The sequence below is a fragment of the Ahaetulla prasina genome, chromosome 1 (assembly GCF_028640845.1).
Source record: "Ahaetulla prasina isolate Xishuangbanna chromosome 1, ASM2864084v1, whole genome shotgun sequence".
Lineage (NCBI taxonomy): Eukaryota > Metazoa > Chordata > Lepidosauria > Squamata > Colubridae > Ahaetulla > Ahaetulla prasina.
In genome coordinates, this window is record NC_080539.1 from 1,485,545 (window position 1) to 1,546,492 (window position 60,948).

General features: G+C 48.0%; 1 protein-coding gene across 2 annotated transcripts; it reads right to left on the bottom strand.

The window, feature by feature from the left end:
- Positions 1 to 9,357: 9,357 nt before the first annotated feature.
- Positions 9,358 to 60,088, bottom strand: PHF12 (PHD finger protein 12). Of its 2 annotated transcripts, none has more exons than XM_058163949.1 (15): positions 59,629 to 60,088; positions 59,097 to 59,527; positions 33,098 to 33,170; positions 27,358 to 27,751; positions 26,414 to 26,534; positions 24,739 to 24,871; positions 24,489 to 24,653; positions 22,773 to 22,937; positions 20,334 to 21,093; positions 16,610 to 16,729; positions 14,568 to 14,714; positions 13,160 to 13,258; positions 12,795 to 12,877; positions 12,442 to 12,580; positions 9,358 to 10,697 (listed from the first exon to the last, which is right to left on the bottom strand). In XM_058163949.1, the coding sequence occupies exons 1-15, from the start codon at positions 59,692 to 59,694 to the stop codon at positions 10,342 to 10,344; spliced, it is 3,252 nt and encodes a 1,083-aa protein (XP_058019932.1). In that variant the 5' UTR covers positions 59,695 to 60,088; the 3' UTR covers positions 9,358 to 10,341. The 2 variants fall into 2 exon arrangements, with proteins under 2 accessions (XP_058019932.1, XP_058019933.1); XM_058163950.1 differs by having other exon boundaries at positions 14,568 to 14,711; positions 59,629 to 60,086.
- Positions 60,089 to 60,948: the final 860 nt, after the last annotated feature.

Sequence of the window (60,948 nt, forward strand, 5' to 3'; positions counted from 1 at the left end):
TTCTATTCCATGACGAAGGTACTTCCCCACCATGTAATATTCCATTAAATAATTTTTGCAATCTTGGTATTATTAATTCTTTAAATTCTTTATAAAACTCAACAGGTAATCCATCCTCACCTGGAGCTTTCCCTAATTTTAATTTTTGTATTATTCCATTAATCTCATCTTGTGTTATATCTTCTTCCATCAATTCCTTATATGTTTGATCAATTTTCACCACATACTTTTCTAAATAGCTTTGCAATTTTCCCCGATTAATTGGTTTCTTTGAATATAGATTCTGAAAAAAATTTCTAACCACATTTCTCTAATTTTTTATAACATCTTATACCTCTATCATCTATCAAAACTCCAATTTCTCTCTTCTCTCTTTTATCTTTCGCCATCTTTGCCAATAATTTAGAATTTCTATTACTAAATTCAAAAAAATTCCTATTTAAAAATCTCAAATTTCTTTTTACTAACTCTGTATCTTCTTCTATCATTTTATTTCTTAACATATTAAGCTCCTGAATAATTTTTTTTTCTTTAGTAAGCAAAAATTGATTTTTCAATTCTTTAATCTGATTTTTATCTCTTTCCATTTTAATTTTATAATTTTTATATTTCCACTTGATAATTTAATACTCTCCCCTCTAAACACCGCTTTCATCGCATCCCAAACAATTTCAAATTTAACCTCCCCGTTATCATTTAATCTCCAACTTTCCTCCAGTTTTTTAAGTATCCATTTTTTATCCTTTTCATTTTTATACAATTTTTCGTCATATCTCCAATAGCTTCTTTTTTTCTCAAAATTAAAATCTAAGTCCACCATAACTTCTGCATGATCAGAATCTTTAAAAATTCCCACATCTACCTTATCCACATTATTCAACAAATCTTTAGAAAGAAAAATATAATCAATTCTAGAATATGTATTATATATCTTAGAGAAAAAAGTGTATACTCTCTCAATTCCTTTAACCTCTCTCCACACATCGACCACGCCGTTTCGAAGCATCCACATATTTAAAATCCCCATTTTATTTGCTCCTCCACAGCGGGTGGGATTAGTACTATCTATTTTATCTCTGATTAAATTAAAATCCCCAGCCACAATTACTTTCCTACACTTTCATTCTCCAAAATTTTGTTATTTTTCAAGAAATTCTCTTTGTTTTCATTCGGTAAATATAAATTAACAAGTGTCACTTTTTCCTCATTAAGATTTCCAACAATTATTACATATCTTCCATCTTCATCCAAAATTACCTTATGTTTTCAAAGTACACCCTATCTGATATCAGTGTTGCAACTCCTCTAGCTTTTGAAGTTCCAAATGCTTTTCATATATTTGCATACCTTTTATATACATTCTATTTGAATCTTCAGATTTCTGATGGGTTTCTTGTAAAAATAAAATGTCTGGCAAATCCTTTTAATCTTAAGCTCCAATCTTCTTCTTTTAATCTGATTCCTGTACCCTTCACATTCCATGACATTATTTTTATAACTCCCATTTAAAATATAAATTTTTAATCCTATCCCGCATCTTCCTTTCTGTGCCCACCACCCGACATTAAACTACCATATTTAACATATAAACAACAATAAGAAAACAGAAAAAACAAAACAAAACAACAATAAAGTACAAACAATCTTCTTCCCCACATCCTCATCGATTTAGCCTCTATAAAGAGAATGGGGAGAGGGACGTGCCAATGCCCGGCCACTTCTTTCGGGCTGTCTATTTAAATTCATCACTCAAAAAAAGATAGCGATGACCCGCATTCAGCTTCGTATTTTCCAAGACTCTTATCTGCTTCTTCTCTTACTGTATCCTCACGACTCTTCTTCTGTTCAACCAACACAGGTGATATTTCTTTCCTCTTTAACCCTTTGAGTCTTGCCTCCAATAGCCCCTTTTTCTTCTTCTGGGATTGATGTTTCCGCGTATGTTCCACCCATCTGAAGCATTTGATCTTTTATCTCCATTAAATCCTCCATCTCAATCAGTCCAAGCTCCCGTAAATATAATAATGCATCTATATCTGGGGTGATTGTACGCATCCTTCCTTTATAAAAAAAATTCAATTGTTGTGGTGGCCTCCAATTGTATTTAATTCCATTATCCCTCAAAACTTTTGTGATTGGTTTTAAAAAAAATCTCCATGCCCTTTCTTCTCTTGATATATCCGGGAAGACTTGAATAGTCTTCCCTTCAAACTTCAAAGCATCTCCCAACTCTCTCACCTTGGCCATAACTTCCAACTTATCACCAAGATTTGCGAACCTGACAAGCACATTCCTGTTAGAACCATTTTGCCTTCTATATCCAATTCTAAAAACACTTGCCAGGTCTGCTATTGTGAACGTAAGTTGCGTATCCAAATCAAATTGCAAGGTGTAAGATGATGTTGCTGCCCAAGTTCAACTTTTTATTCGAGATGCTACCACTAAATTTGACAGAGAAAGATATTGAAGGATATCAGAAAAAACTGGATAAATTTTGCAACGGTGGCAAAAGACCTAGATTAGTGAAGAAAATGTGGTATCAAAATCAAAAGGAAGGTGGATTAGGAATCCCCAAATTATTTAATTATTACTGTGCATATGGTATCCGGATAGTGGTAAAAATACTTAAAGGTGAAGATAACTATTGGAGAGATTTAGAGTTAAGGGATATAGAGAAATTTGGATCAAGGTGGTTTTTAGATAAAGCAAATTTAAAATGTGTAAGTAGAAGTTATTGGTTAAAGGGATTAAGTAAAATGTGGAACAAATTTGTTAAAATTTTAATTCGGATATAATCTTTTGGGAGACAACTGGAATTTGGCGATTAAAATAATATAAAAGCGTAATGAAGTGATTAAAGAGGAAAATATAGAAATTATTAGAGATTGGATAAAAGTTATGGAAATGAAAGGAGGAATAAAGAAATTATTGAAAATTAGGGTTAAGTTGGTTTGAAAAATACAGATAGAAAATGGACAAAAAACTAAAGGAAAATTATTCGATAAATAGATGTGAAACTGAATTTGAATATTTAGTATCTCGGATTATGAAAGATGAAATTGGGCTAAAGGGACTCGTTAGTAGGGTTTATAAGATTATAAATTCTGATGAAAAATTACAAAGAGTGATGAGGACAAATTGGGAAAAAGATCTTAATATTGAAATACCAGAGTCAGATTGGAATGTGAATTGGAAGAGTAGAATTATGAGAACTTTATCTATAAGGATTAAAGAGCACAATTATAAAGTTGTTTGGAAATGGTATTTGACTCCAGTAAGATTGTCACAAATGGATAAAAAAATTAGTAAAAATGTTGGAGATGTGAGATGGAATTGGGGACTTATGAACATATGTGGTATAATTGTGATAAGGTTAAAAAGTTTTGGCAACAATTGGAGAAAATGATATTTGAAATGATGGGGAAAGTAATAACATTGAGAGTGGAAACTATATTATTGTTGGTAATTAAGGAAATAGAATTAACAAAATATGAAAAAGAATTGATTAGAATTATGATTATAATAGGTAGAATTATAATAGCTAGATATTGGAAACTAGATGTGATTTTTAGAATATTAGAGTGGAATTCTGAAATGTGGAAATTAGCTTTAAATGATAAAATGACATGTGATATTAAAATTAGAAGTGGTGTGTATAAAGAAGATATTTTCTGGAAGACTTGGAAACCATTTGTGGACTTTGCGCTTGGAACATTGGACGCCTCGGTACCTGTACCTCGAGAACGTGGATTTTGGCAATCATGAGGAGATATCCGAAGACCCAAATCTTCCTTTTATGTATAGCACAAGGGTGTAATAATGTATTTTTTTTTGTTTGTTGTAAAAAAAGTAATTAAAAAAAAAAAAAAAGAAGCCTGTTATTAAAACACAGCTGCCTGCAATTACTGCAGGTTCTAGTCCCACCAGGCCCAAGGTTGACTCAGCCTTCCATCCTTTATAAGGTAGGTAAAATGAGGACCCAGATTGTTGCGGGGGGGGCAATAAGTTGACTTTGTAAATATACAAATAGAATGAGACTATTGCCTTACACACTGTAAGCCGCCCTGAGTCTTCGGAGAAGGGCGGGATATAAATGTAAACAAAAAACACACACAAAAAAAACAACAGAGGAGCCAGTAAGGTGGTTGGATGTTTTGTAATGTTGTAAGTCAGGGGTCTCCAACCTTGGTCCCTTTAAGACTTGTGGACTTCAACTCCCAGAGTCCCTCAGCCAGGAAAGCTGGGAGTTGAAGTCCACAAGTCTTAAAGGACCAAGGTTGAGACCCTGGTGACCGGTTCGATCCCGCTGAACTGCCCTTAGTGGAGGTTCCTGTTTGTGGAGTCCATATATGCATGGAGTGGCTTCCCCAGGGTAAAGCCAGTACAGGCAATCCTCGACTTACAACAGTTCATTTAGTGACAGGTTCAAAGTTGTGACGGCACTGAAAAAGGGGTCCTGACCGTTTTTCACATTCTGACAGTTGTAGGATCCTGGGGTCATTTGTTCAAAATTCAGATGCTTGGAAACTGGCTCACATTTATGACGGTTCCAGGGTTTGGGGCAATGTGACTCGCTTTTGTGTCCTTCCGAGAAGCCAAGTCGGGGGTGGGGTGGGGGAAAGTCAGATTCACTTAACAACCATGTTCCTAACTTAACAACAGCAGTTGTTAACTTAAGAATTGTGGTTAGAAAGGTTTCAAAATGGGCAAACAACCCCAAAATGACAGAATGATCTCAGTTCGAATCAAGGCAAAACCATCCAATATCACAGTAGCCCAAGTCTGTGCCCCAACCACTGGTGCTGGAGAGGATGAAATTGACCCTACAGCACCTACAGCACCTTAGAGAATTAACACCAAAAAATGATGTCCTTATCATCATGGGGGATCGGAATGCTAAAGTAGGAAGCCAAAAGATAACCGGAATAACAGTCAAGTTTGGTACAAAATGAAGCAGGGCACAGGCTGATAGAATTCTGTCAAGAGAATACGATGGTCATAGCAAACAGTCTTTTCCAACAACCCAAGAGACGACTCTACACATGGACATCACCAGACGGTCAACACAGAAATCAGATTGACTAGGTGCTCTGCAGCCAAAGATGGAGAAGCTCTATACAAGACCAGGAGCTGACTGTGGCTCAGATCATGAGCGTCTCCTTGCAAAATTTAGGCTTAAATTGAAGAAAGTAGGGAAAAGCCCCAGGCCACTCAGGCATGAACTAAATCAGATCCCTGATGAATATACAGTAGAGGTGACAAATAGATTTAAGGAGTTAGATCTGATAGACAGAGTGCCTAAAGAACTATGGATGGAGGCTGAGCACCAAAGAATGGAGGCCTTTGAACTCTGGTGCTGGGCTTTTTTGAACCCTTGGACCGCAAGGCAAACAAACAAGTCAGTCCTAGAGGAGATCAACCCTGACTGCTCTTTAGAAGGCCAGATCCTGAAGATGAAACTCAAATCCTTTGGCCACCTAATGAGAAAGAAGGACTCACTGGAGAAGAGCCTCATGCTGGGAAAGATTGAGGGCAAAAGAAGAAAGGGACGGCAGAGAACGAGGTGGCTGGATGTTTTGTAATGTTGTAAGTCAGGGTCTCAACCTTGGTCCTTTAAGACTTGTGGACTTCAACTCCCAGAGTCCCTCAGCCAGGAAAGCTGGGAGTTGAAGTCCACAAGTCTTAAAGGGACCAAGGTTGGAGACCCCTGTTGTAAGTGACCGGTTCGATCCCGCTGAACTGCCCTTAGTGGAGGTTCCTGTTTGTGGAGTCCATATATGCATGGAGTGGCTTCCCCAGGGTAAAGCCAGTACAGGCAATCCTCGACTTACAACAGTTCATTTAGTGACAGGTTCAAAGTTGTGACGGCACTGAAAAAGGGGTCCTGACCGTTTTTCACATTTACGACGGTTGTAGGATCCCTGGGGTCATTTGTTCAAAATTCAGATGCTTGGAAACTGGCTCACATTTATGACGGTTCCAGGGTTTGGGGGCAATGTGACTCGCTTTTGTGTCCTTCCGAGAAGCCAAGTCGGGGGGGTGGGGGTGGGGGGGAAAGTCAGATTCACTTAACAACCATGTTCCTAACTTAACAACAGCAGTTGTTAACTTAAGAATTGTGGTTAGAAAGGTTTCAAAATGGGCAAACAACCCCCAAAATGACAGAATGATCTCAGTTCGAATCCAAGGCAAAACCATCCAATATCACAGTAGCCCAAGTCTGTGCCCCAACCACTGGTGCTGAAGAGGATGAAATTGACCCTACAGCACCTACAGCACCTTAGAGAATTAACACCAAAAAATGATGTCCTTATCATCATGGGGGATCGGAATGCTAAAGTAGGAAGCCAAAAGATAACCGGAATAACAGTCAAGTTTGGTACAAAATGAAGCAGGGCACAGGCTGATAGAATTCTGTCAAGAGAATACGATGGTCATAGCAAACAGTCTTTTCCAACAACCCAAGAGACGACTCTACACATGGACATCACCAGACGGTCAACACAGAAATCAGATTGACTAGGTGCTCTGCAGCCAAAGATGGAGAAGCTCTATACAAGACCAGGAGCTGACTGTGGCTCAGATCATGAGCGTCTCCTTGCAAAATTTAGGCTTAAATTGAAGAAAGTAGGGAAAAGCCCCAGGCCACTCAGGCATGAACTAAATCAGATCCCTGATGAATATACAGTAGAGGTGACAAATAGATTTAAGGAGTTAGATCTGATAGACAGAGTGCCTAAAGAACTATGGATGGAGGCTGAGCACCAAAGAATGGAGGCCTTTGAACTCTGGTGCTGGGCTTTTTTGAACCCTTGGACCGCAAGGCAAACAAACAAGTCAGTCCTAGAGGAGATCAACCCTGACTGCTCTTTAGAAGGCCAGATCCTGAAGATGAAACTCAAATCCTTTGGCCACCTAATGAGAAAGAAGGACTCACTGGAGAAGAGCCTCATGCTGGGAAAGATTGAGGGCAAAAGAAGAAAGGGACGGCAGAGAACGAGGTGGCTGGATGGAGTCACTGAAGTCATCCAGAGGATGGTAGAGGACAGGAAGGCCTGGAGGAATGTGGTCCATGGAGTTGCGATGGGTCGGACACGACTTTGCAACTGACAACAAAATAGTTGTAAGGCTACCTGTGGTGTGGCTTGTCAATGGCATTGTAGACAGTCAATTACCTTTTCCTTAAATCTGCTCGTAGCATTGACGTCGTCTGTGTTCAGTATAACTATGCCTCTTCCTTTATCAGCCAAGAGAGAAAAATACAAAATATAAACTATTACAGATGTACGTCTACCTCGGAGTCCCCCAATGTTTCTGGCTTTGCGGACCAGCAACGGCGGTGCGGGCAGGGGAATGGGTCCACGTAGTGGCCCGCAAGCGCGTCCACAGCTCCATTTGTGCGAGTGGCGTGCACACGTGCTCGCCGCTCACTTAAATGGAATGTGCGTGCATGCTTGCCCGCTGTTTGTGGAAGTGAGGTTGCCGCCACATGTGAGGTGCGTGCCGTTTCCACGGCCCGGTTGCAAACCCCTCACAGCCCAGTTTTGGGAACCCCATGTCTAGATTACAGATGTTTTACTTGATTTGACACAGCCAGGAAGTCTGAATAGTCTCCATGACTGGTTCCATTAACACACACACAGGCAAGCACAAATGTTCATCTCTATTTGCATCATCCTTTTTCATTCCCTTCTTCTTGTTGTTAGTTGCGAAGTTGTGTCCGACCCATCGCGACCGCATGGACAACGTTCCTCCAGGCCTTCCTGTCCTCCACCATCCTCTGGAGTCCATTTAAACTCATGCCGACTGCTTCGGTGACTCCATCCAGCCACCACGCACCACTTTCCACAGCAAAAACAGACACAAAGCGTACCTTGGCATCCTTTTTATCTCTATCACATCTGGCAGGTTGGTTGTGTTCCCGTCTTTGAAAAAAATGTCCTAATCCCCAGTGTATTAGTGTATTAGTATATTAGTGACCGGTTCCTCTAAGTTTGGACTGGCATCTCTTGGCTAAAGGTCGTTCCAAGAGTTGGAAATGGGCAGTCTAGAGAAAGGAAGAGCCGGGGTGTGGGGTGGGGGACATGATAGCAGGGTTCCAATATTTGAGGGGCTGCCACAAAGAGGAGAGAGGGTTTTTTACCTCTTCTCCAAAGCCCCAGAAGGCAAGACAACAAACAATGGATGCAAACTAACTAAGGAGAGAAGCAATTTGGGATTAAGGAGGAACTTCCTAACAGGGAGGACAATTAACTAGTGCAGTCAAACTCGATTTCATGGAGGGTTGCATCAGGGTTGTATTTGACCTGGGGAGGGGTGCGTGGCCAGCTTGATGTCACTCTTCTCAAAGGGGCCTGTGGTAGCCCGAGGGCTCTGCCAGTGAAAACGGGCTCCCGACCGCCGTTTTCGGCTGCAACGGCCTCCTGCAACCCTCTGCCAGTGAAAACGCAGCTCAGGAGGGCCCTCCCGAGCTCTGTTTTTGCTGGCAGAGGCACCATGGTCCAGGCCTTTGTTGTTTCCAGGGTGGCCCTGTGGGCCAGACCGAAGCATCCTTTGGCCTGGGTCCGGTTCCCGGCCCTTTTGAGTTTGACACTCCTGAACTAGTGGAACAGCTTGCCTTCAGAAGTTGTGGGCGTCACAGGTCAACCCTGAACTACAAATATTCTACTAATTCAAATTCTGGGAGATCCTTGGTGCTCTCTGAGCTTGGTGGTTTTCTTGCAGACGTTTCATGACCAAACTAGGTAACGTCATCCGGGCAGGGAAGAGATTCATCTGCTCACCAGCCAGTTTGTTAGCAGGTTTTGGTGGCCCAGCGTTGTGTCTCCCAGAGAAACACCGATATATCTAACCCCACCAAAGTACCAGTATGGAGCAGTGCAGGACTTGACTTGGGTGATGGATCAGAATTGGTGCCATGAGGCTGAGGGACTCTAGGTCTGGAGAAACAGATGCGGGCCCTCCTGAAGTTGCCCCTTCAGAACCAAGATCTTCTGACCCGGCAACTTCTTGGGAAGAGGCTCACTCTCAGGAATCCTGGGCGTAAGAAAGGAACGTGTACATGCCCTTAAGGGAACCTCCATCATGGTGTCCCATCTTCAGTGGTCAGTAAGGGTCACGTGGAAGCGTCCAGCCCTCTTGCTGGACAGACAGCTGCCTCCCCTCCAGATCTGGGCGCTAAGAATGCCAGGGGGTGGATGGTGACGGAGCCAGGGCTGAGCCGGGGGAGGGGTGTTCAGGAGTGATCCCATCTGACGGGTGGGGTGGGGGGTGGGAGTGATTCGTGGCCCCTTGATGGGGAGTCTCGACAGACAGGCAGACACCAGCGAGTGCCGTATTTTGTAGTTTTATATACAGAATACAGGAAAAAAGTTTCCGTAAAGCCTAAAACATAGCAATTACTTCTGTACATTAGAACTCAGCTGCTGAGAGAACAGGATGGGGGGGGTGGGTTTGGAAGGTGGGGGTGGAGGAGAGGGGGAAAGTATTGGAACAGAAGGGTGAAAAACAGGATTACGACAAAAAACGCTTTGCTACAATTAAGACAACCGGAGGCAACGTCATACCACATGTACCACTGTACACAGCTTTAAAAAACACTGAAAAAATGCCATCAGTTGATGTATTTACACAGAGCCCAAAATACTTCTCGTCATCGGAAAATGGGAGTTTGGGGGTGGGGGGGGGGTAAGGATGCCAGGAGGGGAGACCTGGGCTCTCCCTGCCCAGCCCAGCCCCAGAAGGGCTGGGAAGGGGGGGCAGGAGGGGTAGAGGCACAGGATGTGGGCATGGGGAGGTGGGGGGGGAACCAACCTGCATGGGGAGAGCGCATCTTTACATTAAATAAAACAATGATAGTTGTATAGATTTTGCTGTATGAAAACTGTATTTCTCTCTTTTTTTTTTTTCAATATAAAAACTATTGTCACTGGCACAAAATAGAACAAGTTTTTGATTATTTTACAACGGCGAGGGAGCGCTGGCCATGGGGTTACGACCCCCGGCCGCCCCCCTCCACCCAGCATAGCCTCCGCGCGTGGCAGTTTCCTTTTTCCTTTTTTTTTTCTTTTTTTTTCTTTTGTCTTTTAAATGAAATGTATAGTACAAATATATGTGCAAATGCCCCTAAAACTTGAGCAAACCATAAAAAATAAAAATTAAAATTAAAAGTTCTTCATTTCATGCAAAGGGCATCCAAAGTCTGCAGCCCCCACGTAGGAAGAAAAAGAAAAAGAAATGCGGACAGACGTGGTCGGGGTCGTGTCGAACAAACAGGCGTCTCTGATCCAGGGGGGGAGATGGGAGGGGCTTCTCCCCCCCCCACCCCTCCCCGGCTCCTTCCTATGGCACTGAATTGGACCGGAGCACGGGAGCCTGGTGGCCCCTGGGGGACAGCTTTGCCTCCAAGTCCGTCTCTTGGGCTAAGGCCGAGGGGTCCACCTTGGGCGGTTTGGTTGCAAACTCCGTGACGCTGAAGACGAACTGCAGGCAGCCCAGCTTGATGTAGCTGCCGTGGTGCAGGAGGGCCGTCCCCTCCCAGCCTGCCCCACTGCCCCCGATCAGGCTGGAGCTGCTGGCTCTGCAGCTGCATGGCGGCTGGGGCTGACCCTGGGCCTGGGCACGCATCGCGGCGGTCTCTTCGCTGGGTGGCGGCGGCGGCGGCTCTTCCTCTGGCGGCTTCCGGTTCTTGTGGCGCTCTGCAGGGAGAAGAGGCAGAGGATGGAGGCCGAGGGGGCAGAGGCTGGGGCCCCAGGCTCTCCCACTCGGGCCCCCCCCCACCGTTTAACTGCAGGGAGTCTTCGACTTATGACCGCAAGGGAGCGCATCATCAGTTGGTGGTAAGATGGACAGCAAATACATTTTACAAATAATAAAATAAAAATTAAAACAAAATAAAGTAAAGCAAAAATAACATAAAAATTAAAATTAAAAAATTAAAATAACAAAATAAAAAACAAGGTAAATAAAACACAAAATTAAAATAAAATAAAAAACAACGCAAAATAATACAATAAACACTGCCATTGATAAGCAAGACATTTGAGTGAATCAGACCCCATTTGACAAGATTTTTGCCACAGTTAAGCAAATCACTGCAGTTGTTAAGTGAATCTGTCATTAAGTGATGAAGTTAGCTGTTAAGTGAATAATGAGGAGGAGGAGGAGGAGGAAGAAGAGAATTCTGGGAAATGGTTTGAGAAAGCAGATGTCCTACCACCAACACCAAGGAGGGAGGCAGGGGAGGGTCAGCACTGAGACCATGGGATGGGTTTTCCCCAGGACTTGCGGGGGTCAGGGAGGGAGGGTCAGGGAGACCCACTTCTCTGGGTCTTGGGATAATGGCGGCACCTCAGTCATAAATCTCCAAAGACTGGGCAGGCTGTGTTTATAGAATAGGAAGAGGAAAAGAGGAGAGCAGAGGAGAATAGAAGAGAATTAATAGAATAGACTAAGGAATGAAATGAAATGAACAGAATAGAATAGTAGTAGTAATAGTAGTGGGATGGGATGGGATGGAACGGAACGGAACAGAACAGGAGCAGGATGGGATAGGATAGGATAGGATAGAACAGGAGCTGGAAGGGACCTTGGAGGTCTTCTAGCCCAGCCCCCTGCTCAAGCAGGAGACCCTATCCCAGCTCAGATAAGTGACGGAAATCTGGGCCACACAGCTCTTGTTTTAGGTTAAAGAGCGTTGAGGGTGCTGAGAACTCAAACGACTGATACCGTGGGATGGTGTGGCGTATAAATTCGATCGACTGATCACTTTGGCCACACAAAAAAACCAAGAACACAGGAGGAGCCCAGGAGCTGCTAAGGTCTTCTGCCCACACCTGTCCTTGTGTAAGTGCAGCTGCCAGCTCACAAAGAGGAGGAGGAAGGTTTTAGGCACAGGCACTCCTCCACTTACAACCACTCGTTGAGCGACTGTTCGAAGTTACAACGGCACGGGAAAAAGGGACTCAGGTACGTTTTTCTCCACGCTTACAAGCGCTGCAGCATCCCTGCGGTCAAAATTCGGACACTTTGGCAACTGACTCATATTTATGACGGTCGAAGCATCCCGGGGTCACGTGATCCCCTTTTGTGATCTTCCGCCAAGCAAAATCGATGGGGAAGCCAGATTCACTTAACGACCGTGTGACGAACTTAACGCCTGCAGTGATTCACTTAACAACCGTGGCCGGGAAGGCCGTCAAATGTGGGCAAAACTCACTTACGACGCTGGCTTGCTTAGCAACAGAAACGTCGGGCTCAGCTGTGGTCGTAAGTCGGGGGCTACCTGGAACTCAGGGCAGCAAACATCCCTGATCCTCCCTCCCTCTCCTCAGCTGTGGTCATAAGTCAAGGGTTAGGGTTAGCACCAGACAGGGAGAAGTCGGAGGATTCTAGGGTAGCACTTTGGGCAAAGGTACGTGTGTGTGTGTGTGTGTAACTTACTGATCACGCTCTGCACTTTGGCAACCATGCTGCTGGGCGGGATGAAGGCCGCCTTCTCCGAGAAGTCACACGAGTACAGGACATTGTCCACCGTAGTGCCGTGCTCGCTGTAGTTGAGCAGTTCGTAATGTTTGGTGTTCTGGGGAAGAAAGCCCATTGTACCAAACGGCCGAGGATGCCGGGGTGGAGGGGTGTGTGGTTGGGGGGGGGGGGCAAGAGGGGAAAAAACAAACAAACCCAGAGGAGGGGGTCTCGTCATCCTCCTTCCAGATACTTTTCCCCCGCCTGCCCACCGCAAAAGCAGAAAGCGTGTGCGCCCACGTGGGGCCCGCTGCCCTCCTTCCGGCTCTCACCTCATCGTAGAAAATGCAGGCGTGTTTGCCCGAGATGTAGTTGCAGTGACCGTAGTTTGTAAGGCACACGTCCATGTCTGCTCCTGCCAAACAAAGGAGGAGGGGGAGGGGGTCAGAACCACAGTCCAGGGGGGCTCCTACTACCAAAGGCCTCAGGGAGGGGAGCCGGGTTCAGCCTCGAGTCCCTCCCTCTTGCGTTTCTTGTACGTGAATTGTGTCTTAACCGCTACCCGGAGGGTGACTTTCCCAGCGATGGGGGGCCGAGGAATGCCGGCCGAGGGGCAGCGAGAGCTGAGGGGCTCCTTGCCTGCCTCTTCCCCCCCCCCCCCCACGCCTGCCGGCCATGCAGAGAAACCAGCCCTTGCCTGTCCCGATGTAGAGGGTCCTGTAGCACATGTTCACAGCGCTGCCCGAGCCAAGGAGTGGGTAGAAGACCGCCCGGGCCTGCACCTCCTTCCTCTGTCCTGCAAAGGCAGAAAGATGCCCTGGGTGCCAAGCGCCTCCCGTGCCAGGCACAGGACACTCCGTTCCAAATGCCGCTGGGAAGAATTAGGGTGGGCTCCACTCTCCCACAAGCCCCCAGCCCAGGAAAATGATGGGCCCTTTCTTAACTTTCCCACTCCTTTCTGCCAACGGAGCGCCCCAGGGCCAGCGTCTGCTGGAAGGAGTGGGCCCTTGCTTGTCTAGACCAGGGCCTCCCCAACCTCCGGGGTTTTGGCCCCTGGGCCGCGTGAGTAGACGGCTGGTGTGGACGCATGTGGGCCACACGCACAGCCCCACTTGTGCGAGCATTACAAGCGTTGTGGGCGCTTGGGGCTCCACTCGCACAGGCACTCATGGCCCCACTTGTGCAAGCAAAGGGTGTTTGTGCACACACACGTGCGTGGCTACCCCTCCCACAAAAACATCCCCTCTTTTCCCACTCCCCTCCGGGCCGCCAACCCAGAAAGGTTGGGGAACTCTGATCTAGACCCCTCGAGCTTAAGGGTGCCAACGTTCAAAGGCGATGCTAGAACGATCAGAAAGCAGGGGGGGCATCCGAGAGGTCTCTTGTCCTCCGAGGAGGGCAGAAGAGCAGTGCCCGGGGCCCAGATTGGAGTGGGGTCTCCCCTCTGCCGTGTGGACAGACTGGCACCTTTCGATGAAGGTTTAATTCAGATTACAGGGGCTCCTTGGCCCTCAGCTGCTTTGAAACTCCTCAAATTTGGCACTCAACGAGTTTTGACAGGAAAATCTTGTCCCGTTACTCGTCTTTTGTTTGGTACTTAATGCGCAAACTAGAATATGTCGGTGTCAGATGCCTGACTATGTTATTCTCAATGGGAAAAATCGGTTTGGTACTTGTTTTTGGTACTCATCGTGCCTCCCGGAACCAATTAAGGATGAGTACTGAGGTACCACTTGGTATTTACTCTGAGTAGCGGTGGGCACCTAGCAGACTGTGGAGTTGGCACTTTGATGGGGGGGGGGAAGAGAGAGAGAGAGGGAGAGAAAGGAAGGAAGGAAGGAAGGAAGGAAGGAAGGAAGGAGGAGGGGGAAAGAAGGAAGGAGGTGGAACGGGAGAGGAAAAGGAAGGAAAAACAGAGGGAGGGAAGGAAGGAAGGAAGGAAGAACACACCAAGGAAAGCCAGAAAGACTGGGGAGAGGGTAGAAACTGGGCACATGGGAGAGGATGCCAAGCCCCCAACTTCTTTTTTTAAGTCGATTCCCCCCCCCCCCGGCTGGAGCAGCAATCCTCACAGGAAAAGCCAAGATTATGACCGCACGGACTACCTTCGGCAGGGTTGCTGGCAGAACTGGGCGGGGGGCTTCCCACGCTGTCGGCCGCGGGCTGGGCTTTGGAGGCGAAGAGCTGGTGTATCCTCTGCAAGGCCAGGAACTTGATCAGTTTCTCATCCAGCATCCCAATCTCGATCTCTGCTAACGGAAAGGCAAAGAGGGTGGGGAGGGGAGGGAAGGGGTCCATCAGCTGAGCGCCTGGATGGGGCCCAGGAGCCACCCAAGGGCCTCCAAAGCGACCGTGAGCAACTACGAGGCGTCTCTCAAGAAAGTTTATTTATTTATTTATTTATTTATTTATTGTTCAAATTTTTATACCGCCTTTTTCCGAAGACTCAGGGCGGTGTACAGCATAGATAAAACAAATGTACAAAAGAATTAAAATACAATATATATTTAAAAATCTAATTCCATGAGCTGAATATTTAAAATAAGTAGATAAAATTATAAAATAAAATAGCCCCGCTAAAAAACCCTCAATTAAAATTTATCATTAGGCCAGCCCTGCTTGATGAAAAAAAGTCTTAAGCTCGCGCTTAAAGGTCCGGAGATCAGGGAGTAAGCGTAGCCCCACAGGTAGTTCATTCCACAGGGCAGGAGCCCCCACAGAGAACCCTCTTCCCCTGGGGGCCGCCAGCCGACATTGTTTGGCCGACGGCACCCTAAGGAGGCCCTCCCTGTGAGAGCGCACAAGTCGATGGGAGGCTACTGGTGGCAGCAGGCGGTCCCGTAAATATCCCGGTTGCTGGTTGTCCAGCCCAAAAGGACAGCGCGTCCACCCTTGGAAGAAATCCAGATGTGGGCAGGCTGGCTCTTTGATCACACAACTGGGTGTGAGAATAGGTTTGTTTCCTTTGCCAGCCTTCAACCTGTTTCTGTGTTGTGTGTGTGTGTGTGTGTGTATGTGCAGTGCCCACTGCAAGTCCCAAGGGTGCTTTTCCCAAGAGGCAAGTGGACTTTCTGGTTTTTCTTTGAAGACGTTTCGCTTCTCCTACCAGAAGCTTCTTTAACTCTGACTGGATGGTGGAGGAGGGAAGGCTTTATACTCCTTGTAGACAGCTGGTAATTTGCATCCTTTTAGAGGGCGGTTACCTGGAGGTTTACCTGTGTCCTCAGGGTCACCTGAGTGGTGCAGATGGGTGTGGAGCCTTCTTGGAACTGCCAAAAGGACCTGTGCTGTAGATTGGATATTGATGTCGTATCCCTCCCCCTCTGTTGAGAGAGGGCTGTTCAATGTGGACGCAGATGGCCTCTTGGACCCCTCTTGCAAACCAGCGGTGGTCTCTGTCCAAAAGATGGGCTTTGTTGTCTTCAAAAGAGGGGCCTTTGTCTTTTAAAGGCAGATGGAAGTGCTGAATCAATTCCTGATGTGCTTGTTCTCCTATGTTGCGCCATGCGTTGATGAAGGGGTTGTTTTGCTTTCCCCAATATACAGATCTGCACATGGCTCACTGCATTGTACTGTGTAGCCTCAATGACTCGCTAAAAGAATAATAATGCTAATACTACTACTATAAGGCAGGGGTCTCCAACCTTGGTCCCTTTAAGACTTGTGGACTTCAACTCCCAGAGTCCCTCAGCCAGCAAAGCTGGCTGAGGAACTCTGGGAGTTGAAGTCCACAAGTCTTAAAGGGACCAAGGTTGGAGACCCCTGCTATAAGGGGCGTGCATAAGAGCACAAAAGTGCCTACCATTCCTGTCCTATTGTTTCCTTTCATAATATATACGCTTATATGTTGTATAGTTGTTTCACGCTTATGCTTATATATACTGTTGTGACAAAGTAAAATAAAAAGAATGCAAATGACCAGCTGTCTGTAAGGAGTAGAAATCCTTCCCTTCCCCACCATCCAGGCAGAGCTGAAGAAGCGAAACGCCTTCAAAGGAAAACCAGAAAGTCCAGTTGCCTCTTGGAAAAAACGCCCCTTTGGGACAACCGTGGCCTGGGTGATGGAGAATCTCCACAGACATTCTGCCCGGTGCAAGAACCGCATCCGCCTGGCCAGCTGCAAAGCACTTTGGCCAAGGAGCCTCACCTCCGCTGCCGTCTATTAATGCCTTCACGGGTCCTGCAACGTCCACTGCGGCCGAAGAATTGGAAGGGAGCGAGGAAGGGGTCGCTAAAGCAGGAAGGGGGCGTGGGCTGACCTTTCCATCTGGAGACAAGAGGAAAGCAAAGAGTTAGGTCAGGATCTCATTACATCTCCCAGATCTGGGCAGACGGCTAAATCTGTTTATCTTACTTAACAGAATCACAGAGTTGGAAGGGACCTGATAGGTCATCTAGTCCAACCCCCCAGCCCAAGCAGGAGACCCTGCACCATTTCTGACCGAGGGCAATCCAGTCTCATCTTGAAAGCTTCCAGGGATGAAGTTCCCACAACTTCTGAAGGGAAGCCGTTCCATTGGTTAATTGTTCTCACTTGTTATTTATATTTTTATAACCAAGCTAGGACAATGAAATAGCAATAGCACTGAGACTTATATACTGCTTCCCAGTGCTTTCCAGCCCTCTCTAAGCGGTTTACAGAGCCAGCCTCTTGCCCCCAAACAATCTGGGTCCTCATTTTACCAATCTCGGAAGGACGGAAGGCTGAGTCAACACTGAGCCTGGTGAGATTTGAACTGCCAAATTGCAGGCAGCTGGCAGTCAGCAGAAGTAACCTATTTATTTTTTATTTTATTTATTTTATTTATTAAATTTTTATACCGCCCTTCTCCCGAAGGACTCAGGGCGGTGTACAGCCAAAGATAAAACACGAAATATATACAATTAAAACATTTAAAACCTAGCAAATTACAAAAAGGCTGATAATTAAAAATTTAGTTTTAAAATTTTAGAAATATTAATAACACCCCAAATTAAAATTTAACACTATTATGCCAGTCCCGCTTGAATAAATAGATGTGTTTTTAGCTCACGACGGAAGGTCCGAAGATCAGGCACTTGAAGTAGGCCAGGGGGAAGTTCGTTCCAGAGCGTCGGTGCCCCCACAGAGAAGGCCCTTCCCCTGGGGGCCACCAGCCGACACTGGCGGAGGGCACCCTGAGGAGACCCTCTCTGTGGGAGCTTACGGGTTGGTGGGAGGCATAAGGTAACAGCAGGCGGTCTCGTAAGTACCCGGGTCCTAAGCCACCTGCAGTGCTGCACTCTAACCACTGCGCCACCTGGGCTCAAAAAACCTAATAAACCCTCGGAAATGGCTAGAATTACAGGTAGTCCTTGACTTATGACCTCAACACCAAATTTCTGTTGCTAAGTGAGACATTTAAGTGAGTCACACCTCATTTTATGACCTTTCTTGTCACGGTTGTTAAGTGAATCTCTGCAGTTGCTCAGTTAGTGACACGGTTGTGCAGCGGAGCTGGCTTCCCCACTCACTCTGCTTGTCAGAAGGTCGCAAATGGTTAGAAGACCCTTTTTTTCATTACCGTTGTAACTTTGAACGGTTGCTAAACAAACAGTTGTACAGCCTCTGGTGGCTCAACAGACTAAGCAGTCTATTATTAACACAGCTGCTTGCAATTACTGCAGGTTCAAGTCCCACCAGGCCCAAGGTTGACTCAGCCTTCCATCCTTTATCAGGTAGGTAAAATGAGGACCCAGATTGTTGGGGGGGCAATAAAAGTTGACTTTGTATATAATACACAAATGGATGAAGACTATTTCTTGACATAGTGTAAGCCGCCCTGAGTCTTCGGAGAAGGGCGGGATATAAATGCAAAAAAAAATAAAAAATCTGAAGAACGGTTGCAGGAACTGGGTATGTCTAGTTTAATGCAAAGAAGGACTCGGGGGGAACCTGATAGCAGCATTCCAGTATTTGAGGGGCTGCCCCAAAGAAGACGGGGAGTTCAATTTATTTTCCAAAGCACCTGAAGGCAGGACAAGAAGCAACAGATGGAAACCCATCAAGGAGAGATGCAACCTGGAAAGAAGGAGGAATTTTCTGACAGAACAAATAACCACTGGAACGGCTTGCCACCAGAAACTGTGCATGCTCCAACACGGGAAGTTTTTAAGAAGGGACAGGACAGCCACTTGTCTGAAATGGTCGAGGGTCTCCTGTTTGAGCAGGGGGTTGGATTAGAAGACCTCCAAGGTCCCTTCAAACTGTTATTCTGTTAAGGCTAAAGTAGGGGCCTTTGTGGCTCAACAGACTAATGCAGTCTGTTATTAACAGCAGCTGCTTGCAATTACTGCAGGCTCGAGTCCCACCAGGCCCAAGGTTGACTCAGCCTTCCATCCTTTATAAGGGAGGTAAAATGAGGACCCAGATTGTTGGGGGGCAATAAGTTGACTTTGTATATACTATACAAATGGATGAAGACTATTGCTTGACACAGTGTAAGCCGCCCTGAGTCTTCGGAGAAGGGAGGGATATAAATGCAAAAAAATAAAAATAAATTCTGGTTGGGAAAAAAATTCTTCCTCCTTCTGGCTTTTCGTCCAAAATTTAGCTTCTGGGTTTATCTGTATACTCTTAAACAAGTTCGTGGTGCTGCTGAAGCTCTTTATTTGACATTTGAGTTGACCAATTACGGGAACCTCCCTTCGGTCCCTTCGGATACAAATACTACTACAGTGGGTACCTCGGTAGCCAACGGTTATTTGTTCCGGATGACGCAACGAATACTAAAACCGACAGGTACTGAGCAAACCAGGTGACCCGCTATTTCGGCCGGAAGAAGTAGCGAGTCACAAGGCAGCCGAAGCCAGCAAGTTCTTCCTCGTGCATTGACTACCGGGGGGGGGGGGGGGAGATGAGCGCCGGGACAGGGTTTCTCTTCCAAAACACATCCAATCCTGATGAGTTTTGAAACAGTTTGAGTGCCGAGGTATTATGAGTGTAATAAATAAGTAAATAATTAATTAATATCCCATGAAGATAGACCAGGGAAGAGACCTTAGGTGGAGGTCGAGGGATGTATCCCTCAGGCATCAAAGCCCAGGGCGGGCTCGAGCCACAACACATGGAGAAGAGCTCTGGACTTCGGCAGCCTGTGGCCACTTTGTGCCATACCCAGGTGTGGCTGAAACTGCGGAGGCCATCATCACCAGGCGCAGCCCGTACTGTTTCCTTGGCATCACCCAGATGCCCGCAGCAAACCTGACCCCATTTGTTTTATTGGAAAGAGATAACAGAATCAGAGAGTTGGAAGGGACCTTGGAGGTCTTCTAGTCCAACCCCCCGCTCAAGCGGGAGAGACCCTCTATCAGGGGTGGAACTTTTAAGACTGGTGGACTTCAAGTCCCAGAATTCCCCAGCCAGCATGAGAGTTGAAGTCCACCGGTTTTAAAGTGCCAAGGTTGGAACACCTCTAATGTAGAGTCTTCCGCTTCAGCAGCGGGTTGGACTAGAACAGGGGTCTCCAAACTTGGTCCCTTTAAGACTTGTGGACTTCAACTCCCAGAGTCCCTCAGCCAGCAAAGCTGGGAGTTGAAGTCCACAAGTCTTAAAGGGACCAAGGTTGATGACCCCTGGACTAGAAGACCTCCAAGGTCTCCTGCCCTACAACATTCCAGACAAATGGCTGTCCAGTCTCTTATTTATTTATTTATTTATTTACATTTATATCCTGCCCTTCTCTGAAGACTCAGGGTGGCTTACAGTGTGTAAGGCAATAAAAAAAAAACTCTTAAAAGAGTTTAAAAAAACCTTGCCTTTGGAAACAGAGAGGTTTTTATTCAGGATTTCTAGCAAGATGGGGGGGGGGAGGCAAAAGCCCAGAGCTCCCCCCAGTCACCTCTGTACTCACCTGGAGGTGGGGCTGACGAACAAAAACCATGGGCGGGGGCTACGGCAGAGCCTCCCTCCCCTACAGCCGCTGGGTGAGGAGTGAGTGCCCATGTGGAGGAGACAGGAGAGTCCGCTGCGCCCAGATCTGTAGCTAGCAGAGGCCCGATCGGCGCCTGAGTGTTCTTCGGTGGCCACGCCGTGGCAGCTTCCAGGCTGAAGCAAGAACTGGGGAGGGAGGCCAGCAGGGTGGTGACGGGCACGGCAACCTTGTGGGGGCACGAGACGGGTCCCGCGGCGTTCTCCGTTTTCACGATGGCGCCAGCCACGTGGTTGAGGAGCCCGCAAGCCGCCGGAGGAGTGGTGGGTCTTGGCCAGGGCTGCTGCCGGTGAGACAAGGACCCGCCCTGCCCACTCAGCCTGGGCGAGGCGGGCATGGAGGCCTCGCCGTAGAAGCTGGGGCCGTTGATCTTCACCTCTGCGACGCCGCCAAGGCCGTTCGACGTCCCGCAGGGGGAAGGTTTCTTGGGCCGGTCTGCGGAGGAAGGGTAGGGGGTCTCGTCCTGCAAGGAGTTCTGAGAGATGAGCCCCGAGGTGCAACTGGGAGGGGGCGCGTTGGGCTTGTCCGTCGCCTGGTACGGACTGGCGAGGGAGCCGTCGGCCGCCAGCACCGGCTTGATGTCCCCTTTCTCCACCTGCTCCGAGTCCCAGGAAAAAGGGGCCTGCTTGGCCGATAAGTGTTTGAGGATGCTGCACTGCAGGGCCACGATGCTACACAGCCACTGAAACAGAAAGGACGGCCACAGGTCAGAGGTCAGGATCGACGGTCAGCTCTGCCCAGCCTTGCTGACCCAGTTCGGCCCGGCCGTTTGTAGCGCTGACGGGGCTTGTCTGGATGTTGCAAACAGGCCAGAGACAGCTGTAGAGCGCCACGGGGCGGTACACAGGCAGTCCTCTACTTACGACCACAACTGAGCCCAGTGTTTCCATCACTAAGCGAGGCGGTGAATTTTGCCCCCTTTTTTGTGACTTTTCTCGCCGCCGTTGTGGTGAATCCCTGCAGCTGCAGTTAGTAATGGGGTTGTTAAGTGAACCCGGTTTCCTGACTGACTTTACTTGTCCGAAGGCCACAAAAGGGGGAATCACGTCAGCCCGGGATGCTGCGACCGTCGTAAATAGGGGCCAGCGGCCGAGCGTCTGAGTTTTGATCACGTGACCACAGGGATGCTGCACGGGCCGTGCTGACAAACGGTCCTAAGTCACCTTTTGTAGGGCCGTTGTAACTTCGAACGGTCACTAAATGAATCATCACGTGTCTAAGCGCTGTTGCTATAGTCCAGGAACTCTGCGTCCCTCTGCCGCCAGAAACAGCCGAGGGAGGTGTCTGGATTCAAGTGGGAGTTCCTTCCTGGCAGAGAGCTCTCACCCTCTTCCCAAAGCAGGTGTCGCTAAACGAGGAGCCCTGCTGGCATCTGCCAAATGGCCATGAAACCGGAAGGCGCTTCTCTCCTACCGGCGCCCCTGGTGGTCAGAGCGGCCACAAACCGTCTCTGAATGTGGCGTTTCCTCCTCCGGAAAGTTTTTGCACCAAGCAAAAAGCTATTTTGATTCACCGGCCCTTTGAAATCTGTTCTAAAGTGCCAGCCCTTCGTTTCTTATTACAACCGTTCATTCAGTGACCGTCCAAAGTTACAACAGCAGTGAAAAAGGTGAAATTGGACTACCTGTATCCACAGAAAAACTCACAAAACAGCCACCACAATTACTTCTTTGGGGTTTTGGGAAGAGATATTTTCTCCCTCTGTCTCTTTCTCTCTCCCTCTATTTTTCCTCCCTCCCTCCCTCCCTCCCTCCCTCTCTTTCTCTTTCTCTTTCTCTCTCTCTGTCTCTCTCTCTCTCTCTCTCTCACACACACACACACAAAATTGGTCACTTGATGAAAAACCCCAGACAACTGGCCACTGGCATGTACTTATGACAGTCCCAGGGTTACGTGATCCCCTTTTGTGACCAAAGTCAAGAGGGAAGCCATTTAACAACCGTGTGACTAATTTAACAATGGCAGGGGTTCGCTTAACAGCCGTGTCAAGAAACGTCGTAAAATGGAACAAAGCTCCCATAACCACTGTCTTGCTTAGCAGTGGAAAGGCTGGGCTCGTTGAGGACTACCTACGTTCCAAATCCACTCCGTGCAGCCCCTCAAAACCGACTAAGGAAACTCGGTGGGGCAGAGGTGATGATAGGGGTCGACCTCCCAATCGAACCTCCGTTGAGGGAAGGAGACGGGCTAAGTGGCCCCACTGATTTTCTGAGAGTGCTGGGAGGGCTCAGCTTGCTCTGCTGCCCCAGCTCTGAGACCCAGACCGGGGGGGGGGGGGCATTTGATGCAGCAACCCATCCCCTGCCCGATCTGCACCTCCCCCCCCATCTCCAACAAGACGTGGCTTGCCAGCCGTTTTACCTCTTGCTGTTCTGACTGGGCGGCTAAGTGCTGGGAGGGGCTGCCAGGGGGCTTCTGCAAAGACTCCTCGGAAAAGCCGTTGCAAATCAGCTCCCCGTCCCGGATGGCCGCAGGCGCCATTAATGCTGGTGGGATCCGATACTGGGACTTGATGGCCTCCGGGACCTGCGGGGCAAAGAGAAGCGGAGAAGAGAAGTTGGCACAGCCATCGGAGGACGCCCTTCCGAGCGGCCAGGCTGCCATCTCTTGGCAGAACCAGGGCACTGCAAGTCAGCCTGCAAGGATTGCTGGGGACACCCAATGCCGGGTGCCTTGATGGCAGCCTGCCATAAAACGTGGGGGGAGGGGAGGAGGGGGGATGATAGAAAACAGAAACCAACCCAAGAGCCCTCCGGGTACCTCAAAGAGCTGCCAGACCTCAGAGCGGTTACCAAAACATGAGGGTGGGCTCTCTTGCTTGCTTGTGTTCTTGAAGAGGTTTCATGGTCCATCTAAGGTCCATTATGATCCATCTAGCTCAGCGCGTGCTGGCCAGTTGATTTTCAGGCCTTCTGGGCCCACCAGAAGTAGGGAAACAGGCTGTTTCCTGCCTCCGGAGGGCCTGGGGGTGGGGGGTGGGGAAGGCCCGTTTTTTTATTTTTATTTTTATTTGCATTTATATCCCGCCCTTCTCCGAAGACTCAGGGCGGCTTGCACTGTGTCAAGCAATAGTCTTCATCCATTTGTATAGTATATACAAAGTCAACTTTTATTGCCCCCAACAATCTGGGTCCTCATTTTACCTACCTTATAAAGGATGGAAGGCTGAGTCAACCTTGGGCCTGGTGGGACTTGAACCTGCAGTAATTGCAGGCAGCTGCTGTTAATAACAGACTGCATTAGTCTGTTGAGCCACCAGAGGCCCAGGGGGTGGGGAAGGCCTGTTTTTTGCTCTTCCCAGGCTCCAGAGCCTCTCTAGGAGCCTGGGGAGGTTGAAAACGGCCTCCCCCTCCCCCCCCCCCGCGAGGCCCTCTGGAGGCTGGCAATGGCCCATGCGTGGGGAGCAGGGCTCATAGAATTATGGGTGTGGGCCTACACCCACACGACCCCCCACTTTTGGCATGCGACGGCAAAAAGATCAGCCATCACTGATCTGGGTAATATCGTTGGTGCTAGCAAAGAGTGGGGTTTGTTGCCAGTTTATATCCTGGTAGAGCTTGCCCAGTCAGTCTTGGTGGTCTTAAGAGATTCTTTGGCTGGGCTCTTTGCTGTTGGCTTCTTCGGCTGTTTCTTGATTGGGGTATTCCAATCCAGTACTAGCACCGGTGATGTTACCTACTTTGGGTCATGAAATGTCTGCAAGAATACAAGCCAGCTCGGAGAGCTCATGTCAAACCCTGAGGTACAAATATTCTCCTTTATTGTTACCAAAACGACTAATTTGTTAGAAAGATGACCAGGGAGGAGGGCTTGAAACAAGAGGGAAAGGAATAGAATAAAAGAGTTGGAAGGGACCTTCAGGGCCTTCTAGTCCAACCCCCCTGCTCAGACAGATTTCGGATAAAGGGCTGTCCAGTCTCTTCTTAACCTGGCTTACGTGGGAATCTTCAGATCTGGCTTTCCTCTGCCGCAATCAATTAGCTTTGGTAAAAGTATACTTTTTGCTGCAAATGGGAGTCGAGGGTCTTTCTTCCCTAAAGGTCCAAGCTGAGACAAGCCTGACACGGGGTTTCCTACCTTCAGACCCTTCCTCTTCCCCGACTGGACCACTCGGCGGTTGGGTGGGTGCTTCTTGTGGATCCGGTTCAAGAAATCCACCTTCACCGCGTGCTGCGAGATGGTGTCCTGGAAGCGGTCGAACACCTGACACCGGTTGCTCAGCGTCATGTTCTTCTGGTTCAGCTGAAAGAGATGGAGCGGCCTAAGGGAAACCGGCCAGCCGTTGCTCCCCCGCAGCCCCCAACCACGAGGCGAGACCCTGGCTTACCACCACGTGCTCAATGTGATTAGGGCACATCCACCTGCCCAGCGGCATGGCCGTCAGGGGGGGCTCCAGGCAGTCCATGTGAAAGAGGAGAGGGCAGTAGTCACACTGGATCAGAGGGGCCACTCGGCAACTCCTGAAAAAGAATACCGGGAACCCTTACTCCATGGGGAATACGGAAGAGGGAGATACCCTCTTACGCTTGGCCGTTTCCTGTTGTCATTCACACTTTCCCACCCTGTGACCTCCTGCTCATTTGGGAGACAGGGGCCAACGGGAACTGGACCCCGCAGAAAGCTCCCCTTGTAACATGAGAAGTAACTTCACTTGTGACCTGCAAACCCAACCGCAGGGAAGCAGAAAGAGAGGAATTCCACCAGAGGATTCAGAAGGACAGAATAGGAGAGGACCTCGGAGGTCTTCTAGTCCAACCCCCTCCTCAAGCAGGAGACCTTAAACCAGAGGTTCCCAATCTTTTTCGCCCGCGGCTCCCCCGGAAATCCGACCTGCAACTGCGCATGCGCACCAGACGCGCCCGCGGCTCCCCCGGAAATCCGACCTGCAACTGCGCATGCGCACCAGACGCCCCAGAAATGGCGCATCAGCGCCGGACCCAGCGGGCGCAGATATTCCGCGGCGCCCCCATGACGATAGCGCGGCTCCCTGGGGAGCCGCGGCTCACAGTTTGGGAATCACTGCCTTAAACCTTTCCAGACAAATGGCTGTCCAGTCTCTTCTTAAAAACATTCAGTGATGGAGCACCCGCAACTTCTGGAGGGAAGCTCTTCCTCTGCCCAGTTTTGAATGTTATATCACTTGCTGATCTGAACATCATTCTCATTCCCTCTTCCTTCAGAACAGCAGAATTGGAAGGGACCTTGAAGGTCATCTAGTCTCATCCGCTGTTCAAGCAGGAGACCATAAACCTTTCCAGACAAATGGCTGTCCAGTCTCTTCTTAAAAACCTCCCGTGATGGAACACCCACAACTTCCCAATAAAGGAGAATATTTATGTCTCAGGCTTGAAATGAGGGGTCCTTGGTGCTCTATTTATTTTATTTATTTATTTGATCATATTTATATACCGCCCTATCTCCCGAAGGACTCAGGGCGGTTTACAGGCACTTAAAAAACACATAAATACAATATAAAAAACAATTAAAAAACTTATTCTAAAAGCCCAATAATTAAAATATAGGAATAAAACCCAATTTAAAACCATGAATCTAAAATCAAACTCTATGAGTTTGGCTGTTTCCTTGCAGGTGTTCCATTACTCAAACTAGCTAACATCACGAGTACCAGGATCGATGGTGCTACCTAGTTTAGGAAATGAAACATCTGCAAGAAAACAACCGTGTTCAGAGAGCAACAAGGACCCACAACTCCTGGGGGAAAGCCATCCCACTGATTGATTGTTCTCCCTGCCAGGAAATTCCTCCTTAGTTCCAGGTGGTTCTTTCCTAAAGGACATGACGAGGCCAGGCCAGTGAGGAGGGAATCTTAAGCTCAGGTGAAGGCAGGGCATTGCTTGGGATGGGAAGGAGGGTTAAGGGCATTGGAAAGAGGGTGTGTGGGTGTATGTGCGTGGGTGCTGCTGCTGAGCTCCTGAAATGGAGAACACCTCCTGTTCCCAGGTGCAGATATAAGACCACCCCAGCCCAAGCCCAGCCGATACCTGCTGCAGGTGAAGCAGACTTTCACCGGCAGGGGAACCAGGCCATTGTGGTCCAGCTCATGCTGTGCTTTCTTGACATTCTTCCCGGAGGTTTCTTCCTTTCTTCTTCGCTTACTGGTACCTGGCAGGGCAGAACAGGAAGTAGAATGGGACAGAACAGGAAGAGAGTCACTCTGGGGGTGGGATGGATGGTCTCTAAATTTGATACACCACAAATGCGTGCACACACACACAGAGGGAGAGAGAGAGAGAGAGAGAGAGAGAGAGAGAGAGAGAGAGAGAGAGAGAGAGAGAGAGAGAGAGAGGATAGATGACAGGTGATAGATCTCTAAATGTGATGCACACAAGCACAGAGAAATGAATAGATGATAGGTATGAAGGTTGATGATATATATGGCTCTTTAAATTTGATACACACAGGGAGGAGATATAGAGATAGATCCCTAAATTTGATACACACAAGCACAGACCCAGATAGATAGATGGATGATAGGGAGGGAGGGAGGCAGACAGACCGGCATAGACTGGGGGACAGGTAGACGGATGTATGATAAGTGGATTGATACAGATCTTGATAGACATATAGATGACAGATGATAGACAGACTGACAGACAAGGCCAGGCAGATACTGGGGACCCGAAAGGGGAAATCTGGGCAAGCTCACCCTCAAGTGCAGGGGTGGGCAACGATGGCCCCCTTTATCACCTGTGGACTTCAACTCCCAGAATTCCTGAGCCAGCAGGAAGTCCGCAGCTCGTAAAGGGGGCCATCATTGCCCAACCCTGCTCAAGAAGACGACGGCCTTGCTTGGCTCAACCACTGGACCCATGTTCCTGGTCTGGGCAATGCCGGAAGCCAAGCAGTAGCCCCCCAGGACGTTCCTCCGGCCCTCTGCCCGGCCCCTTGCAAGGAGCCGCTACAAGCGGTGCTGCTGCTCCCTCACCTGGCAGGGCCGTAGTGCAGGTGAGCTCATTGGGCAGCTGGAACTGGGTGGGGTTCCTTTCCATGGCGGCCGCGATGAGCAGCTCGAAGGGCCGCTTCAGGTGAGGCTGCCCACCCTCGGCTTCCGCCCCGGGGGCCGAGTCATCGTCCACGTCAATTATGTCCTCGTCCATGTCGTTCTGCTCCGAGTTGGGGGTGTCTGTGCTGGTGTTGGAGGTCGGGGTGCCGGGCCGGCTCGCTCTGCGCTCCAAGAGCCGGGCGTGGGGAAGGGTCCGGAGGCTCCCACTGCCCGCCCGGTCCAAGTAGTCGGCATCGCTGGTGGGAGACGAGGTTCTCTTGCCGGATTTGTCAACCAAGCCGTTCATGTGACCGAGTTCCTTCTTCTGCTCTCTCTTCTGCAAGGCACAAAGCAGCGGTCAGTCTTGCCATGGAAGCCCCTGGACACTGTGTGTGTGTGTGTGTGTGTGAGAGAGAGAGAGAGAGAGAGAGAAAGAGAGAGAGAGACAGAGAGAGACAGAGAGAAAGAGACAGAGAGAAAGAGAAAAAGAGAGAGGGAGGGAGGAAAAATAGAGGGAGAGAGAAAGAGACAGAAGGAGAAAATATCTCTTTCCAAAACCCCAAAGAAGTAATTGTGGTGGCTGTTTTGTGAGTTTTTCTGTGGATACAGGTAGTCCTTGACTTATGACCACAATTCAGCCTAATTTTTTCTTTGCTATGCAAGACAGTTTTTAAATGGTGGTCTTCCGCGTGCAATTCAAGGTGTTGGTGATCACCTTTAAAGCGCTCCATGGCATAGGACCAGGTTACTTACGGGACTGCCTACTGCCGCCAATAGCCTCCCATCGACCTGTGCGCTCCCACAGGGAGGGTCTCCTCGGGGTGCCGTCAGCTAAACAATGTCGGCTGGTGGCTCCCAGGGGAAGAGCCTTCTCTGTGGGGGCACCTACCCTATGGAACGAACTGCCTCTGGGGCTATGCCTTTTTTCCGACCTCCGGGCCTTTAAGCGCGAGCTCAAGACTTTTTTGTTTCAACAAGCAGGGTTAGCCTAAGAGTAATTTTTAATTGAGTGGTTTTATTTCTTGCTATTTTAATATTCGGCCTTACGGTTTCAGATTTTTAAATTTCAAATATTGTGTTTTAATTTTTGTATATGTCTTTTTAACTTGGCTGTAAACTGCCCTGAGTCTTTGGAGAAGGGCGGTATAGAAATGTAAATAATAAATAAATAAATAAATAATGAATTTTGCTCATTTTTTACGACCTTTCTTGCCACCGTTAAGTGAATCACAGCAGTTGTTAAATTATTCACATGTTTGTTAAGTGAAACCTGGCTTCCCCATGGACTTGGCTTGAAAGAAAGCCACCAAAGGGGATCATGTGACCCAGGACATTGCGACCGTCATAAAGATGAGCCAGTTGTTATATGGATGGCATGCCTATTTATTATATGACAAGAAAGCGGATATAATTTTTAAAAGCCATATTCTTAGAAATGCTTTGATAAAGGTGTGGAAGAAATATCAATGTAAGTTAGATTATAAGATTCTAATATGGGCAATTCCTGGACATATGATAGAGAATATAAATATAGAACAAAAACTGGAGGTGGTTACCTATAAGGAACTTCTTATTGTAGAAAAGGGTGAATTACAATTAAAATCTTTAAATAAAATGAGAGAAGAAAGGACATGGCTTCAGTATGGACAGTTACAAGCCAGATGGAGAATAGATCAGAAAATGGGTATTATGCAAAATGAGGAAAATTTGGTAAAACAAATTAGAGATCAAAGTCAATTGCATATTAAGAGGTTGTATAATGTATTGATAGAAGTAGATTCAGAAACGGAATTAGTTAAGGATTGTATGATAAAATGGGCGCAAAAAAAATCAGCAACCTATAATGTTGGAAACGTGGGAAAAAATTTGGGTTAAAAATGTTAAATCTACACAAGCACAAAATTTAAGAGAAATTTTTTATAAAATATTTTATAGATGGCATTTAGACCCTAAAAAATTGGCAAGTATGTATCCGAATATGCAAGCTAAATGTTGGAGATGTGATTGTGAGGATGCTACTTATTATCATGTATGGTGGACTTGTAAGAAAATCAAAGCATTTTGGATAAAAATTTGGTGGATTATGCAGAATATTCTTAAAAAGATTAAAATTTACCCCACAGTTGTTTTTATTGGGGATGATTATGGAATGTACGGTAATAGAGACTCAATTGATTTTAAATTTAATAACAGCTGCAAGACTCTTGGTTGCGCAATATTGAAAGAAAGAAGATTTACCTACAATTGAAGAATGGATACTTAAAGTATCGAACTTAGTAGAAATGGCTAAAATTTCTGCGTATTTGAAAGACTATTCTCAAGAAAGATATATATTGGAATGGAAAAGCTGGATTGACTACATCCAAAATAAGTATCAGAGTAAAAAGTATCAAATAGCTTATGAGTGAATCTGGGAATTGTATTATATTAATGTATTAGTTTAAATGGGAAAGGGGAGTTAAGGAAGCAAAGGGAGAGGAGAGACTATGTGTTATGGTTTTTGTGGTAGTTTATGACTGTTAGATTTTATACCCTGTATTTTGTTCTGGGAAGTCTGGGGGGGGGAGGGGGGAGGGAAGGGGAAGGGAGGGGGGGAATAATTGTTTAAAAAAATTTGTTTTTGTTTTTGTAAAACTTTTTCAATTAAAAAAAAATGAGCCAGTTGCCAAACATCAGAATTTTGATCACATGACCCTGGGGATGCTGCAACGGTCATAATTGGACATAAGTAATTTTTTTTACTTATCAGTGGCAACTCTGGTCACTACATGAACTGTTTTAAGTCAAGGACTACCTGAACTTATAACCATTTGCTTAGTGACCGTTTGAAGTCACAGTGGCCCTGAAAAAAAAAGAGAACCAATTTTCACACACTTGTTGAATTCCCGCAGTCAGGTGATCAAAATTCAGGCACTGGTCAACAGATTTATCTATTTGATTGATTGTTTGATGACAGTTGCCGTGTCCCAGGGTCATGTGACACCCCCCCCCGTCCCCCGGGACCCTTCTCAGGTGGCTTCTGACGAATGACGTCAATGGAGGAAGCCAGATCTGCATGACATCTGTGCGATTTCCCTTAACACCTGCAGGGATCCACTTAACAACCGTCGTAAAAAGGTTGCAAAATGGGGCAAAACCTGACTTAACAACCGCCTTGCTTAGCAACGGGCATTTTGGGTCGTTAAGTTGAGGATTACCTGCACTTGATTGGTAGTCAAGTACTGGCTGGGCAGTTTGAAACCAGCAATAAAGGAGAATATTTGCAGCTCAGGGGTTGAAACGAATGGTTTCTGTTTGGGGTGGGTGGGGTGGGGCCTATAGTGAGTATCACAATCACACAGTGGACTGAAGGAGAGGGTGTGTGTGGGGGTGGGGGTGGGAGGGGGGGGCATAGTCCAGGGATTAACCAAGACCGTCCCCAGATTCTACCACCCTTTTTCAGGATGCAAAGCGGGAAGGGTTCAAGATGGAGAAAAAACTCCGGATGAGGAAGGAAGGTCGCTTCCAGGCAGGTGTTGGCGCAACTTGTTGCTGTAACCACACACACCCTGGTCTCTCAGAGAAGGCCAGCGGGTCCTCAGGCTGGGGAAGGTGGAACAGAAGGAAGACCAAACAAGGGGCTCTTTGATTCAAGAGGGAGAAAGGGATATTGCCAGGCATGTGTGTGTTAAATCCCTCTAGGAGGGGGTGGGGGTGGGCGATTTCTCAATTGGATGGATGGATGGATGGATGAAGTGAATAGATAGATAGAGAGAGATAGACTAGGTGAAGATAGACAAACAATATATATATAGTCTACACACACAATTTACACACACACACACACATAGACCAAGGGCCGGATAGCTCAGGCTGGTAAGGCCTGTTATTAAGAACACAAAAGCCTGCAATTATTGCAGGTTCAAGCCCGGCCCAAGGTTGACTCAGCCTTCCATCCTTTATAAGGTAGGTAAAATGAGGACCCAGATTGTTGGGGGGGCAATAAGTTGACTTTGTAAAAAAAAAATATACAAATAGAATGAGACTATTGCCTTATACACTGTAAGCCGCCCTGAGTCTTCGGAGAAGGGCGGGGTATAAATGTAAACAAAACAAAAAAAAAAAAGAGAGAAAATGATAGATAGATAGATAGATAGATAGATAGATAGATAGATAGATAGATAGATAGATAGATAGGTAGATCTGATACAGGGAGACAGAGAGACCCGGTGAAGACAGGCAGACGGATGATATCTAGAGAAAGAGAGAGAGAGAGATCGAGTGAAGAGAGAGATAGAGAAAGGAACCAGGTGAAGATAGGGAGAGGAAGGGAGGGAGACAGAGAGGGGGCGAGGAAATGAATCTGCTCTGGAGACTAAATTGGAACAGCAGCAGCAAGCCGGAAAGGGCTCCGCCCAGATGCCAGGAGTCCCAGGGCTGGGAGGAAACCCTCTGGTCATCTCCACTTGCAGCGGGCTCTCCTGGCCGGCCCTGTTGCCGCTGCCCCTTCAAGCTGGGGAAGGGACTATTTGCATTCGGCCATTCTGCTGACAAGTTGGAGCCCAGCCCCAGCACTTCCCCTCACACACACACACACACACACACACCCCGCGCCTTCCCCCCACCCCCAAGGAGGAGCCCACAGGGCACCCCTCGTTCTTTTCCTGCCACTGCTGCTATGGAAACAAGGGGAGGCCACTCCATGCTTTCTGAACTTGTGGGAAGGAAGCTGGGGCTTGGCAAGGGAAGCGCCTGCCGGAAAGGGGGAAAAGGCCGATGGGTGCCAGCATCATCGGTGGATCCGTGCCAGCTGCAATGGGCCCAAGGTGGCGGAGAACCTGGCCTTCTTGCGTGAGGCCGCCTGCAGCCGCCCTACAGCATGGAAGGGGTTATCCCCAGGCTGCACTTTTTACTCCAGTAAGTTACCCCTTGGTGTGTGTGTGTGTGTGTGTGTGTGTGTGGTGTGTGTGTTGTAGTTTATTTATAAGATTGACTCGGATTGACTCAGCCTTCCATCCTTGTGAGGTCAATAAAATGAGGACTGAGATTGTTGGGGGGGAGGGGCAACAGGTTGCCTCTTAAGTTTATTGAATTTTATTGAACTGCTTAGAGGGCTGCAAAGCACTTTGAAGCGGTATATAAGTCTAAGTGCTATTGCTCCTTCCTTCCTTTCTCTCCCTTTTCCCCTTCCTTCATTCTCTCTCTCTCCCTCCCTTTTCCCCTTTCCTTCCTTCCTCCCCTCCTTTTCTATTTCCTTCCCTTCCCTTCCTCCCTCCCCCCCTCTCTCTCGTTGCCTTCTTCCTTCCCTTAGCATGCAGCATTGCAGGCTAACTCTGCCAACTGCCAGCAGTTCGATCCTGATTGGCTCAAGGTTGACTCAGGCTTCAGTCCTTCCGAGGTGGCTAAAATGAGAACCCAGACTGCTGGGTCTCCGTAAACAGCTGAGAGAGGGCTGTAAAGCACTAGGAAATGGCAGGTAAGTCTAGGTGCAATTGCTAGATTTTCTTATATTTATAAGGCACTGAGGGGCAAAAAGGAAAAAGGAGAAGACGTGGTCCTTTCAAAGAGACTCTTTGAAAGCTGTGCTTTTTCTCGGCTTATTTCCTTACAGCTGTTGGGGGTCATTCTTCCTCTTCCGGAGAGGAGAGGAGATGAAAGTGTGTGTGTGTGTGTGTGTGTATCCGAATGCCCAAAACCTCATTACCTTCCGGCGCACGGTGCAGCGATGGCACATCCATTCCCCAGGAGGCAGCATCTCCTCGCTCAACGGAGGGTTGCTGTGGGAGGAGACAAAAAGCACAAGTGAGTTGTGTGCGTTCTGGAACCTTTGCGAAGTGTGCCAGATGACGAGCAGAAGCCGGCCCTTCTGTCTCCTGCTTGGATCCTCAAGCTCTCTTCTGCCCAGGAGAGGGGAATTCTCCCCATCTATTTTCTTTTTAAAAAATTATTCATTGGTATCCAGCCATCATCATCATCATCATCATCATCATTACTACTACTACTACTACTACTACAACAAAAAATAACTCGAGGTGCAGAACATATCCAACATATCTCTCCTCCTCCTATTTTGTCCACAACAACCACCCTGTGAGGTGGGCTGAGTTGAGAGAGAGGGATTGGCTCAGTCACCCCGCTGGGTTTCATGCCTACAACAGAACTACAATTCCCCACCTCCTGCTGATTGGCCCAAAGTCACCCAGCTGCCTTTCAAACCTAAGGCGGGTCTAGAACTCCCAGGCTCCTGGTGATTGGCCCAAAGGCACACAGGCAGCTTCCATGCCTAAGGCGGGACTAGAACTCACTGCCCCCTGGTGATTGCCCCAAAGTCACCCAGCCAGCTTTCACGGCCAAGGCAGGACTTGAACTCAGTGTCTCCAGCTTTCAAGTCTAGTGCTTTAACCTCTACACCAAACTATTCCCCCAATCAGAAACGTCCAAAGGCCTGGACTCCTTTCTCTTGGCAGCCTAAGGATGCTGCTACCTGGTTTGCTCACAGGTGCCTCCTGGGGCAGGTCACCTTCAAGCTCTTGTTAGTGGCCACAGGCATCCAACCCCATGTTTTTATTCCCACCTTCCGATGGTGGCTGAAATGTCTCATCCCTGAGCTGTCCAGAACAAGCCTTGCAGAGTAAGGAGACAGCAGGAGTCCCTGAATGAAAAGAAGGACTTATGACCCCGTTTCACACTTATGACCGTTGCAGCATCCCCCATGGTCACGTGATTTGTATTTGGATGCTTGGCAGAGAACTCACATTTATGACTGTCGCAGTGTCCCGGGGTCACGTGATCCCGTTTTGCGACCTTCTGATGAGCAAAGTCAAAGGGGAAACCAGTTGAATGATCCACTTAACAACTATGCCAAGAATGGTCGTAAAATGGGGCAAAGCGTACTTACAAATTTTCTCAGTTAGCAACATAAATTTTGGGCTCAATTTTGGTCGTAAGTCACCACATTGCAAAAAAGATGTTGAGGCTTTGGGAAAAGTGCAAAGAAGAGCAACTAAGAGGATTAAAGGCCTTGTGAATAAAATATGTGAAGAAAGGTTGCAGGATTTGGGTTTGGCCAGTCTAGAGAAAAGAAGGACGGGGGGGGGGGGACATGATAGCGGTCTTCCAATATTGGAGGGGCTGCCCCAAAGAAGAGTTAGGAATCAATTTCTTTTTCAAAGCCCCTGAAGGCAGGACAAGAAGCAATGGATGAGAACCAATCAAGGAGAGAAGCGACCTGGAATGAAGGAGAAACTTCCTCACAGTGAGGGCAATTAACCGGTGGAACAGCTGGCCACCAGAAATTGTGGGCACTCCATCACTGGAGGTTTTTAAGAGGAGAAAAGACAGCCAGTTGACTGAATGGTCTAGGGCAGCGGTAGGCAACCTGGTCCCTACTGCCCACTAATGGACGTTCCAGCTTTCATGGTGGGCGGAAGGGGTTTTTGTCCGATACTGAAGCGTTTTCCTTTTTTTAAAATTTAATTGACTGCTTAAAAAAATTTCATAGCATTGTTTTAAAACATTTCCATTAGGTTTTCATAAAATTCCCCGTGACAATTTAAATTTCTGAAAATATACTATTATATATATATAATATATATATAATATACTAATATATACACCTGCACGTAAGTTTATTTCACGTTACCTAAGTGAAACCAAATGGCGCTATAGTGCGACCGCAAACAAAAGAGCCTCGTCCCCGAATAGCTCGCGCATCTCCCCCCACACTACCCAGCTGTAACAGACAAGCAGAGCTGGTAGCCAGCGCCCCCGCCCCCAAACCCAATCTACGATGCGCGAGGCATGCGCAGATGATGATGCACGGTGCATTACTGTGGAACTGGTGGGCGGATAGAAAATTTTACTACTAACAGAGATACAAAAGTGGGCGGTAGGTATAAAAAGTACTGTCCCGACGTCTGGAAGCCGTACGGGTCTGGATGGGAAGAAACAGGCTCAAGCTCAATCCCTCCAAGACGGAGTGGCTGTGGATGCCGGCACCCCGGTACATATAACCATGGGGCGAGTCATCGACCCCGATGGAAAGGGTGCGCAACTTGGGCGTTCTCCTGGATGGGCGGTTGTCTTTTGAAGATCACTTGACGACCGTCTCCAGGAGAGCTTTTTACCAGGTTCGCCTGGTTCGCCAGTTGCACCCCTTCCTTGACCGGGATGCCCTATGCACGGTCACTCATGCTCTTGTTACCTCTCGCTTGGATTACTGCAATGCTCTCTACATGGGGCTCCCCTTGAAGAGTACCCAGAGGCTCCAGCTGGTTCAGAATGCAGCTGCGCGGGTGATAGAGGGAGCTGGTCGGACCTCCCATGTAACACCACCCTGCGCAGACTGCACTGGCTGCCTGTGGTCTTCCGGGTGCACTTCACGGTGTTGGTTACCACCTTTAAAGCGCTCCATGGCTTAGGACCGGGTTACTTACGGGACCGCCTACTGCCACCGTTTGCCTCCCACCGACCCGTGCCCTCTCACAGAGAGGGACTCCTTAGGGTGCCATCAGTCAAGCAATGTCGGCTGGTGGCCCCCAGGGGAAGGGCCTTCTCTATGGGGGCTCCTACTCTATGGAACGAGCTTCCCCCTGGACTTCGCCAACTTCTGGACCTTCGGACCTTTCGCCGCGAGCTTAAGACCTATTTATTTATCCGTGCGGGACTGGCATAGAATTTTAGTTGTTTTAGGGTTTTAAATTTTTAAATTAGGTTTTGGGATTTTAAAAGTATTTTTAGATTGGGCTAATTTAAATAAGTTTTTTAATTAATATTTTATTCTACTGTATGTATTTGATTGTTGTTTTTATTTTGCCTGTTCACTGCCCTGAGTCCTTCGGGAGAAGGGCAATATAAAAATTAAAATATTATTATTATTATTATTATTATTATTATTATTATTATTATTATTAATAATAATAATAATAATAATAATAATAATAATAATAATAATAATAATAATTATTAAAAAGGTTGACTACCCTGTCTAGGGTCTCCTGCCAGAGCAGGGGGCCAGAATAGAAGACCTCCAAGGTCCCTTCCAGCTCTATTCTGATTCTGAAACAATGGATGGAAACTAATCAAAGAGAGAAGCAACCTGGAATGAAGGAGAAACTTCCTCACAGTGAGGATAATTAACCGGTGGAACAGCTGGCCACCAGAAACTGTGGGTGCTTCATCAGTGGAGGTTTGTAAGGAGAGACTGGAGAGTCACCTGTCTGAAGTGGTCTAGGCCTGGGGTCTCCCACTTGAGCAGGGGGTTGAACTAAAAGACCTCCCTTCCGGCTCTATTCTGATTGATTGACTTCCTATACTCAGGATTTCAGCTGCTTTTGTCTCTTAGGCGAAAGCCCGTGCATCTACCCAAGGCCCGACTGCAAAGCAAACTTCATCCCCACTGTTGCGAGTCCCCGAGAACCAGCTGGGGATGTGGCTGGAAGCGACAAACCCCCCCCCCCACTTGCCTGCCAGACCCCAAAGTGGCTCCTCCTGTTTAGAATCAGCCACATTCACAGTGCAGGAGGAGGCAGGGAAGCCAGCAGCCATTTTGAGAGTATGACCGACAGCCTCAAGAGCATTGTGAGAAACCCACACAGCGACCGCCCTGAAGAAGCCACAGCTGGAAAGCTGGAGGTGGCCTCGCTTGGCCTCCTGATTTCCCCACTGTCAAATTTCAGGGGTAATTAAAACAGCTCACCCCAAATCCAGAACACGGCAAAGAAGCGTGAGCTGATTTTTTTTTTTAAGGTGGTTTTTTCCACATGCAGTTTTCACAATCCCAATGAACACCTAATTAGAACAACTTTGAGGAAGATAGCAGCAATATGGAAATGTAGACTCAATCATCCAGGCCAAAAGCACGCAAAAAAGATGAAATCATGGGAACTGGAACTAAGTTTATTAAACGGAGATGTTCCGTTACTCATCCAAGTAACTTCTTCAGTCAAAAGAGAATTTTTTTGGGGGGGCAAGGCGTAGAGTCAGGGAGTCATTGGAATGAACTAACTCTTGCAGGGGTTTCTCCCCAAAATGAAATGCAATATGTAAATGTAGACTCAGTCGATTGCTACATACAAAGACAGCAGTAAAATAAACCTGAAGTGGCATCTTGCTAGAAACGCTCCAATTATTTCACTGATTGGCTGGAAGACGCCCAGGAAAAAAGTACGGTCTACACAGAGTGCTACTAAGATGTTACTCATTCTGTCTGAAGCTTAACTGCTTTTACACATGGGTTTTGCTACAGCCCAGCTTTGCATGCACCAGTTAACACTTTCAGCCCTCGGATAAAAGGCATCTAAGCTGCCTCGCTGTCAGTGGAAAAGAATTTTGACAGGAGGCAGCACCCGAGGTCCTGCAAAACACACAAAAGAGCTTTCCAAGATTGTTACGGAATCTCGGTGCTTCCTTCCAGGAAGTGTATGCTAGTAGGCTGCTAAGATTCAGGGCTCGAGGGCAGGGAGTGACGTCTTCCCTTTGCGCCATGTTCTGACAGGATGTGTGAGGCATTCTGCAAATTTGTCACACAGACAAAAAAGAGAGGGGGGGGGAGAGAGAGAGAGAGAGAGCGCTTCCTAAATCTGCCTGACTCTGAATCCGCTTGGGAACTTTGAGACCTGTGGACTTCAACTCCTAGAATTCCCCAGCCAGCAGGGAGTTAATAACTTTTAGTGAAAGCCATAGGTTTCCCTGAGCTATAGAGTTACAAGTCAAGTCAAGTCAAGGTTTGTTATAGTCAAAGACCAGAGCAAGTTAAACACACTCAAGGAACATCCAGTTTAAAATTGTAGAATAAAATAATAAATAACAGGTAAAATCTGTATTAAAATCACAACTTGGCATCCAATCGGTCAGTTGCACACATGCAAAACACACCATGGCCTAACTATAATATCAAACCTTAAACTCTGAGGCCTGTAGTCATTAAATACAAAAATGCAGGAGAGAGATAATGCCAAAGGGTTTGCTGCATTAATTGCGTAAAATAGCTATGATGGATTAATCCCCTGGGGAATTCTGGGACTTGAAGTCCACAGGTCTCAGAGTTCCCAAGGCTGGATTCCCCTGACTTACAGGCTTACGCAATCATTTACATGGTAGCTTCTAAGATGCTCAGAACTATGTTGGTTTTCCTGCAAAAACCAGGCCCACTGGCTGTTTTTTCTGGTAAGTGGGTGACACATAAACCACTCAACACCCCCAAAAACTCATCTCGCCCACGGCCCTCATGGACAACTCTGCCATCCCCTCCCTGAGGCCTTGACCCAACCCTGGTCCCTCTGCCCAAATCCCTCTGGAGCGAGAGCATCTTTGGTCAGCTGTCCAGCGGGGCTCCGTGGACAGCCCCCTTCCAGGTACAGAGTAGAGCATTTTGAGGGGGTCCTGCCTGGAAGAGGCAAAGAAAGGAGAAACATTGATAGAAGAGAATGTATGTCCTTGACTTATAACCATTCGTTTAGTGACCACTGAAAGTCACAATGGCACTTATGACAAGAACTGTCTTGACTTATGGCTGTTTTTTTATACTTGTGACGGTTGCAGAATCTCCATGGTCACGTGATCAAAATTCGGACGCTTGGCAACTGACTGGTAAGAAAGGCCCCCCCAATAGGGTTACATTCACTGTCTTGCTTGGCAACGCAAGTTTGGACCTCAATTGTGGTCGTAAGTCAAGGGCTACCTGCATTCGGAGCTCGGGTTTGAACTGTGAGGTCCTTGGTGCTCCCTGAGCTGGGTGGATTTCTCGCAGAGTTTGTGCAGTGCAACAGGACACTGATGGCATTACCTGGTTTGGTAACGAGACGTCTGCAAGGAAACCAACCGAGCCCAGAGAGCATCGAAGACCCCAAAGGAGAAATAGCAATCAGAACAACGGAAGAGACCTTGTAGGTCATCTAGTCCAACCCCTTGCCCAAGCAGGAGACCCTACTACACCATTTCTGACAGATTCTTCCCCCCTCCAAAACCCATCTAAGACCATCAACAAAAGCCAACTCTTGATAAAACGGTCTCTTTTTCAGAATAATCGCCAGAGCAATCTTGGCCCCAGAGGTGTCCAGTTTCGGCCACCAGCATCTTTATCTGGCTGCTGTGGTCTAACTGGTTGAGGCGTTCCTTGGAGGCCGGGGAGAATACAGTTCACCTTCCAGACAGGCTCTATAATTAGGCTGCAAACCAATCAGCCACCTTTCAGGATGAAAGGAGATACTGAAATGAAACACGATACCCAGCGGGCCGCCTTTGGCTCCTGCAAAACCAGGGGACTTTCAGAGAAGCCAAAGCCACAAAACCTGTTTCGTCCGACATCTTCCCCCTCCTGCAGAAAACTCTGGCAACCTTCTCTTTAAGGAGAGAAGCAACCTAGAACAGGGGTCTCCAACGTTGGCAACTTTAACTTGGCAGCTTTGCTGGCCAGGGAATTCTGGGAGCTGAAGTCCATCAGGCTTAAAGTTGCCAAGGTTGGAGACCCCTGACTTAGAACAAAGGAAAAATTTCCTGACAGGGAGAACAATTCATCCGTGGAACAACTTGCCTCCAGGAGTTGTGGGTGCTCCAACACTGGAAGTTTTTAAGACAAGATTGGATAACCATTGTCTGAAATGGTACAGGGTTTCGTGCCTAAGCGGGGGAGGGGGGGTCGGAGTTAGAATAGAGTAGAGCTGGAAGGGACCTTGGAGGTCTTTAAGTCCAGCCCTCTGCTCAAGCAGGAGAACCTACACTATGTCAAATAAGTGGCTGTCCAGTCTCTTCTTAAAAGCTTCCAGTGATGGAGCGCCCACAACTTCTGGTGGCAAGCTGTTCCACTGATTGTTCTCACTGCTAGGAAATTTATCCTTCATTCCAGGTTGCTTCTCTCTTTGGTCAGCTTCCAACTGTTGTTTCTTGTCCTGCCCTCTGGTGCTTGGGAGAATAAATTGACCCCCTCTTCTTCGTGGCAGCCCCTCAAATCCTGGAATCCTGTTATGTTGCCCCTAATTTTTTTCTCTAGACTGGCCAAACCCAAATCCTGCAGCTGTTCTTTGTAATGTTTTAGTCTCCAGGCCTTTGATCATCTTAGTTGCACTTCCCTGAACCTTTTCCAAGGTCTCAACTCCCTTTTTTTTTGGGTATGGTGACCAAGATTGGTTGCAGTATTCTAGGTGTGGCCTTACTAAGGCTTTATAAAGCAGCACTAATACTTCACGTGATTTTGATTCTATGCCTCTGTTTATACAACCCAGGATTGGCATTAGCCTTTTTGGCAGCTGCCACACACGGCTGGCTCACGTTTAAGTGATCGTCCACTAGGACTCCAAGGTCCCTCTCCCAGGGACTGTCTTTGAGCCAGGTCTCGCCTGATCTGGACTTGGGCCTTTGGTTTTCCCTGCCTAAATGACATGAAGACCTCCAAGGTCCCTTCCAATTCTGTTTTTCTATATTCTAACCCCTCAAGAGGATCAGAAACGACTGGAAAGCCAAGGTGCTCACAGCTGCCGAGGTTTCATCTTTGTCAACAGGAAGCCCAGGAAAGGCAGCAGGCCGAGTCAAACAAAGGCCTCCCCTCCATTCAAATAAAAGTACAGAATGGCTGAGGGTGACTCAGAGCTGGCGCTAAATTATCTCTTAGTTAAAGAGTTTCTTTTTTTGTCCCTCCCAGGAAACACAACTTCTTCCTTTTAGCCACCCAAAAGTTCCCCACTCAACCCAGTTGAGTCCTCGGTTTACAACTACAATTAAGATAACTTCATGGCCATTTTTTTTTTAACTTGAGCCCCAAAACGTCTCTTGCTAAGCGAGATGGTTGTCAAATGAGTTTTGGCCCCCCTTTTACGGCCTTTCCTGCCACCGTTGTTCAGTGAATTGCGGTTACGTTAGTCACACCCTTCTGAAGGGGGGATGCGGGTTCCCCTTTGACTTCACTTGTCTCAAGGCTGCAAAAGGGGATCAAGTGACCCCGACATAAATATGAGTCAGTTGCCAAGTGTCCGGATTTTGATCACATGACCGTGGGGATGCTGCAACCGTCGTAAGTGTGAAACAACAGTCCTAAGTCCCTTTCTTCAGTGCCCTTCAGTAATGGCCAAATTTACCATTCAGTAAACTTTGAATGGGTTGCTAAACAAACCGTTGTAACTTGAGGACTGCCTGCAGTCAGTCTCAGAGCCGATATAACGAGAGACATTTCATAAAACAGATAAACAAAGAGGGGCTCCTGCGTATTGGGGCTCTCCCTTCCGGCCGGGAGCTTTGTGGTTTCGCCCTTAAGCCGCCGCTAAACCCGACATCTGCACCACATTATCTCTAAACTCATATTAGTTCACCCCCCAAGGGTGTGCAAAAGGTTTAAGGGTATTTGACTTCCTTTCAGTCCGCTGCGATAAATGTATTTTAAGGAAGGTTTATGATTCAGGACTCTTTGACGGCTTCCCCAAGAGGCCCCTCCCGGATCTATTTGCGTAACGGGTGGGAAACGTCTTGACACCCACCTAGTCCTATTCATGATTTGCTCCAGCAGGGCCCTCCTCCCTTCTGCCTCCCCACGTGTGACGGGGCCTGTCGGCCACATGAGAATGCACAAGAGGAAATTGCACAAAAGAGCCTGCAGCAGAAGGCAACAAAGCTGCTGCGCCCAGAGGCCGTGCCAAGTCACCAAGTCAGAGCAGCCGAGATTCCAGAGCCGAAAGACGCACCCGGCGGAGCCAAGAACTCAACGTGGCAAGACGTTGAGGCTCGCGGGAAGCAGGCCCGGAAATGAGCGAGAGAGGGAGGCCTGGAGGTCTTCTAGTCTAACCCCGTGTTCAAGCGGGAGACCCAATGTCATTCCAGACAGCGCGGAATGTGGCAGCCTCCCAAACGGGAATTACAGAACAGAATAGAGCTGGAAGGGACCTCGGAGGTCTTCTAGTCCAGCCCCCTGTTCAAGCAGAGATCCTATACCATTTCGGACGAGTGACTTTGCAGTCTCTTCTTGAAAACCTCCCGTGATGGAGCACCCGTGATTTCTGAAGGCAAAGCAGTTCCACCGGTTAATTGTCCTCACTGTCAGGAAGTTTCTCCTTAATTCCAGGTTGCTTCTGTCCTTGTTTAGTTTCCATCTGATGCTGCTTCTCCTGCCTTCAGGCTCTTTTTGAGAATAAGTTGACCCCCTCCTTCTTTGGGGCAGCCCCTCAAATACTCAGATGGGTCCTTGAGTGGCGCAGGCTGCTAAACAGCCTGTTATTAACAACAGCTGCCTGCAATTACTGCAGGTTCAAGTCCCACCAGGCCCAAGGTTGACTCAGCCTTCCATCCTTTATAAGGTAGGTAAAATGAGGACCCAGATTGTTGGGGGCAATAAGTTGACTTTGTATATAATATACAAATGGATGAAGACTATTGCTTGACACAATGTAAGCCGCCCTGAGTCTTCGGAGAAGGGCGGGATATAAATGTAAATAAAAAAAACAACCTGGAATCCTGCTATCATGTCCCTGCTAGTCCTTCTTTTCTCAAGACTGGCCATATCCAAATCCTGCAACCGTTCTTCTTATGTTGCACTATCAAAGGTCTGGTGGAATTCGATCAAGCTTCTTACTTGTATCTGTTGGCTTTAAATGAGGAAAATACCCAACTACAGCGAGTCCTCAACGTATGACCACAATGGAGCCCAAAATTTCTCTTGCTCATCGAGACAGATGTCAAGTAAGTTTTGCCCCATTTTAAAACTTGCCACCATTGTTAAGTGAACCGCTGCAGTTGTTAACTTAGTCACAGGGTTGATAAGTAAATCTGACTCCCCCTGCTCGACCTTTGCCTGCCAGAAGGTCGAAAAGGGGACGACGTAATCCTGGCACACGAGCCGGTTGCCAAGCGTCTGAATTTCGATCACGTGAATCTGGGGATGCTGCAAAGGTTGTGTGAACAACGGTCAGAGTTTTCAGTGCCGGCAGAACTTCAAATGGTCAGTAAACAAATGGCTGTAAGTCAAGGACTACCTATACAGAGAAATTGTAGATTTGAATCATACCCAACTGCTGTTATTCTATTTAAAAACTTAGCCCTATTTTTAAAAAATGGGAGATATTTCAAGAGTTGGGCAAACCAATTTCCTGCCTGGGCAGGGGGCTGGACTAGAAGACCTCCAAGGTCCCTTCCAACTCTGATATTATTATTATTATTATAACCCTCTATTTAACCCAAAACTGGGGAATCTCTGCTCTCCCAGGTGCTGTATGAAAAGTTGGGACTGAGGGTCGCCCCAGACTTCAAAAAAACAAAATGCCGCAACCTTAGAAATAGGAGCGGCGGCTGATATAAAAATATCAAGTAGGTGGGCGATCAGAATGACGTTAATTAAACCGCACATATTTAATTATCTATTAATATTATCTATAATTAGCTATGTAATTATTATTATATTTAAACATGCGTACACCCTCACTCTCTTTCTGATGGTTATCCTCGAGACCTTGTACCTCCCAGGTCTAAAATAAATGAGGAAAGAAGGAAGCAGGAACCAAAACAATCCTCCTTCCTGTTCTTCCCCATCACACCTGGGGGCTTCTGCTTGTAGGTGACAAAGTGTGTGTGTGGCGGGAGGGGCTGTGTGGAATATAAACCTCTGACTTCTCCAGCTCAGGGCCTCTGCATCCTTGTTCTATCAGCACTTGTGGGCAACGTGGGATTGAATAGGCCAGGATTCTCCAGGATCTAGAAGGGCAGTGGTTATCCACCCCCGATTTCACTCTCTCGAGATTTCTGCCACAGACTTTTTACTCACAGGTGCAGGGGCTTCTTGAGATCATAGAATCATAATGGAAGGGACCTTGGAGGTCTTCTAGTCCAACCCCCTGCTCAAGGCATGCTATCCTGGTCAAACAGTTGTCCAGTCACCCACAACTCCAGGAAGGGAGCTGTTGTGGGTGACTCTCCACTGCCAGGAAATTTCCCCTTGTTTCTAAGTTGGCTCTACACATGGCTTCTGTGATCCTTCAGCTGCTTTGGAGAATGTGACAGTGTCTCAAGTACTGGAAGACAGCTGTCATGTCCCGCCCCCCCCCCCAAAAATCCTTCTCCAAAGCCCCTGAAGGCAGGACAAGAAGCAACGGATGGAAAGCAATCAAGGAGAGACCCAATCTAGAACTAAGGAGAAATTTCCTGACAGGAACAGCTGGCCACCAGAAATTGTGAGTGCCCCATCACTGGAGGCTTTTAAGGAGAGACTGGACAGCCACTTGTCCAGAACAGTGTAGGGTCACCTGGAGGTTGGACTAGAAGATCTCCAAGGTCCCTTCCAACCCCAGGATTCTAAGTCTACCCATCTTAAACCCTTCTGGCTGGGGAACTCTAGGAAGTGAAGTCAGAGGGAGATCCAGCTTGGAACTAAGGAGGAATTTCCTGACAGAATAATTAACCAATGGAACAGCTTGTCTCCAGAAGTTGTGGCATTTTCAAGACGAGATTGGAGAGGGATTGGAGAGGGATTTGTATTGAGAGTAAGGGGCTGGACTAGAAGACCTCCAAGGTCCCTTCCAACTCTGTTATTCTTTTCGATAGACTAGATACACCTAGTTCCCTTAACCATTCATCATACAGATAGTCCTCGACTTATGACCACAATAGAGCCCAAAATTTATGTTGCTAAGTAAGAAATTTCTGAGCTTTGCCCCATTTTACGACTTTTCTTGCCACATTTGTTAAGCGAATTGCTGCAGTTGTTAAATTAATAACACGGTTGTTGAGTGAATCTGGTTTCCCTGTTTGACTTTGCTCGTCAGGTTGCAAAATATGATCACATGACCCCGGGATACTGCGACCGTCATAAATGTGAGACAGTTGTCACGCATCCATGGGCAGGGGTGGCATCCAGTTACTTTCGCTACCAGTTTCCATGCGCAGAGTGTCAAAAACAGGATGTGATGATGTCCAGGCGGGTGGGCGGAGCCTCCTGCAGCCGCCACCACCGGTTCGCCCGAACCGCATAGAACCGGCTGAATACCACGACTGACCATGGGGAGGCTGCAATGGCCGTAAGGGCGAAAAATAGTCATCAATCAGTTTTTTCAGTGCCATTGTAACTTCAAATGGTCACTAAGTGAACTGTTGTAAGTCAAGGACTGCCTGTATAATTTAGCTTCCAGACTGCTCTTCTCTACAGAATTCTCAATCGTGGTTGTCCCAAAGGAGCGTTATTTTCCCAAGAGGCAACTGGACTTCCTGGTTTTTCTTTGAAGATGTTTCGCTTCTCACCCAAGAAGCTTCTTCAGCTCTGACTGGATGGTGGGGAATGGAAGGATTTATTAGAAATTATTACCAGCTGTCTGCAAGGAGTATAAATCCTTCTATTTCCCCCAACCCCCATCCAGTCAGAGCTGAAGAAGCTTCTTAGATGAGAAGCGGAACCTCTTCCAAAAAACCCCAGGAAGTCCAGTTGCCTCTTGGGGAAAAAACCAAAAACACCTTTGGGTCTTCTCTGCAGTCTTTCCAGGGTCTCTGCTAAGCTCCTGCCTTTCTTAAATCTCATTTCTGGGGACCTTTTCAAGAAGGGGACCTTCTCAAAACCTGCCACAGAAACTCGTAAAAAAACGACCCAAAGCTCCCCAGAGCAGCTACAGGACAACTGGAGGGGGGTCGGAAGGGCTGGTTAGAAAACTGAGCAGAGAAAGCCAGGTTCAAATTACAACAACTGGATTCTTAATTGCAACCACTGGCTCCCCGAGAACCCAAAGTGCACCGTCGGCGCCAAGGAGAAAGCTTCTGCTGGCGAGAACCACCATTGCAAAGGAGTTCTGAAGTTACAAGTCTCCCTCTTAGCTGCATCTGAAGGATGTAAGTCACCCATTGTTGGCTTTCTTTCCATCAAAGGCAAAAAATAAAGGGAGGGGGGGAGGGAAGCCCCTCTTTATTGCATTTCTGGCCTATTTGAAACTACAGAATATCTTTTACGGATATTGCACTAAAACAGGGGTGTCCAACGTTGGCAACTTTTAAGACTTGTGGACTTCGACTCCCAGAATTCCTCAGCCAGCAAAGCTTTACTGGCTGACGAACTCTGGGAGTTGAAATCCACAAGTCTTAAAGTTGCCAAAGTTGGAGACCCTTGCACTAAGAGGTTCATTTAGTGACCATTCAAAGTTACAACAGCACGGAAAGAAGTGACCTATGATTTTCACACAATCGTTGCTTCTTCCCCATGGTCTCATGATCAAAATTCAGCTGCTTGGCCACTGGAACTCATATTTATGATGGTCGCAGCGTCCTGGGGTCACATGACACCCCCCCCCTTTGCCACCTTCTAACAAGTAAAGTTAACAGGAAACCCAGATTCACTTAACAACCGTGTTATTAACTCAACAATTAACTGCAGGGATTCACTTAATGGCAAGAAAGGTCATAAAATGGGGCAAATCTCAGTTAACATCTGTCTCGATTAGCAACAGAAATTCTGGGCTCAATTGTAGTCATTAAGTTGAGGACCATATTTAAGTCCAATGCCTGGGTAGGTGGCTCAGTGGCTAAGATGCTGAGCTTGTCGATCAAAAAGGTCGGCAGTTAGACGGTTCGAATCCCTAGTATAGGTTTCCTGCGTGAGCAAGGGGTTGGACTAGACGACCTCCAAGGTCCCTTCCAACTCTGTTACTGTTATTGCTCCAATAACACCCGATTCTTACAAAAACAGAGTTGCTTTGGGAAATTTTGAGAAAATTACAGAATGTCGTAAGGGCCTTCTAGTTACCGAGAGCAACTTTCATATGTACCTTATTCACACTTCAGCCAACTGCAAACTTATTTCTCTGTCGAGCCCAGAAGTATTTCTCGTTTCCTGTCCCAGAAGCGTTTTTTCAATCAAGGAACAGCTCACCCAATACATTCCCCGATATATGTATTCACGACCGTACTTGGCCAACGGAATACCATTGAAAACATTTGATTTATGATTGCATTAGGCTGCCCCTGGCAAGAATTACGAGGGGAAAATGAGGAGGTAATGGACGTTCAATGTATGGTGGTGATTTGTGGCCGTTTCTTCCGCAACAGCCTAAATCGTATTCTCAACCAGCCACATCTCCCTTGCCCTAAAGTACCTGGGAGAGGGACCTTGGAGTCCTAGTGGATGATCATTTGAATATAGCCGGGAGTGTGCCAAAAATGCTAATACAATCCTGGGTTATATAAACAGAAGTATTAGTACCGTTTTATAAAATCCTAGTAATACCACACCTGGAATACTCTATCCAGGTTTGATCACCACGTTATAAAAAAAAAAAAATGTTGAGACTGGAAAAAGTGCAGAGAATAGAATAGAATAGAATTTTTTATTGGCCAAGTGTGATTGGACACACAAGGAATTTGTCTTGGTGCATATGCTCTCAGTGTACATAAAAGAAAAGATACGTTCATCAAGGTACAACATTTACAACACAATTGATGGTCAATATATCAATATAAACCATAAGGATTGCCAGCAACAAGTTACAGTCATACAGTCATAAATGGAAAGAGATTGGTGATGGGAACTATCATCAACTATTATCATCATAAGATGATTAAAGGCCTGGAGGCTAAAACATATGAAGACAGTTGCAGGATTTGGGTTTGGCTCATCTAGAGAAGATAAGAATTAGGGGTGACATGATAGCGGTCTACCAATACTTGAGGGGCTGTCACAGAGAGGAGGGGGTCAAATTATTCTCCAAAGCAGGACAAGAAACAACGGATGGAAACTAACCAAGGAGAGAAGTGACCTGGAATGAAGGAGAAACTTCCTGACAGTGAGGACAATTAACCAGTGGAACAGTTTGCCACCAGAAGTTGTGGATGCTTCATCACTGGAGGTTTTTAAGAAGAGACTAGATAGTCACTTATCTGAAATGGTATAGGGTCTCCCGACTGAACAGAGGGTTGGACTAGAAGACCTCCAAGGTCCCTTCCATGTGTATTCTTAATTCTAAATAAAGTACCAGCCAGCCGCAGCTGGCTGTTGGAGGCGAGTTATTGGCCCCAAAGGATAGGGTGCGCAACTTAGGTGTCCTCCTGGATGATCGGCTGTCGTTTGAAGATCATCTGACGGTGGTCTCCAGGAGGGCCTTCCACCAGGTTTGCCTGGTTCGGCAGTTGCGCCCCTTCCTTGATCGGGATGCCTTATGCACAGTCACTCATGCGCTCGTTACCTCTCGCTTGGATTACTGTAATGCTCTCTACATGGGGCTCCCCCTGAAGTGCGCTCGGAGGCTTCAGTTAGTCCAGAATGCAGCTGCGCGGGTGATAGAGGGAGCTACGCGTAGCTCCCATGTAACACCGCTCCTGCGCAGACTGCACTGGCTGCCTGTGGCCTTCCGAGTGCACTTTAAGGTGTTGGTTACGACCTTTAAAGCGCTCCATGGCTTAGGACCTGGGTACTTACGGGACCGCCTGCTGTTACCACATGCCTCCCACCGACCCGTACGCTCCCATAGAGAGGGACTTCTCAGGGTGCCGTCCGTCAAACAATGTCGGCTGGCGGCCCCCAGGGGAAGGGCCTTCTCTATGGGGGCTCCCACACTCTGGAACGAGCTTCCCCCGGGTCTACGTCAAATACCTGACCTTCGGACATTCCGTCGCGAACTGAAGACACATCTCTTTATTCGCGTGGGGCTGGCTTAAATTGGATTTTTAATGTGAAATTGTATTAATTTTATTAATTTTTAAATGGGGTTTTTAGTTTACGGTAATTTTAATTTCAGGCTAATTTTAAATAAGTTTTTTAAATGGTATTTTAACTTGTATATTTGTATTGCTGGTTTTATCTTGCCTGTACACCGCCCTGAGTCCTTCGGGAGAAGGGCGGTATAAAAATCAAATAAAATAAATAAAATAAATAAATAAATTGTTATATAAGACACAAAGTAAACTTTGTTTTCCGTTTCCTCAGAAAAGAGGATACACATAAAATTCAAAATTTAAAAATAATTCTCAAATGGGAGGAAAACAAAAACACCCCGTGGACCATTAGGATCGTTCTGGCTAGAATGACTGAAGTAGCTCCTCCTTGGAGTTGTACCACAGATAGTCCTCGATTTATAACCAGTTGCTTAGCAACTGTCTCAAGTTACGATGGAGCCCGGAACAGCTACTTGTGATTCGGATGATTCCAAGTTCTGATTTGCTGGGCCTGGGATCACATCTTCTGGTGCTTGGGAACTGGCTGACATTTACAGCATCTTGAGGTCACCATTTCTGATGTTTTTGCTGCAACCAGTGTTTGCTTCTGGTTTCCAGCAAAAAAATAAATTAAAAAATCCCATAGTAAACAAGGAAATTGCTTAACAATGGCCTGCGCAAAAAAAGAAAAAGAAAAGAAAAAAAGAGGGGGTTGTAAATCAGGTGTGGTCACAGGTGGGCCTGCTTAACAACCAGCACAAATTATGATATTTTTTTTGTTTGTTTGTTTACATTTATATCCCGCCCTTCTCCAAAGACTCAGGGCGGCTTACAATGTATAAGGCAATAGTCTCATTCTATTTGTATATTTTTTACAAAGTCAACTTATTGCCCCCCCAACAATCTGGGTCCTCATTTTACCTACCTTATAAAGGGTGAAAGGCTGAGTCAACCTTGGGCCGGGCTCGAACCTGCAGTAATTGCAGGCTTTGTGTTCTAATAACAGGCTTCTCTATTGCCTGAGCTATCCCGGCCATTTCATTGTAGGCTCCAATATTGTTGTTAAATCAAGGATTACCTCTAGATCAGGGGTCTCCAACCTTGGTCCCTTTAAGACTTGTGGACTTCAACTCCCAGAGTCCCTCAGCCAGCAAAGCAAAGCAAAGCTGGCTGAGGAACTCTGGGAGTTGAAGTCCACAAGTCTTAAAGGGACCAAGGTTGGAGACCCCTGCTCTAGATGACTTAATACTGTTAGTCCTCCACTTACGACCACAACTGAGCCCAACATTCCTCTTGTAAAGTGAGATGTTTGTGAAGCGAGATTTCACCTGTTTTACGACCTTTCTTGCCTCAGTTGTTAAGTGAATCACTGCAGGTGGTAAGCTAGGAACACGGTTGTTACATGAAGCTGGCCTGTTGACTTTGCTTGTCAGAAGGTCGCAAAAGGTGTGTGTGTGTGTGGGGTGTGTGTGTGGAAATGACGTGATCTTGGGACACTGCAAGCACCAGAAGATGTGGTCGCAAGTCTGAGCCTGCAATGAAATTTAATTTCAATATAGGCCAATTTAGTGTGCATTCAAAGTGACAATAAAGTTGTTCTAAGTAATGTTTGCCCAGCTTCAGAATTTTGATCACAATCATGGGGATGTTAACAAAGGTTAAGTGTGAAAAACAGTCGTAAGCCTTGAGTTACAGGTAGTCCTCAACTTACGACCACAGCTAAGGAGAGGGAAGGAGGATTAGGGATGCTTGGTGCCTTCAAATTACAGGTAGTCCTCGATTTACGACCAAAGCTGAGCCCAACACTTTTTTTTGCTAAGCAAGCCAGTGGTTAAGTGAGTTTTCCCCTATTTGACTACCTGTCTTGCCGTTGTTAAGTGAATCACTGCAGGTGTTAAGTTAGTCACATGGTCGTTAAGTGAATCCGGCTTCCCCATTGAGTTTGCTGGTCAGATGGTCGCAAAAGGGGATCACATGACCCTGGAACACTTCAACCGTCATAAATACGAGTCTGTTGTCAAGCCGCGGAATTTTGATCATGTGACCGCAGGGATGGGGTAATGGCTGTGTGAAAAACGGTCGTCCCTTTTTTTCAATGCCGTTGTAACTTCCAACGGTCACTAAATGAACCGTCGTAAGTCGAGGACTACCTGAATTCCACTGGGCTGTTGCGGAAGGAAGCGTAGAAACGTGAACAATCTGATGGGATTCACCTGCTAATCTGCTGGCTTTCCTGGACCTTTCCTGGACCAGGTGAGAGGACTTCTATTTACTGTTCAGATCTGCCTCCTGGTTCTTATCCAGAAATATCTTGACAGTGTCGGACTTCGCTCCTCGACAGAAGCTTCTGGTAAACAAGTACAGGCAGTCCTCGGCTTACGACCATCTGTTTAGTGACCGTTTGAAGTTACAATGGCATGAGAAAAAGGGCCACTTTTCACACTTACAACCAATTGTTGTTGCAGCATCCCCATGATCAAGTGATAAAGATCCAGTTGTTTGGCAACTGACTTGCATTTATGACGGTTGCAGCATCCGGGGTGTGTGTGTGTGTGTGTGTGTGTGTGTGTGTGTGTGTGTGTGTGTTCACATGATCCCCTTTTGCAACCTTCCAACAAGCCAAGTCAATGGGGAAGCCGGATTCACTTAATAACCATGTTCCTAACTTAACCACGGCAGTGATTTGCTTAACAACTGAGGCAAGAAAGGTCGTAAAACGGGGGCCAAGCTCACTGAACAACCATCTTGGTTAGCGACTGAGATTTTGGGCTCCATTTTTTGGTCATTAACTCAACCTTGTACTCCAGGAATTACCCAGCTCCTGTTCTGGATGGCCTCACTCACAGCTTGAAAATCCTCAAGAGAAAAGACTTTTAGATGGTAGTGCCAAGTTTATAAAAACTCTCCCTGGAACAGCCAGTTTGGAAGGTTTTTTCCCTCGGTTGGGTGGGGCTGTGGATCAATTCTTCTCTGGCTCCTATGCCTTTCCTGCCCTGGACAATTTTGCCCTTCTGGCAGCTTTTTCCTTCCGCTACTACGAGGCTTTCTTTTGATATCTGGATATCGTAATCCCAGCACCCCAAGGGAAGAGTTCCTCCAGAAGTTGACAATTTAGGGAGGCCATAATTAACTGTAATTGTAATTAATTCATTTTAAAACCAAATTAATGTTTGTCCCAGTCCTGCTACTTACTTTTTCCAAGTCTGGCTGGAGGGCAAAATGGGGAAATTTCCAACCCATTATCCACTCCTTCAAACAGCTTCCCCCTCCCCTCCCTTGGCTGAGCCTTCTGGTTGCTGCCGCCCCCTTCCTTTCTTTCCTCTCCAGATCAATTAAAGGAGATTGATAAAGGAGAGCATTTGTAGCTCAGGGTTCAAACTGTGGGGTCCTTGGTGCTCTCTGAGCTTGACTGTTTTCTTGCAGAAGTTTCATGACCCCAAACTAAGTAACGTCATCAGTGCTGTGCAAACCCTGTAAAGGTAGCACAGTTTGGTGTTACCTAGCTTGGTCATGAAACATCTCCAAGAAAACAACAAGGCTCAGAGAGCACCAAGGACCGCACAATCTTCCTCCACCTCCTCCCTTCAGCACTGATGATGTTCTCTAGTCAGGTAAGGAGAATGGCAGCCTGAATCTCATTGCTCCATCTAAGGGTCTTTTTCTCCTATAACAACAGATTGTGATGCTGCTCAGTCGATCCAATGGCTGCCAAAATAGAAGTCTCTCCTGTATAGCAAGGGTCTCCAATCTGGCAACTTTAAGCCAGGGGGACGTCAACTCTGGGGATTCTGGGAGTTGAAGTCCACCAGGCTTAAAGTTGCCAAGGTTGGAGACCCCTTCTGTATAGCATATTGTTGCTACCACAAAAATCCTATGAAGGGATTCCAAAGCAGGTCACCACAGGCGACAGTACTTATTCCTGCAGGCAGCAGCTCTCCCAGCCAGGATGGGATCCCTTTTCAGCACTTCCATCTCCTACCACTGGAGAAGAAACTAGGGCCTTTGGATGACAAAAGATCTACTGCTAGGCATCAGAGAAGAGCAACAAAGATGATCAGGGGACTGGAGGCTAAAACCCAAGAACAGTTGCAGGAATTGGGTGTGTCTAGTCTAGTGAAAAGAAGAACTAGGAGTGACATAACAGCAGTGTTCCAATATTTGAGGGGCTGCCATAAGGAGGGGGGGGGGGGCAATAGCTCCATAGCACCTGAAGGCAGGACAAGAAGCAATGGATGGAAACTAGCTAAGGAGGGAAGCAACCTAGAACTAAGGAGAGATTTTCTAACAGTGAGAAAAAATAATCAGCGGACCAGCTTGCCCTCCAGAAGTTGTGAGTGCTTCATCACTAGAGGTTTTTAAGAAGAGACTGGACAGGCATTTCTCTGGAATGGTGCAGGGTATGGTGTCCAACCTTGGGAACTTTTAAGGTTTGTGAACTTCAACTCCCAGAATTCCCCAGCCACCATAGTTCCAAGGTTGGACCTCCCTAATCGAGGATCTCCTGCTTGCACAAGGGGATTGGACTAGAAGACCTCCAAGGTCCCTCCCAACTCTCTTCTGTTATCCTGTCCTTCCTTGTAATCTGAAGCAGGTTACAATCCAGGGTTTCCCAAAAGCTGATCCTTTAAGAATTGAAACTTTTAGGAGTGGTTCTTAAACTCTTCTCCATTTCAGAAGTCGTCTCCTCACACTCATGCAGCCAACAACGGAGGGGCACATCAAAGAGGGCCACACAGGCAATCCATGTTTAATATACTTTCCACAGCGCATAGAGCTGGTGAACGACTGACTTATTTTTGCGTATTTAAAATATTTATTCTTCACGCTTCGTCTGGGAGGACTCCTCACCAGCCACTAAAGAGAGTCAACCCAATGTGTTATCAAATAATTCACCTTTGTGCCACAGTAACCTTATCTGAACAATCGTAAAAGGAGGTAAGGCCGCCATAAACAGTGGAGAACTACCTGGCAGGTGGCAAATAGCAAGGTCAGTTCTCAGTAGCACCTCTGGCTAAAGCCTGAAAGGGGCCCATTTAGGAGATGAAGGGACAAGGCTGGCCAAATGGACTCTAGTCCTTGGCCATCACCTCTGAACACCCCAAAGATTGCAGAATTGTAAGCATTTTTCAAAATACCAGACTCCTGAGGAAATGTTTTACATGAAGGGTCCCTGGTGCTTCTCCGAGTCTGGTTGTTTTCTTGCAGATGTTTAATTACCAAACTTGGTAACATCATCAGTGCTACAAGGAGGAGGAGGGCTGTGGGATCCTTGGTGCTCTGTGAGCTTGGCTGTTTTCTTGCAGACTCATTATCCACCTAGGGAACATCATCTGTGCTCCATTGTTATTATTGTACTGTTACAACAGCACTGAGGCTCTTCCCTAGTTGGATAATGAATTCTCTGCAAGAGAACCACCAAGCTCAGAGAGCACCAAGGACCCCACAGCCCTCCTCCTCCTCCTCCTTCCCCCTCTCTTTCTCCTCCACTCTGCACACCCCAGCCCTTCTAGCATCCTCCTTGTCGTCCTCCTTCCTTCCTCATTAGCCTCATCCCTGAAATTCCTCCCCCCACTTGTAGCCCTGATGTTGTTAACTAGTTGGGCAATGAAACATCTGCAGTTAAAACCACCAAGCTCAGAAAACATCAAAGACCCCACAATTCAACCCTGACCTACAAATATTCTCCTTTATCAGAACTTTTTACATAGGTTGGAGGAAACCAACAAAGCACAAAGACCATTTTTAAATGCTGGATAAACATTAGCAGAACTGGGACGCTTGAGGAGGTTGGAGTCAGGACTAAACAAACGCATTCAGATGAACAGTTCTCCGTACCCTCTTAGAAGACAAAATGGCACACTCACAAACACACACTCGGGTCTGTCAGAGAACAGAAAGAAACTGGAACTCCTCAACAAGGCAGAGACTCAATTTCCCTTCAAGCCCTCACACAACAGGTCTCCAAATGGCTGACCTATATTGAGAGCAACCGAGCCAAAAAAACAACCAACCAACCCCATACGGGAAGCAAAGTCAGTTCCTTAAAGGTACAGAGTGAGCAACTAGAGAGTAGCCTCCTGGAAGGAAATTCACAAAAATAATATGAAGTGAGGAAGTAGTAAAAGGCTGTAAGTCAGGGGTGTCCAAACTTGGTCCCTTTAAGACTTTTGGACTTCAACTCCCAGAGTCCCTCAGCCAGCAAAGCTGGCTGAGGAACTCTGGGAGTTGAAGTCCAAAAGTCTTAAAGGGACCAAGTTTGGACACCCCTGCTGTAAGTGAAGTCCCAAAGGCGCCTTTGGACTTCATTTTTCCCCCCTCAAAGATGTTTCACACTTTCATCCAAGAAGCTTCTTCAGTTCTTCACTTTTTCGGAACTGGAGAAGCTTCTTGGAAGGAAAAAAGCAAGTTTGGTGGTCTTTGACAAAAAGCCCCTTTGGGACAAGTGTGACCTGGGTGACTGAGAATCTCCATAGACAAGAAAACATTCAAGTTCCTTGTACAGAGCCATTGTTTTTTTTTTCTTCAAAGGAAATTGCAGCTGATTTCAAAGGTTTTGAAACTCTTAACTTGAGAGGTTATCAGTGGGAGTTCACCCAGATGGACAAGATGATTCACTAAGGTTGGAGGCGGCTTTTACAACCATTTGCTCTCTGCCACTATCGGCTTATTTCCTAGTTACCTGCCAAACAAAGCTCCTCTCTTTCCCCTGATGAAATTCCTTTCATTACAGAGATCCCTTTAGCAACCATCCTGACGATGTTCCGGAAGTCTTTAGAAAGCCTGGCTTCTCTCCCAGGCCTTGGGCTAGGGTGTCTGTGGAGGGAGCCCTGGGAGGTAATTTGACGTGCAGTTTGTCTGCATCTTTAGATTCATCTTTTTAATTGTTTACCTAGTTTGCATCTAAGCTTGCCCAGAGTCATTCTGGAATTGGTAACTTCTAAATCTAACAGCTTGGAAGGAATCTGCCCTTTGTAAAGGCAAGCTCGCCCACAAAATGATAAACTTACTTTGGGAACAGCCGTGGAAAGTTAAGGTACTTTTAAGTGTATATTAAAAAGGGAGAAGGAATGAAGATCATTACACCTGGAGACGTACAATATTGTGAAGCTCCCCCGGTCTGATTTTTTCAAATGCGTTAAGAGGGCTACTTCCCAAATTCCCAGCCAATGTGGCCAGTGAAGGCTGGGCATCCTGGTAGCCGTAGAACAACATATATGAAGGCACCAGATTGGGGGAACGGTGAAAGAAAATGAAACAGTCAACCATCTCCTAGCTATTTTTTTTTTTTTATTCACCAAAGCTGTTCAAAGAATCGGTTGCGCTAATGTCAGCATGTTGACTGCAGCAGAAAGAACAAGCCTGCACCGAACAGAAGTTTTTTAAAACACACAATAACTTTCTCGCTAATCTCCATTAAATATAGCATGTCCCAAGAGAAAGGAACAGACTGGACATAAAATATGGGCCACGAGAGTGCAAATTCTCAAGAAATACAAAACAGGCAGGATACTCCATTTATCTATTTTACCAGGCTGTTGACTGAGATTTTACAAACTCTAAGAGTTTCCTATGTATTTTCTAAACAATGCTATGGCAACCATCGATCGCTTTCTTTTGATATCTTAAAAAGGAAGCTATGGATGCTGTGTACACACGCAGGATCTCCTCTGACCAAAAGGCAAGGCTCTAAATGGAGCTTGCGCCTAACTGTAATCCTTTTAATACGAATTAATCCTTCGCCGACTATCCACAGGCTGCATCCCGGTTGCATGAAATCACAAGGGAAGCGAGCGGCCAGGTCAGCGAGAACATATCTAAGGCAGACAGGCCTTTCTTTGTTTGACAGGCAAGTTTTGAGTAGGTAGAGTTCAGAAACAACGCGACCTATCACACACACAGAGGAAAAGGCGAAGAACGGCCTTATTTTTCAGGACAGTTCCCCTTAAAACACTGCATCTTCTTCATTCTCCAGCAAGAGTCCATCAGTTTCCTCATACTGAACAGCTTCTCTCCTGTCTCGTGAGTAATAAAGCTTACATTTTTTAAAGAGCTGGGAGGCAGAGCAGTTCTGATGCCAAGGCCCCAAAGCCCAACCTATAAAATCCAAGCAGAGACCAGCACTCCCCAAACAGAGGAACAAGGCAGGCCCTAATCATGGACAGCTTCTGCCATTTTCCTTCCTAGATTGCTTCCCCTTCCCCATTGTAAGCGAGTCTCTAACGTCCAGCAGCTTACCCTCGGCTCCCAACCAGAAAACGCCTAGAGTGACTGCGGGCGAGAACGAGCGTTGTTTGAAGTCGAAGCAAGAAATGCAAAGCAAAAATTTTTATTTGCAACTGTGTAAACAATATAAGCCAACCCAGCGCCAGAGAAAGCGGGGCCCAAGTTAAACAAATGCAGAAAGAAAGCCTCCCCTGTGCACTGCCAGTTTATATAATTTAAACAAAAACAAATGCCGGGGAAAGAGAACTAAAATGCCACCTTCAATTAAACAGCCATTTGCTTTCCGCCGAATGCAGCTCAGGGCCATCTTAAAAAAAAGAGGCACGGAGTGACCATGTTAGATGGAGAGGCAGGAACCCTCCTCCCCCCCCCACAGCTCCTCACCCACAGCCGCCGGGAGGCAAAATGGTTGGCTGAGGCGCAGCAGCGTGGCCCTGCAGAAGCCAAGGGGAGGCAAGTCTCGGTTCCGCCAATGAGAATGGCAAAGGAGGATGGGAGCCATTCCTCCAGGAGCTGCCAGGAGCCATTGAGACTCAGAGCCGGTGGTAACGGCCTCTCTCTCTCTCATAGATGCGCTGGGGCGTAACTCTCAACCCAGACAATGGCTGGGAGGTGGCAGGGCCCCCTTCCAGCACAGGTCAGGCTGGACCATCAGTGTAACTGTCCTACAGGCACAGAATTCAGGCTACTGTTCTCCTCCTCATCTGCTTCTCCAGCCTCCTTCCCTTTCAGGGCGGGCTGTGTCCTTCCAAAGCCTCAGATCACACCAGACACCTTGCCGGTGGGGTCATCGCCTCCTTCCTGCTGACCAGCTCAAAAACCTTCGGCCGCCTCCAATGGCGAACCTGAGACACAGTACAGCCCAGATTCCCAGGCAGGTGAAAGAGGAGGGCTCCAGACAGGGCAAAAAAGCCACTGGAGGCTTGCTTCCCTGCTGACCCTCCCAATCCGGAGGACGCCTTGGCCTGTCGCACCGCCTTCCTTTTATGGCTGCTGCTGCTGCCGCCGCCACCGCCTCTTCCCTGCGCTCCTGCCAGCTCCGGAGGCCTGCACCACCCACCCTGCCTGCCTGCCTGCCTGCCTAGCGGTCAAAGGCACCTTCTTTCAAACTGGGCTCCCCGATCCCCGGGCTGCCAAATGCAAACAATGGGCTGAAAAACCTGCAGCTTTCACGGCTGGAAGAGAAGGAGGAGCCGAAAAACACCTCCGGGCTATAAACAAAAGAGCTGGCGAGGGAGGAAGCAGCCCGAGCCTGCCTGGGTCTACTTGGGAGTAGCTGGCGCCCTCCTCCTCCTTTCTCCTCCTCCCAGCCAGGAGGGCCCCTGCCCAGCCTCCCTCCCTTCCTAGATGAGCGGGCATGGCTGGGCCTGGGAGGCTGATGGGGAAGGGGGCTTGGCCCCGCTGCTTGGCTGGCGGAGGGGGGGGGGAACACCAGGAGGGGCCCAATGGGCAAAATGGCGCTGGAGGAAAAGAGGCAGCAATCCCAGGCAGGTTGCCATGTTGTCGGCGCCTTGCCCGGCGGGGATGGGAAGCGGCCGGGATAACAGGCGGGCAAGGATAACGGACGGGCAGGGCTGGAAGGATGAGAGGAAGGAAGGAGGAAGGAAGGAAAAGGAGGGAAGGAAGGTGGATGGGAGAGGGAGTTAGGAAAGAAAAGGAAGGTGGGTGGAGGGAAGGAAGGAAGGAACGAGGGAAGCAAAGAGAGGAAAAGGAGGGTGGATGGAAGAAAGGAAGGATAGATGGAGGGAAGAAAGAGGGAAAGAAGGAAGGAAGGTGGGTAGAAGAAAGAAAGGAAGGGAAAAGATGGAAGGAAGGGAGAGAGATGGAGGGAAGGAAGGAAAGGAGGCCGGGACCCCGTCTCTCTCGCTCGCTCGCTCACTCACCAGCACTGGAGGTGGAAGGCGGCCGGGCAGTGGTCGCAGCAGAGAAGGTCGCCGCCCTCCTTGCAGCTGTCGCAGCTGTCGTGGTTCGTGGCGCGCCCGCTGCGTCGTTGGGCGGCGGTGGCGGCGGCGGCCGAGGGGGGCTGGTGGTGCTGCGGGTGGTGGTGCGGGTGGTGGTGGTGGGCGCCGGGGGGGCCGCCGGCGTGGGGGGGCGGCGCCGGGGGGCCCCCGTGCGGGTGGCCGGCGAGGCCCGGCGGGGGCGGCGCGGGGTTGTGGTGGTGGTGATGGTGGTGGTGCTGCTGCTGCTGGAAGTGGTGCGCGGGGTGCCCGTCGCCCGCCGCCTCCTCCTCGCTCCGGCCGCCGGCTCCGCTTCTCGCTCCCGCCGCCGCCGCCGCCGTCGTCGCTCCGCGGAGGGCCAGCAGCGCCTGGATTTGCTGCGGGGAGGGGAGGGGAGGAGTTGGGGAGGGAGGCATCGGTCAGCCGGGCGCCTGACGGGACCCCCTCCCCACCTCCCCTCCTTTCCCCCCGCGCTCACCTCCATGAGGCCCCCCGTGGTGTCCAGGTCGTAGACCACCGTCTTGGCCTCCATCCTCTCCCACATCCAACGGCGAGGGCCGGGCCGCAGCGCGACGCTCAGGCCGGCCCGGCGGGGGAAGCGGTTCCCGGGGCCGCGGGAGACTCTCCGCCTCCGGCTCGGCCTACCCGACGGGCCTGAGGGAGCCCTCCGCCGCCTCCGCCGGGACAGGCCGCGGGTCGGCTGAGGGGACGGCTGCCATGACAGGGGGCGGGGCCCGCGCTGCCTGCCTCGCCGCCGCCGCTGAGGGGAAGGTCGCCCGCCGCCTCACACGCAGGGCCCCGCCGCCGCCGCTGCCACAGCGCTCGTCGCGCAGGCGCACCGCCGCCTCCCCGCCGCCCCGGGAGCATGCGCGCGGCGGCGGGACTCTGCCGCGCAGGCGCGGGGCGGCCGCACCAAAAAAAAAAAAACACAACACACGACGCTTCGGGTTCGCTCGGGGGGAAAGGCAGCGCTCTGGGTCCTCCACGCCGCGCATGCGCGACGATACAGCCTCCTTCGCCGCCCCCCTCTCTTCGCCCCCCCCTCCCGTTCGGCTCCGTTTCCGCGCCCCTCCTTGCCCCCCGCCTCCTGTGTGCGCAGGCGCCGCTTCGTTTACAGGCGGCCTTGATTTGCGCACGCGCGGCCGCTCCGGCACTATTTTTGTTTCTCCCAGGGTCTTTCTGCGCAAGCGCGTCCTCCCCCCTTCTTTTCCTTCATTCTTTCCGTTCCCGTTCGGTTTTGCGCATGTGCCATAGTAAGGTCTGCGCCTGCGCGGAGTGACCTTATCTATACATATATACATACACACACATTAAAAAAATGTTTAATTGCAAATGTACAACCATGTCTATAGTCATGACTTGAAATAACATTTTAATAAATAATGCGGGCTAATAACTACGCGAGGAGTATTTCCCTATTCTTCTGGGCGCAGGTGCTTCGTTGCGCATGCGCGGGACCTGCATTCTCTCCCAGGCAGTCGGTCGGAGTCACGGGAGGTGGGTCTCTTGCGCATGCGCAGAAAGGGCCAGTACCCGAGTCTGCGCACCACCGGCGAGCTGGACCGCGAAGGGAAAGGGGAGCAGTTCTTTTGTTCGCACGCCGACTATGCCGGCTCTGCAAAGGGCTCTTCTTTGCAATAGCGGAGCGGTGCTACGACAACCCAGCAATGTAGTCCAAGGGATTTCCCATTGTACAGCCGAAGAATGGCGAACTGGGGGCATCTTTGGGCCACAATGAAGAGGGCGGGGCGCGGAGGAGCCTTAGGAGGAGGGGGCTTGCAGATCACGATGGAGAGGG

Excerpts from the sequence above, each read along its gene's own strand:
- PHF12 (XM_058163949.1), bottom strand. The coding sequence starts at position 59,694 with ATGTGGGAGAGGATGGAGGCCAAGACGGTGGTCTACGACCTGGACACC. Across the intron at positions 26,535-27,357 it reads CTGCACTACGGCCCTGCCAG|GTACCAGTAAGCGAAGAAGA; the intron begins GTGAGGGAGCAG and ends CTGCCCTGCCAG. Across the intron at positions 10,698-12,441 it reads CAAAGTGCAGAGCGTGATCA|AGCGCCACAAGAACCGGAAG; the intron begins GTAAGTTACACA and ends TTCTCCCTGCAG.